Here is a 72,089-nt window from a genome sequence, read left to right on the forward strand (position 1 = left end):
TATTCTTCACTTCCTCTTGAATCTGTTCCTCCACTTTTTGAAGCAGCTGATTGGTGTAGCAGCCATTTTCTTTCACCAACTCCTCGATGGTTTCCAGCAGTTTTTTTACCTGAACTCGGTTGCTCTTTTCCCCCCGCTTATGCTTATTCCAGTATTTGTTGTCGATGACGTGACAGCGACCTCCACATTTAGCAACAAGTACCTGTAGCTCTGAACAGCCCTTCATAAACTCTTCAATGGCTTTGCCCTCCAGTTGTTCACCATGAGTTAATAAGATCACTGTGTGTTTCAAGACACGTTTATCTTTCAGTGTGTTCAGGAGGTTTTGTACCACCTCATTTTCATGTTTCGTGTATCTTCCGACCTTAAGAACGATGATAACGGCATCAACTGCTGGAGCGCATTCAATCAGAGATTTAACAATCTCAGATTTTGTCGTCTCCTCATCACGATCTGCATCAAACACTCCAGGTGTGTCGATAACTGTGATCTTTTTTCCATAAACCTTCCTCTCTCCTCTTTGATAGTCAACTCTAGCATTCGAAGCTGAAGCTTTAGTTGTGAATATGTTTTCTCTAAGAATTGTATTCCCAGCACTGCTTTTGCCATCTCCTGATTTGCCGAGTAGGACAATCCTTCTCTCTGGCACTGAGACACTGGCTGTTGGACAAAATAAATGTTTGATCATTTGAAACTTCCAGAAACAAACAAACAAAAATGTGTTTTTTCTTTCCCTAAATCGTTATGTTTCAACCTAGCTCTAGTGTTTGGCATTGTAAACACTGTGCAACAATCATAACTTACAGGTACATCCCATGATCCTTGTCTGTTGATGATGTCAGGCTCTGTAAGGTAAGCAGAGTTGTCTTGAAATAATCATTTGTGATGTTTCTTCATTTGTTCCAATGACTGTACATAAATACAGGACACAAAATAAAGCTGCAGCTCTTCAAAATACTTTACAAACTGTAAGAATGTTCTCAATCTTACACTGTAACAGGCTGTATCTTATGAACAGGATTTATCAGTAAGTAAAGGGCATATTTTTATTAAAAAACAAAATGGTGACACTTTATAAGACAGTGATCATGTTATGGTCTGTTAATGCTGTAAAATGCAGAGTACTCACATGCTTTTTTCCCTCCCTTTGTTCCTCCACAACAACCAGAAGAGGTTGTGGATCACGCCAACTTTTGCTTTCAGTTTTTGCATCTAACTTTCATGTCACATGTTGCACGAGCGCCATTTCAATGAGGATACACGGGTGTCAATAAACCTGACGCACACCTAAATTCTCCACCCCCTTCACATCTGTTACAATACTTTGAATGTATGTTTTATCTTTGCAGTCTAAATAAACCATAAATCCAACATATTTCAACAGGGCATCTTGCTATATTAATGTATATTATAACTATCATAAATCATTATTATGACTATCATAAATAATCAAACATGATTATTATTCTAGCGAGGACTGGAGTTGAGAAACACTGTGCTAAATGACCAAACCCTTAAAAAGTCACAGATACTTTATACGGTCTGTAATGAACTAGCACCTTTAAAACATGTTGACATCTGCAACAGAAGACTACAGAGACAAATGATGACGATTTCATTATTTGTTGCCCATGTACACCTGCAAAAACAAACATGATTATTCTGGTGATATTGTCAGACAAACAGTGATGTGACAATGTACTGAAGTTTTATTTGTAAATAAATGTCTTATAAAATGAGTATATCTTTCATAATGTACAAGAAATACTGATACGTATCAAGAAAGATACTGGTGAGTGGTTATAGCCCAGATTAGTTGACGAAGGTCCCTTTGTCATAATCCTGGTCTCGTCTAGGTGTTATCTGGCATGGGAGGTCTGTTTTGTTTTTGTAAAGCACGTGTGCTCCGTCGTTTGATGGCTGGCCACGCGCTCAGTGTCTACGTCATTCCCCCCGCCCTCTTGTTTCCCCGTTAGGGCTTCCCCCCTCACCGGAGATTCATCCACTCATCACACTCGCACCTGTAGTCCTATTCCCCCCTTTAGTTTGACTCGTTCCCGTAATTATCCCACACATGCCATCTATTCCCACTCTATAGGTTTCTCTTTATTACCCCTCTGTGTCTCTCGTCCTGTGTCTGAACGTTGCGTGTTATCAGCCAGTTCAGACTGATCTAGGTCTAGTGTATTCTAGCCTATTTCTTAGCCACAGCCTTAGTCTTGCCTCGTCACAGCTACCACATCTCTAGACGTTACTACTGACCTCACCTTGTGTTTTCTGGTTGCCCTGCCTCGTCACCTCTCTTGGTTTCCCCCCTCTCTATTCCCCGTTGGCGTCTCGGACTGCGATCACCTCATCCACCAGGCACCGTTCCTGCGGACCCAGAACTGCGCCCTTCACGGGTTTCGCCCAGTTCTCTCATGTTGTGAGTTCCGTGTCGAGAGTACTCCCCGGACCCAGTTCTCTACTGTCACTCTCCTGCGGAATTACTAAGACTCTCTTCAGTGGACTCTTTCTCCATGGCGGACACATCATTCCCACCACCCGCAGGATTATCTTCGGTGTCTGATTCCTTGGATTATTGCTCTGTTGTTGTCATTAATAAACTTTTATTTACCCGGCAATTCAGTCTCTCCTTGTCTGCCATGACAGAACGGTCAGACCACCAACACGACTCAGCAGGGCCGGATCTACTAAGAGCCGCTCTCCAGCAGCAGGGCATCATGTTGGGACAGCAGGCATCCCGCCTCACCGCCGCCGCCCAGGTAGATGAGCTATATGGCCAGGTAGCGGCTTTACGGCTTCAGGTTACCGAACTGCTCCGTGGGGACGCCCACTCTAGGGAATCTTCCCGCTCTCCTCCTCGTGGGGTTCCGAGCGAACCGGAGTCTTACGCCAACAGCCCCCTACTCTACGATGGAGACCCCAATTCCTGCAGGGCTTTCCTGTCGCAGTGCGCTCTAGTCTTCGCACTACAACCTCGCCAATACGCTACTGAGGAGACGAGAGTAGCGTTCTTATTGACCCTGCTGACAGGACAGGCTCGCGAATGGGGAGTCGCAGTCTGGGAAGCTCAGGATCCGTGTTGTCGCTCATTTCGGAACTTCCACGTTGAGATGACAAGTCTATTCGATAGATCAGCTCAAGGTGACGAAACGGCCGCTCAGCTCTCCCGTGTCGCTCAGGGTAGAGGTACGATCACAGATTACTCCACACGATTCAAGACTTTAGCAGCCGCTTGCGACTGGAATGCGGGGGCTCTGTGCTCTCGATTCCTCGACGGTCTTACTCCCAACATCGCGGACGAGATTACTGCGCTGGATCCTCCCGAGACCTGGAGGAGCTTATCAACATCTGCTTAAGGATTGAGAGTCGAATCAATGCCCGCCGTCATCGACGTCCCTCTCCATCCTCCTGGCGACACCGAGATGCCAACCAAGACACCAATCGGGATGCCGGTCGAGACACGAGTTCTTCCGTTACCACCCACAACTCGCCACCTGAGGCAGAGCCTATGCAGATCGGTCGCTCGCGACTCACTCCGACCCAGAAGCAACAACGTCTCCTTCACGGCCTGTGCTTCTACTGTGGTAAGGCGGATCACATGGTGGCACACTGTCTGTCAAAAGCCGACGCCCATCTGTAGAGCGGAGAGTCCGGGTGGGCGCCATCTCTGCATCCTCTCCTGTTTCACGTCCCCAGCTGCCATTCTGCCTTTCCTTCGGCCATGCTACCCACTCTGGGTTTGCACTGATAGACTCTGGGGCCGAGGGAAATTTCCTCAAAATTTCCATGGCTCGGAGATGGAAGATTCCTACCACCCCTCTGCAGCAACCCATCTCGGTCTTGACGCTGGCGGGACGGCCATTTTCCACCGTTACTCACGTCACCCCTCACGTAAGCCTTTTTCTTTCTGGTAATCATTGTGAGAGAATTAAGCTGTACATCCTCGATTTCCCCAATACTCCCATCATATTAGGGCATCCTTGGTTGTCACAGCATAATCCTCATATTGATTGGGTTAACACTTATGTTTTAGCGTGGAGCTCTTTTGTCATGTTTCTTGTCTTGGTCCTGCTCCCTCTCCTGTTTTTGTGTCTCCTGTGTTTCAGGTTGACGTCGCTGATTTGACCTGGGTCCCGGAGGGATACCACGACCTGCGGTCCGTTTTCAGCAAATCACGAGCCACCTCTCTTCCTCCGCATCGCCCCTATGACTGCGTCATCGACCTTCTCCCAGGCACTTCTCCGCCCAATGGTCGCCTATATTCCCTTTCTGGTCCTGAAAGAGAGGCCATGGACAAGTACATTCGTGAGTTGCTGAATGCTGGGCTCATTCGCCACTCCTCCTTACCGGCCGGTGCGGGTTTCTTCTTCGTGCAGAAGAAGGACGGATCCCTACGCCTTTGTATTGATTACCGAGGTTTGAACGAGATTACAGTAAAGAACAAATACCCCTTACCGCTCATGTCGTCTGCCTTCAAACTTTTACAGGGAGCCCGGGTCTTTACCAAACTAGACCTCCGCAACGCCTATCATCTAGTCCGTATCCGCGAGGGGGACGAGTGGAAGATGGCATTTAACACACCATCGGGACATTACAAGTATTTGGTACTCCCGTTTGGATTGACCAATGCTCCTGCCGTCTTCCTGGGCCTCATCAACGATGTGTTGGGAGACATGATTAATCGCTTTGTCTTCATTACCTGGATGATATTCTTATTTTTTCCCCCTCTCTCCAGGAACATACCCAACACGTTAGAAAGGTTCTCGAGCATCTTCTCGAGAATCAACTTTTTGTCAAGGCGGAGAAGTGCGACTTCCACTCCGATACGATTTCGTTCCGTGGTCACATTATTTCTCCCAGAGGCATTGAACCTGACTGCACTAAGATCAACGCTGTTGCTGAATGGCCTGCTCTCGACTCTCGTAAAGCTTTGCAGCGGTTCCTGGGGTTCGCCAATTTTTACAGGTGATTCATCCGGGGATTCGACCAGGTGGCCACACCGCTCACAGCATTGACCTCCACCATGGTCCCGTTCTCCTGGAATTCCCACGCACAGGTAGCCTTCGATAAACTTAAGTCCCGATTTGTCTCTGCACCTGTGCTTTGTTTTCCAGATGCCAAAGGGCAATTTATTGTAGAGGTCGATGCTTCCGATGTCAGGGTAAGCGCAGTCTTGTCCCAACGTGCCAGTCATGATGAGAAGGTGCACCTCTGTGCCTTTTACTCACACCGCCTCAGCCCTGCTGAACGAAATTATGATATCGGCAACAGAGAGCTGCTGGCGGTTCGTCTAGCCTTGGGTGAGTGGCGTCACTGGTTGGACGGACCATAAAAACCTGGAATATGTCCGTTCAGCCAAGAGGTTGAACTCGCGCCAGGCCTGCTGGGAGCTTTTCTTCGGCAGATTTAACTTCACCCTATCGTACCGGCCTGGCTTCAAGAATATCAAGCCTGATGCGCTCTCTCGCCTGTTCGAGGCACCTGGGGGGAGGGGGGGGCCTCAGTCGAAGCCATTCTACCCAGGGAGATGGTAGTCGGGGCTCTTACCTGGGGCATCGAGCAGCGAGTGAAGGAGGCCGGTCATGGGGTGCAAGTGCCAGAATGGTGTCCGGCGGGCAGGCTGTTTGTACTGACCCTGTTGCGCCCGGACGTCCTCCAGTGGTGTCATTCCTCCAGGTTGGTCGGCCATCCAGGAGTCCAGGGATCCCTGGCATCAGTACGCCAACGGTTTTGGTGGCTGTCGGTCTCCACCGATGTCAGACAGTTCGTGTTGGCTTGCCCAGTTTGCGCTCAGAGCAAGACGTCCCACCGTCCACCCGCTGGTCTTCATCGCCCCCTCCCCATCCCTTCCCGTCCATGGTCACACATCGCCCTGGACTTTGTTACTGGCCTCCCCCTATCCAGAGGGAACACCGTGATCCTCACTGTGGTGGACCTATTCTCCAAAGCGGCCCATTTTATCCCTCTCCCCAAACACCCTTCCACCCGGGAGATGTCTCAACTGATGGTGGACCACGTCCAGAGGTGGGTAGAGTAGCCAAAATCTTTACTCAAGTAAAAGTACAAGTAACTAGAGAAATTGTTACTCAAGTAAAAGTAAAAGTCACTATTTTAAAAATTACTTAAGTAAAAGTAAAAAAGTATGCAATGAAAAAACTACTCAAGTAGCTAGTTACTTAGTATCTGATTATATAGGCCTACTACATAAAGTTAATATTAACGCCAATATTTTAATATTACATTTTAATAAATATTTTTAATTATTTATTATTAAAATTAATTATTGCAGATATCTTTGCAATATACTAGAGAGACTAAAGAATAGACAAACACAGAAGAGACAAGCATTTCTGTAAATTTCATCTAGTCCTGATGTCAATGTAGTTTACACAACTTATTTAGAATAATAGACCATGTCAAACTAAAGCATGAACTAAACTCAGAGCATTTCCTAAGATGATCTAGAGCATCTGCAGTGCTCTCTTAAATGAAATACACATTTTTGAACAACGCTCATGTTTTCTCGTGTTGTGTCACGTGTGTGTTGTGAAACGCTCTTACTTGTAAACAAACAGTAAACAGTGAACCACACGCCCATCAACAAGTTTTCTTCCTTCTGTTCTTCAAATGTATATTTCTGCAAGCCCACGTCTCTGTGTCTGAAAGGTAACGCGCATGTTGCTGTGTCTGACGAACAGGTCGCGCGGGTGCGCGCATATGGCGGGCATTTATCATTGCTGGCAAACAATATGACACATTTGCAGTTTTGATTGTATAGATATAGATTAATATCCACTTCATCCAACGCTCTTTGTGTTCTGCGTGTTCTTAAATTTCGCGCTACGAGGAGTGAGTAATCCTGCTTCAGATGATTCAGATCGTGCTGCGAACTGAACAAATCATTTGAACTGATTCATTAGCCTATTCAAATGGTTTTGCCCATTGTTCAATTAATGCTTTCAAAAGAATCGACTCAAAAGAATCGATCACTCGGGAATGCGTAAAAAGAGACGACAACCTTGAAATAAACAACGCGTTTTAAAAAGCATATTTTAAAATGAAGGAACGTCACGCAATGTAAGTTATGTAACGAAGTAAAAGTACAGATTTTCTATTAGAAATGTACTCAAGTAAGAGTAAAAGTACACACTTTTAATTTTACTTAAAAAGTACATATTTTCCAAAATGTTACTCAAGTAAATGTAACGAAGTAAGTGTAGCGCGTTACTACCCACCTCTGACCACATCTTTCGTCTTCATGGCCTTCCGGTCGATGTCGTGTCTGATAGGGGTCCTCAGTTCACCTCCCGGTTTTGGAAAGAATTCTGTAGACAAATCGGGGCCTCAGCGAGTCTGTCTTCAGGTTTTCACCCCCAGACCAATGGACAATGCGAGCCAGCCAACCAGGATCTTGGATGGAGACTCCGCTGTCTGACATCCAACAACCCCAGCTCCTGGAGCCAACAGCTCTCCTGGGTGGAATATGCCCACAACTCCCTCCCCGTCTCGTCCTCAGGTATGTCTCCATTTGAGTGTTCTCTTGGTTACCAACACCCTCTGTTTCCCTCCCAGGAACTCGATGCTGCGGTCCCCTCTGCTCTGGCGTTCGTCCGGCGTTGCCACCCCACCTGGACGAGAGCCAGAGGGGTTTTTCGCCCAGAACCTCCCAGAGGACCAAAGCAGCAGCCGATCGCCACCGGTCCTCTACTCCCACCTATGTGTGCGGTCAACGGGTATGGTTTTCCACCAATGACCTGCCTCTCCGCAAGCTGGCTCCCAGGTTTATTGGACTATTCCGCATCGCCAAGGTTGTTAATCCGGTGGCCGTGCGGCTCAAGCTTCCTCCTACTCTTGGTCGAGTTCACCCTGTATTCCATGTATCCAGGGTCAAACCTGTGGTCACATCTCATCTCAACCCTGCCAGTTCTCGTCCCACCCCCCCTCCCCCGCGTCTCGTGAATGGAGCCCTGGCTAATATGGTCAGGAAGCTGCTGGACGTTCGCCGCCTCGGCAGGGGTTTCCAGTATCTGGTGGACTGGGAAGGCTATGGCGCAGAGGAGAGATCTTGGGTACCCGATTAGATTACTCATCTTTATCATCTCCACTCCATCTCCATCCTATTGTCTCAATCTCCTGTCCATCTCCATACTCCATAAAGGTGTGTGTTCTTCCAGTCTTCATCTTCAGTGTCCACAATCTGTCCACAAGTCCACAAACAGGTGACTGTTAACAAGGACAGTATTACTTATATCTACTATATCATTACCCAGCCATATCATACTCATTACTGCATTACCTATTGCTGTGTGCTAAATAAATGTCAAGATTTTACCTACCAGCTTTCAGATTTGCACTATACTATAATTTGGGGGCAGGTGAATGAACTACGACAGCACTTTTTAATAAGTGTAGAAATTAAAACACACCAAAAGTGCACTGTAATAATCAGAAAAAAAATTTTTTGTAAAAAAAAAAAGAGAATATAAACTCAAGTGTTGTTACTCATGCAAATAATTGTTTTGCCATTACGTCATAGTTTTACCTATTTACTATTATTTCACAGTTTAACATCACATATGTCTGTAGTTTATTTCAGCAAATTTTCAACAAATTACCATGAACTGTCAAAGAAGAGTGGAAAAAGTTAGCAAAAATAGCAAAATTTCACAAAGTTCAAAATGGCCGACTTCCTGTTGGGTGAAGCTAAGTCAGGCGAATAGATAAAATGTTCAACTTTATGGAGAGAGTCTTCTTAGCAAAATTTGTGAAAGAAAGAAAGAAAAAAAACTATAATTTTGGGGCAGCTACACCAATAAACAGAACATCTCGAGAGTTGCATCTCATGCAAATCAATTGTTCAACATTATGTCATAGTTTTATCTATTCACAAATTTTTCGCAATTCGGTCTCTTACAACAACATTTCAATGAAATCCGATTCATAGGAGGAGTACAAAAAAGTTTGTAAAAAATAGCTAAAAAGTGCAACTATTTAAAAATGGCAGACTTCCCTTTGGGCGGAGCCATGTTAAATGCGTACAAGTCAAAAAAATGAAAATCTTTAGAATGTTCCCCATTCCCAAATGATAATTTAATCAAATGCTGTGGGATGTACCATTTGCTCGGGGTGGCGGACTGCATCTGTTTAATATTACATGGACTGCACAGGCTTATGTTCTTGCTCTGCTCCATGCTAGCGTGCGGCCCTATAGGTTAAGGAGCGACACGCCTCAGTATAAATCTAAGTTTAATTTACCTTTTTTGGAGGTGTATTCATTTACATTGAAATATTCATTTACATCACGATCTATAAACAAAATCCATGTCTGTGCACATCTGTGTTTCCTTTCTACATCACCCTGCCGCGTATTGCCTAAGCTTAATAGCCGCGTTTTACCTAAGACAGAATAAAAATAAAGTGAAAATTGGCACATCAGAAGTAGACTTCTGGCGACTAGCGCGCGATACTGCATGGGCATTAAGAAAACCAATGGCTCTAACTCGGAGACCAAGAAACCAGAAGCTGGTATTTTTTTCAGAAGCTGGTTACTGTTTTTGTGAATAAATAGCATATTATTTAACCAACCGCCTGTCTGCTCATCTTCAACGTCGATCTCCAACATTTTACACTAAACAATACTTTTGTTGTCAACTGAAGTGATTGGCTGAAGTGCCTCAAGTTAGCCAACAATGGCACAACAATGTTACAGTTATTGTAACAAAGCCATGGTTAATTTGTTTTACCATGGTTTAACTATTGTAACCATTTTTATGGTAAATCCATATTTATTTATTTTTGCCCGCTGCCCAGCTCGTTTGTATCTTCTTAGGAATGCACATTTTCATTAGCCGGTCACTTCTCTTGCCCAGCTATTGCTTTGTTCACTAATAAAACCCATTCGCTGCACATGAGCTGAATGGGTTATTAAAGTTAAAGTGACCTATTTGTCAGATACCCGAAATGTGACCTCTACATTTAACCCATCCAGTGAGTAGTGAACATGCGCACTGCAAGTCGTGAACACACACACACCCGGAGCAGTGGGTATCACTGCAGCACCCGGGGAGCAAGCTGGGGCTAAGGTGCCTTGCTTAAGGGCACATCAATCGTTACCTCGAGTGCAATAGACATGCATTTATATATTCATTCATACGTTCATTTATATCTGTCCATACATATGTTCATTCGTGTTATTTTTGTCCGATAAAATGCATATTTAATACAAAATGAGCACACCGGAAGCATACATTATTCTTGCGTAAGCTCAACTTCAAAGTCTACTCCTGATGCAGGATGGGCATGACGGAGACATTACACTAGGGCATGACGGAGGGCTCCATAACCACCAGGGCAAGCAAGACCATCAGCCCGTGCCATCCATGTTACATACTGTGAAACAGTTGCAGACTACACCCCGTACTAATGGTACAGCCCACAACACAAAAAGAGAAGCAATAATGGAAATCGGTTAATTTTCATTAGTTTAAATGATCATTTGTTGAATCAAAAGTTAGTGAAAGTAAATAAAATTAAAAAATGAGTGAAAAATATGTGTGAAAAGTAACCCCCCCAAAAAACGGACATTTCATTTAAATTTTTCATTTTTGCATGTGCATTGTATGGTCTGAAAATCGAAGTGTGAGCCGTTTCACGCACCCATAACAGTTATAAAACTTTGTCATCCATAAACATGATTTGTGAGTCCTGTCGGATTGATTTCCATCGGCAGTTGAGGGGAAGATGACACCTCCCATCATTCCACTCTCTTCCACAGCGTCATCAAGCTAAATGATTGTTATTACTTTGCAACGTCTAGTGATGAAAATGACATATTGTGGCTTTAATGCAGTGTTTTTTTGTACCCCACTGATATGTAAACATATTGTTTTATTGCCTGTGCTATCAGAGATGTTTTTAAAAGTTTGTATCAAGGCCAACTGTCGTAATATTACAACGTCAGTTTTAGCTCCACTAAAATAAACCTGTACTTGTTTTTTTTCAGACCACATTTACACAAGTAATAGGACCTATTGTTCAGTCCTGCAATGTTGTTGTGTGTTTTTGTAAATAGATCTGTTTACTAGGCCATATACTTACACAACCTGCACATTTGCTTCATTTGCTTAAAAATGCCTAAAATGTTTGTCTTGCTGTGATTAGTAATGTGTGTAGATCTTGCAAATATGAATGTACTGTTAAATACTTTGATTACATTAGATTTTAAGCTTCTTACATGAATGTTGTAATTTTACAACATTGGGCTAGAGCAGGGGTTCTCAACCTTTTTTACTCCAAGGCCCCCCATTGCACTCAACAATATTCAAAGCACCACTCACAAAAACTCACAATTACTACCCTAATAACATGTTAGAGCTTGACATTGACTGGAAAAGCATTTATTCAATAATGGTAAAATAATATAAAATATCTTGGTTTTTAGGTTTTTTTATGTATTCCAATGCTAATTTCGTCTCATTTCAAATTATTAGTCATCTTGACGTTACTTTGAGAATTTCAGAGTATTTGTCATGCAATATTTAAAATGTTATTTCAAGATACACTTAACTGGTCCTGTTTTTTTTCCTGGGCTGAACTTGCTGAAATGTGTGCTTGATGCATGAGGGTCAGGTGATAATGTTGTGGAAAGGAGGGGGGTGTACTTGCTATTATGTTTACATGTATGCATTTGGCAGACGCTTTTATCCAAAGCGACTTACATTGCATTATACTGTATATACTTATTATACATTATACTTGATTATTTGTGTATGCATAAATAGGCTGCTGTTATGGGGCTATAGTATACCCTGCAAATGTTCTTTAGATTTGTTCAGTCAGTTAGTAAAATCATTGAAATTATGCTACCCCAAAGGCCCAACATTGTAATATTACAACATTTCCCTAAAAACTTACTAAAATGTCAAAAATGTTCAAACTCGGGCCCCCCACAGCAACATATAAATGGTGAAAAAATGATACCCCCCATATTTGGGTCTTTCAGAATAGTTTATCTTTGAATTGGCAACATTGACAATCTGTTTTAGATCATTGCATAAAAGTCAAGCTTCAGTCAGTGTGATAAGAGTTAATGATTTCCAATGAATTTCAATAATTTATAGTATCATTTATATTTTTATTGGTAGAAAAAATTGTCTCGTTACATAAGAAAGTTACAGAGGCTGCATTCATTTTAATGATGCTAAATATGATGCTGAAAATATCTAGCATTATATGCATTTGATTTGAATTCATTTCTCATGGAATGAAACTACACTGAAAAGAGAAAGAAACAGTACATACAGTATACTGTAAATGCATATGGATGAACCCCATGAAAACATCTAGTCACCCTTCTTTACAAAAAACTTTTTGTTTTCAGGGTGAAATACCTCATGTGGCTGTAACAGAATGCAAGTCTGTTTCAGCACAGATAATAATGTAATTCTTGCTAGGTGTAGGAAAAGCGCCACGTCGTGGCCTCACGTTATAAGAGGGTGTTCATAAAAGCACAGGAAAAGAAAGTCCCTCCATCACGTCTGCGTACTGACCGTGTCTGTGCCGAGATCTCTGCAGCATCTGCGCGACAAACAGATGGTGTTCAACAGAGAGCTCCTGAAGGACTTGCAGAGGAAGAAGTAGATGAGTGGATCCAGCACAGAATTGAGGGAGGAAAGCCACAGCGTGCTCTCCTTCAACTGAAAGAAAAACAACTTTTGCACGCAGTTAAAGAGTCGTCCTTGTGTCTGGCTGATGGTGTACGGTACTCGGGCGAAATGAAAGGGTACAAAGCAAACGAAGAAGACCGCCATCACAAGGAAGACATTTGCCTGTATGCTGCCTTTCTTCTGCTGTCCAGTCCGTGTCGCATGTCCAGCTCGTGTTCGGGCGTAAGACTTGTAGAGCTCTTTCGAGATGAGAGCGTAACATATTATCACGGTCACGAGGTTTCCCCAGAAGATTACCTGGCAAATATGGTTGACCACCTCATGCCACCGCAGTCCCATCTGTGTCTTCAGATCACTGCACTTGAAGCGAGCCGACGTGTTCGGAAGACTAGTCAGAATGACGTTTGGCAGGCAAATAGTCACAAGCGTCGTCCATATGAAGCCTGCGAGGAGCTTTCTGTGCAGCAGGCGTCTAGCGTTGGTGCCGACAAAAGGCTGCATGGTCTTTCTGCAGCGATCCACACTGATCAGGCCAAAGAACAGAATGCTGATGTACATGGTGAGGTAGAAGAGCACGGACGACATGCGACAGACAAAGACACGCATTCCGACCGATGCGACGTTTGAGTCGGCAAAGATCTTAAAGGGGAAGGTGAGCGTCATGATGATATCGGCCACAACGATGTTCTTCAAGTAGATGATAAAGTGAGATTTACTGGGGATTCTGAGGAAAACCCATGCTGCCAGGCCATTCAGCGACAGGCCGAGGGTGAAGAGAATGGAGTAGAGGATGGGGAACACCGTCGTCTTTAGAGTACTTTCACGGGAACAGGCATCCGATGTGTGATTTCGACCGCTCTGGTTTGAGTAAGTGTCCGTGACCTCTGCCAGTGCTGTTGTCAACTCCATGGGTAACCCAGTTCTGTAAACAATATAAACATCAGAGACATGAAATACACACCGGCTGTGTTGGAAATCCTATTCTTCTCCTCATGCCGTTTCTGCCGCGTATGTACAGCAGACAGTATGTACAGTACAAAAGTGTACACAATGCACTGTGCTCAAAAGCATCTCATCCTTTATTTTCTTCATTCATAGTCATTATTTTTCACAAAAATGGTACATGTGAATAGATTTAAAATCCTAGATAAACTAGATTACCGATAAGTGTAAAAAACGTAAAACCGCAAATTTACAAAGAAAACTGCAAAAAATATATTTTACTGAGAAAATTTTACAGGTTGTATTCAGAAAATTTCAGTTTTTTATGGTCAAAAACGGTTACAGAATTACAGAAAAAGACAGCAATTTTACGAGAAAAACAGGGAAACAGTTAATTACGTCCTTAAAACTGTTATTTAACAGTGTATTTGTCGCTCCAGATGACAGAAAATTCCCTTTATTCAAGGAATTTTCTTACAGTGTAAATTGAACTCAATTTTACATGCTACGGAATAATACGAAATATTTTAGCATATGCAAGAGAAATAGAATGTTGAGTGCAAAGTCGTATTAGTTATTATTAGTGATAATCAGTAGACATTATTTAAAAAATGTTGCTAACATTAGTAAATCATGTATTTGCATGCATTAATCCTTGTTTGTGTGTCAGTACAGTGATTCATGTTAATCACAGTGCATTAACTCATGTTAACAGTGACAAGTAATGTGTTAGTAAATGCTGAAATATACATGAAGTAACATTAAGATCGTTAGTTCAGGTTAGCTAATGCATTAAATTCATCTTATTGTAGAGCGTTACTGATTTTTAAACTAAGACAGAATATGTTAAACCTGCTTAATGACAGCAACGTGTGTGTTTGTGTGTGTGCGTGTGTGTGTGTGCATGTGTGGTTCCTTAAGAGAGATAATATGCAAAACATTGCATTAAACTTACCATATACTACTCTCCCGGATAGAATGTCTTTAGTTTTTCAAAAAATGTCATTACCTTCTGATGGGCTAAATCACTCTTGGGACTTTTAAAAAGGAAATGTCCCTTCTGCTTTCTGCTTCCTGCCATGCAGACTCATGGAGTCAACACTGCTTAACTGAAATCTTAACACCTTAACACCATCGAAGTTAAAAACAACAACACATAAATTACACAGACTAGGTTGATTTAACCCAATGGTTGATGTTGTGTTGTCCATATTTACCCAACAACGGATTGAAACAGCCCAGAGTGTATTGAATGACTTTGAACATTTTATGGCATAATGTTACAACTCAAAATTCTTTTTTGGCATTCTCAAGAATCGTGACTTTTAGGTGTTGAGAGTGTAAAGTAAAGTGTTTTACCTGCATGTAGTCTACAATGACATTGCCAGTGTCATATTATGATGTCCCATGAATGACACGATCTTCAAACTGTATCAGAACAATCGCACTCATAAATTCGGATTTTCTTTCAATCATAAATCAGCAGACAGAACATATCAGCTGACCACAAACGCTCACCAAAACACGATTGTGTTTAAATGTATATACTGTATATCGTTGATATAAATAATGTGTTTAGGACATTTGCTGTATGTGATGTAACAGGTTTTCTTTTTAAATTGTTTCTCATTGTCTAAATTAACGAACAGAATCTTGGCATTCAAGAGACCTAAACAGTATTAGAGAAAAAAATATGTAATTTTCATTCCTGTGCAACTTCCAATGTCTCCGCTTGATTCACAAACCAAGGGACAAAGTTTATGATTTCCTTGTTTCTCAAAGCTCTTGTGAACTCAAGTGTCTGTTTTCTTTATATTTTTGTGTTAAAATAAGAATCTTGCACAGTGTCTACTCTCGCTCCTATCCCAGAGAGACACACAGAAGAGACACTTTCTGTTCAATTTCATAATCGTTCACACAGTGCTTTGTGCACTTTCTCTTTCATCCTGCTGTTGTTTGTACTGTCTGCATCCAAATCAGTAAACTGTTGACAAAGCACTGGCTGGTCTTCTGTTGTTGGGCAACATCTTTCCTCATTTCTGCCACACTTCCTAAAACCATTGCAGAGATTTACACGTCACTGCCACAATACTAACATAATGGGGATAAAACATATTTTTACCATAAAAAGGTCAACTTTTACAAATAAAAGTTTTGTGCGATTGTTGTGTGCACAGTGTTGTTTCATACCTTTTTTTATAGCAATTTCGTTGTACCTCAGTAGTTCATTAAAGTTTTGAAGTGTGAGAGACTGGACACAAGGTTATTTTAGTTTACTAAAATGAAAACATGGAAAACGTTTTGTTCCTTGAAATCAAATAGAATACTGACCTAAATGAAAAATCGAAATGTTGCCTCAAACATAAACTGAAATAAGTTTGAAGCACTAAAATTATAATAACCAAAAACTAAAATGAAACTAAAATAAAAACGATTTAATCTTACACAGCAACATAAAAAAAATATATAAAATGACAAATGCATATACCAAAATTGCAACAACTTTAACTGACATGAACATAAAAATAAAAGCTAATTTAAAACATGAATAAAACTAAGTAAAACTAAAATCAAAAACTATACAGAAATAACTTGGCAAGAATTTATGATCATGTTTTATTGCTATTTTATTCATCTAGTGCAGGAGAACCAAAGAATTACGGGTGATTGTAGCCAATCCTCTTGGTTACTAGGGTGTTGGTATGTGGCTACTAAGGTGTTTGCAAGTGCATTCCAAGAGGATGATTTCAAGGTTTGATTATTCAAAAATCAAAAAAGAACAGCACACAGGAAATAGGCCAAAAATAGAATATAAATTGATTGTCCAGACGCCACAAAAACGTTTTCGGGATCAAGGTTAGATTGTTGAAAGAGAATGTTTCCACTTTATTCCCTCTTCCCTCTGTTCTGTGTATCTCATCAGCACTCAACTACCATAATTCTCATGCTGGCAGTATAAACACATGAAAATACTGCAAACTCATGAGAAGGCTGGAAATCTGCCCAGACAGGAAAAGGAAGATTTCTCATTGTGTTTTCCTCGTGAAAACGCTGACTAAATGACACTTTCAGTTTTATTTACCTCAGGTCAAATCAACTTTTTTCATCATCTCACAGCAGGGTAGACAAAAACAAAGATTCTGGGAAGATGCAGTGAATGATTTAGGTGGACTGAAGGGTTTAAATGGTTAAGATGTCTCAGGAGTCTCGTGAAATGCCTCTTATAAGTGAATTTTCACTGGCACACAGAGAGCTCTATGTTTGTTCAGTCTAAAGTTTCTCCGGCTGCAGAAATGTTGGCAGCTTGCTCGCTCGCTCGCTCTATGAAGAGATTGATTTTCCATCGGTGGTTTTCTTTGTTGAACACATGTTTTTGAGTGCTGGCCGGGTCTGTAGGGATACTAGAAGAGAAGATCTGATTATTGCTAGACTAGGTTTTCAAGACCGTACACTAGGGTTTGGTGTGTTTGAGGCTAAATAAATCTGTGGCAATTCTATAATGTGTTCATGAGGGCAGCTATAAGGCCCCAAAAATGCTTCAATATTAGGAATATTTTTTGTCAAATATTAGAGTGACAGGAAGATACATCCGTTTGCGTTATTTATCCAGGTTTCAGAAGAAGCTGATCCAGTGTGACACGTTGTTTCTGAAGGCATTTACAGACACTGACAGAGTGTTGACCCATCCCTGTGAATAAGTAAATGCATAACTTTAATGCACGGCGAATCTTTTCAGACGAAAGCGTCTGCCATCTGAAAATCATCATTTGAAATAAGCAAAACTTGATTATTATTTTCAGTTGGATGTGCACGTAGTACTTTATCTCACTTGCTGTAGAATAGCTCAGATTTGTCAAGTCTGCAGTCAAGTCAATATCTTTGAAGATCTCAACATGAACTCAAGCCTTTCTTATCAAATTGAAGCAAATCTACATTCATTTTACTGTACACATCCATGCTCTTTGTGCGGTTGAAGAATTGTTCTGACAGTCTCAAATGTTTATGTTTTTTTTTCTCTGGAGTGATTTTAGGAGAAACATCTGAAAAGAACACAACTGAGAACTCCATCAAAACTCATGAGCTATGAAAGAGCAACCTCTGAGCAATAACATTCCAAGGTCTGTTATTCTCAGAAAACTTATCACCCATGACACTGCTTGTCCAGTGAGGAGCAAAATTAAAAAGAAATTCAATATAAATATGCCTGATTGATGCTGCCTTCACGTGCTTTCAGAATTTTCTGAAAAATGGATTTCCTAGGCAAAAATGTGCAATTTTTACCTAGGAAACTCGGGAAGGCAGTAAAACAATATACAGTTCATGCGATTAAATTGACAAATCATTACAAAGGAATTGTAATAAAGCTCAATAAAGGGAAGGAAGGAGGCGGGAACCGGCGAACAATCAAAACATTTAATTCAAAATAAATAAACAATAAACAGCAATAAAGCAGGCCAGCAGCCCCTCACGGACGACTGCCGGCCACACAAACATAAACACAAAAGTAACAAGCCGGCAGCACCTCGCGGATGACTGCAAAACTAATGTCCGGGCCCGGTCCTCCCTCGCCGCATTCTCCTGCCGTTCGTCCTTTTATGCTTCCGCTCTCCTCCGTGAGAGATACGAGGCCGGAATGACACCCAGCTGACACTCATTATCAATCGCGTCCCGGCCTCGCTTCTTCCTCCCACGGCTCTCGTCACGCCTCCCTCGTCATATAGCCCCATCGCCCCTCACAGGCCGGGGGGAACCCGCAGAGTGTGCTTACTCCCCCCGGGGGGCCAGTCTCAACTGCCGCAGCGCCTGGGGCTATGGACAGACGAGACGAGAGAACGGAGACGGAAGCACCAGGAACGACAGGGGCGAGAGAGGAAACAGAAAAAAATTTGGTCCGGTTCCCCGACACGCTGTCGCTCGGTCCTCAGCCAGCCAAGAGGCTCTTCCTCACGGTGCCATGCGGTGGTACTGGACGCTCGGTGGACGGCTCGCGCCTCCTCCGCCCCCTGGTGGCTGGCGATGGCTCTTCCGGCTGAGGGCAGCCAGTAGCTCCTCCCCCGCTTCCTGCTCCTCCCCTTTCCGGTGGACGGCAGCAGGCTCCGGCCCACGGCAAGCGGGGCTGACTCCTCCGCTCCCTCCCGGACCATCCCACCTCGACCCAGGGGCGCGGCAGCGAGGCCCTAGTGTCCTGGCGGCCGGCGGTGGCTCCTCCAACTGCGGGCAGACGGTAGCAGGTCCCCCGATTCCTGCTCCTCCCCTTTCTGGCGGACGGCAGCAGGCTCCGGCCCACGGCAAGCGGGGCTAACCTCTCCGCTCCCTTTCGGATGGCAGCCACCCCACCTCGACCCAGGCACACGGCAGCGAGCTCTTCGTCCCATCTGGGCACACGCTCCAGTACCACCGCCTCGGGCAGCCATTGGCGGACATCCCTCGTCCGCGCTGCCCGACTCCGCAGCACCGTGAGACCCCTCGGGGCGAGGGCTCTTCGACAGCATGTCCCTCCTTCCTCCCTGGTTTCGGCACCACTGTAATAAAGCTCAATAAAACGGAAGGAAGGAGGCGGGAACCGGCGAACAATCAAAACATTTAATTCAAAAATAAATAAACAATAAACAGCAATAGAACAAGCCGGCAGCCCCTCACAGACGACTGCCGGCCACACAAACATAAACAAACTTAAACAAAACTTAACTAATGTCCGGGCCCGGTCCTCTTGCCGTATTCTCCTGCCGTTCGTCCTTTTATGCTTCCGCTCTCCTCCGTGAGAGATACGAGGCCGGAATGACGCCCAGCTGACACTCATTATCAATTGCGTCCCGGCCTCGCTTCTTCCTTCCACGGCTCTCATCACGCCTCCCTCATCACAGGAATCTTTAGTCTTTTGGTGTATCAAAAGTTATACTGTAACTGGTTTCAGGAAGCTTCATATGGAAGTGTAAATTGTTACAACTGTAAATGCACACTTTTCACGGGCCACAAGCATCCTGTGTTATATGTGATATGAAAGGTTACATGGCCATTTTTATATACATTAAAAAAATGAAAATATAAAATACTTTTAAGGATTTAAGAGGCTTATGACCGTTGAACGCGTCATCACAGGCTTGTGAAAAAGGTCCATTAAGCTTCATGGTGAGACCTCTGTGATAACCCATAAGAAAGTAAAATCAAAGATGCAATCTCTTTCATATCTCGTTTTTCTTCTTCATCCAGAAATCAATTAAAAATGAAGCAATTTTAGTAGAGACAACTGAGACTAAGTTGAAATACAACTGAAAGAGCAATAACATAACTGTCCTCTGGGAAGAGATGCTATCAGTTCACATTAAACACAATACAGCGGCTTATTTGTTGTTATTCTGTGTGAATGTCTGGACTCTGGTTTCTGGAGTCTAGACTTACATGTGCTGATTTTTTTTGGTTAAATGTCAGACTTACCGCTTTTTGTTCAGTCACTAACCCTGACCTTCAGATGATCAGTTGATAAGGTGAGGATCTTTGCCACAGATAGCACATATTTTATGTAGACCTTATTAGTAAGTTTATTTATTTTTATTTAGCACTGTCGAGCTTGTGCGAGGCAACAGCTTTTGCCAGAGGGGAACTGGAATCCCCTGGTTGGGCCTGGGTTCTCCTGAGGTTTTTTTTCTTGATTGGAGTTTTGGGTTCCTCGCCACCGTTTGCATTTTTTGCATTTTCCTGGCCAGGGGGGGCTGCTTTAGAATTTTAAAGATTTACTTAATTCATATTGCATATAGGAATTTATAGTCTGTTATATTTGACCAGTCTTTCTCTCTCCTTTATCTTAAATGTGTGCTTTCACTGTTTGTGTGTGTGTGCGTGTGTGCGTGCGTGCGTGCGCGTGTGTGTTCATGTTTGTATATCCCGGTGGGGACCTAAACCTGAATGCACACCAACTCATGGGGACTCGTGTCACTGTGGGGACCAAAATTGAGGTCCTCATGGGCACAAAAGCTTATAAATTGTACAGAACAATATTTTTAAAAAATCTAAAAATGCAAAAAGTTTTCTATGATCTTTAGGTTTAGGGGTTGGGTTAGGGGATAGAATATACAGTTTGTACAGTATAAAAAACATTACGCCTATGGACTGTCCCCACGTGGATAGTCAACCAAAGTCTGTGTGTGTGTGTGTGTGTGTGTGTGTCTGCGCATCTGTGTGTCCATGTCTATGTGTGTTAGTACATGTGCATATTGTGTGTGTGGAGTGTTTTGTATGTGGGTATGTCTGTCTTCTGTGTTTTCACCCTTTTCTTGTTTTTACAGGTATAACTTTAATTGTTTTGCTTATAGTCAATATGTCTCATGTACAGCTGCTTTGTTACAATTAAAATCGTAAAAAGCGCTATATAAATAAAGTTGAGTTGAGTAGACCTGCTATGCTTTCTCACGCAATAGTTGCAAATGATTTAATGTAAAATTAACATAAAATGAAATGTATGTCAGAAAAGCCTTTGTCGAAACCACAATAACCTCTAATCAGGCAAGTTTCATTTTATGGCAGTATACATTGCTCCTGCTTCTGTTTTCTTATCATTTCATTTTGATGTGGCACTAGAGAATCTTTATATGGTTTAAAGATCTTATACTGCTCAAACCTTTGTTGTTTCATGCTGTGTGATAGATCCAAGCAGATTTATGTAGATCTATCTCAGACATTGAATTCAGGTGTATCATCTCTATGTAGGCCATTCTAAGAAGTTCACTCGGGTGGATGGACAGGAAAAAGATGAATTTGTCCCTTGTGTGTGAAGAACAGAGGTGTGAATTCTAAAACGGCATTGTGAAATTCCAGAAAGGACTGAGATGGTGTGGTGTAAAGTGTCGATCCAAGCAAAGGTTGAAATGTTGGTAGGCAAGGAATGTTGCGAAAGTAAAACCAGCAGAGCCTTGTTTTAGTGTCAAGCAACGTTTGGCCTCATGACTGGATGGGACCAAATTCTTCCCCCAAAACACCAAGAGCCTTCATTTTGCACCTTGCGAGAACATTATTTAGTTCCCATGAAGAAAACAGCTAATGAATCAAACTGAATAATGTTTTTTTATTATGTAGAAAGGTTGAGGTTATGGGATAGAATATACAGCATGAACAGCATAAAAGTAATTACGTCTGTGTGAAATCCACATAAAATGGAAACAATGTGTGTTTTACACTTGAAATGATACCGAATCCACAATATTGTGGAGAGCACACAAAAAGCTTAATAAACCTACTAATCCAAAAAATGCATTATTTTTAGTTGACTATCATGGCTGAGAAAAATAACTGCATTTAAAATCCTCAATACGAAAGCAGTTCAAAGTATCCATGTCATATGCATTTATTCAGAGACATGTGTGGGACAGTAGCTTGAGCGAAACACACAAATCAAATCAGTATATTGTTTTTTTTGCTTTAAATCACGGTTTACATTGCAGAATCTTTACACAAATAAAATAAACAGAACAACACAACTCACCTTAATTATCAGTAAATTTGTGTAAATTAACAATTATGAATTCATTTGTCAGTATATATATTATAAATATATTACATGAAACATTGTTCAGTTGAAACTGGACAGTTTCTTCTACTCTTTTCTAATTTGAGAAAAATTCAAAAATATTCACTCATTACATAGGAGCACAGAGCATGTGAAACGTTGAATGCTGATTCGCTATGATGCTGTTTATGCAATATTCAAATATATACATTTTTAATACAGTAGTTCAATGTGAAAATAAACTTGTTGGAAAAACTGAAGACATTAAAAGTCATTTCAAAGACTCAAGTCCTCAATGGATTTCGTTTTCCTCTCGGACAGTATTATTATCCAGACTTCTGTACTTGACAGATCAAAATAGCCTCACTCTATTAAACCAAGCTAGCACATGTACGTCTGTAAGATGTCTGCTAAAGAGCTGGAAAATATCTGCGATGTAAAAATACATCTTCGAAAGAGCAGTTTTACATCCATTCGAAATCATAAACATCTTACAGATGTCTATATGACATATGACAGCAGACGTCTCCGGGACGTATTGCAGATCAGCAAACTATGTTTTGCAGATGTCTTCCAGATGTAAATGCAGACATCAAATAGACATCTGCCAGATGTTGTGTGTTATCAGGGAGACCTTCCAGAAGAACATCCTGTCATCGCCCCATGAACTCTACTTATATAACTGTCATGTCTGTAATTTTGGTATCTCTGCCTAGAATGTTTACAGCAGAACACTTGTAATTTCCAGAATCTGCTCTTGTGGGATTTTGAATGACAAGTGTCCCATGTGGATGAAGCAGATGACTGCTTACAGGCGGTCCATTTCCCGTGGTGGTAAGAACCGAGTGATCTGGCAGCTCCCAGATGATATCTGGCTTTGGAACTCCATTGGCAACACATGGAAGGTAAACAGGAACTCCAGTCAGTCCTCTCACAGCTGGTGGAGGTCCGGTAATGATCCGGGGTGCAAATGCCATGATTATAACAGGCACGGTCAGAAGTGCCACACCAGCTTCATTCTTCGCTTGGCACACATAGTTGCCGCCATCATTAACGGTTGTCCCTCGTATAACAAGTGTTCCATTTTCCATTAAATGGTAGCGTCCGCTCACCTGCGGACGGGAAAGAGCGTAACCACCTGGCATGATCCAGGAAATGCTGGCTTTACGTCCATCTGTCAGGCAATGCAGGTAGAGATGCTCTCCAGAAAAACAGCGAATCATCCCTCTAGGGCGTGTTAGAATGTAAGGCTTTTGAAACACCTCAAACACGATCAGCTTCTCTATGTAGCCCACCTGGTTTTTGGCAGAGCAACGATATTTCCCTGCATCTTCTCTCCTGGAGTAGTGAATGGTGAGAGTGCCGTCCTTACCCAGGTGATATCTTGAGCCGCTATCACGTTCTCCACCGAGCCTAGTTTTATTGGGTAGTATCCATGTGATTTCTGGCGCGGGTAGCCCATCAGCAGAACAGTTCAGCACGGCGGTTCTTCCCACCCGAGTCACCAATCGCTCATTAAAAGGATTTTTAAAAATGGGTCTCACAAGCATACCTGTGACCTCCAGTTGAAGGAACATGACTGCCTCACCTCCATCATTCTGTGCCATACAGATGAACTCTGCTCTATCTGATGGCCGAACGTTACGAATCTCTAGTGTACCATTGCTGTGAACATTAATCCGGCTTCCGTAGTATGGTGCTGTGAGAAATATATTGTCCGGCATGATCCATGTGATCTTTGGGGGAGGATATCCCTCAACCTTGCAGTCTATTAGTTTTCTAGAGTGCTTGACTGCTATTTCTTTCACCACAGTTCTATTCTGTTTGAAGCCATTGATGATGGGTGGATTTCCATCAATGTCCAGCTTATATACTTGATTTTCCTCACCTGCTGCGTTACGAGCCGTGCAGACATACTCTCCAGCGTCGGCCAGTTTAACATTGCGTATATCAAGAGACCCATTGGCGTGCACTAAGCAACGCTCGTTAGATGCAGCAATTATATCTTTGGATGGCAGCATCCACAGGACCTTTGGCTTGGGCTCCCCTGTAGCCTTACAGTCAAAGCGGATGTTTCCACCTGGCCTCACCTTGGCATAGGTACGGTTTGGGGGTTGAATGCGAGGGACTGCAGTTAACACATTAATGTGAACATGCATTTTGTCCTTACCAAGTTTGTTTTCTGCATAACAGGTATAATTGCCCTCCTCACCAATTTCTACTTTATTGAAGTACAGTGTACCATTATTAAACACGGTGTACCGCTTGGACCGAAATTCTCCAGCTCCATCCGATTGCACGGCACTATTAACCAAGGTACCATCGGGCAGCCCCCAAGATATCTCTGGGATGGGGACACCAGCTGCCACGCAGTCCAGTTTTAGGTCATGGCCGTAAGGCACTTGTTTCTTACCAAAGATGTTTGGTTCAATCCGAGCTGGCTTCATAGACACAGAAACCCCCATGAGCTTTACATCATCCCCCGCTTTGCTGCGTGCAAAGCAGATGAAGTCTCCGGAGTCCTTCTCATTAACTGATTCGACGACGAGAGTGCCGTTCTCCAGGACCTTTATGCGGCTTCCCATTCTGAAATGAAAATATGACACTTTTTAACAATGCACGGCAACTGTTGCAGTAAATACTTTCAATATGTCTGTCATGTGTTTTTTTTAAACCTGCTATTCACAGACCAGCAAATCACTATAAATGTTCATGTATTTTTTTCACATTTGTTACAATGTCTAAAAGCAAATTCTGCCTAAACTTACTCAACTGTTGAGAAACAATTCCTGAAATCGTGCCCTTTTTTGTGATGTTTGTTAAAATATCCAGAAACAACTCAAAGCCCACTTTTCATGCCTAAATGACATTCTGAGGGATTGTTTAAATTAAAAACAGAGCACTACATGTCATGGCTTGTTTTTGCAACATTTATTGAAGTGCTGTATGAATGGCTATTCAGAAAATAATTTAAGGCTTTACTCGCATGCTTTAAGTCAAGATGTAATGCACATTTTGTGGATGCTCTGAAGTGTAAATTACATTTTACTAAGGGTGTCACAGGCAATATTCCAAATATAGTCATCATTCTTATGCCCTACTCCCTTCGAAGGGCACAGCCCTTGGAAATTAGACTTTGGAGTGAACAGGGCATTTGCGTCCCATTATGTAGACGTTTGGAATGCACTTGGCAAAGGAAGCAATGTAATTTCCTCATTACCTTCAGCTGGCATGTTCACGTGAAAACGAAGCATCGTGTCCGTCAGCAGATGTCGCTGTTTTACTGGCATAACTTAAGCATTTGCAAATAAACATACATTTTATATTTTTAAAAGTTTTTAGAATATGCTATATAATATATAAACACACACATATATATATATATATATATATATATATATACAACTTTTCAAAAGGAGGAAATTACGTCGCTTCCTTTCCTCTGATTGGTAACACACAATTCATGAAACAATATGAAAAACTATAAACACATTCTCAGAACAATACACCAACTTGTACAAACCCCACACGTGCACAGCGGCTCTCCTGTTTTTGCCAAGTGGTTGATATCCTTAGGACAACATCATGTTGACCCTGGGACAACATTTAAATCAACCAATCAGATTTCAGAAATAAGTTTACAGTTTATTTTAAATTTAATCTTCCAACCAGCATTAGGTGCTTCTAGACCATTGTTTTTCACTTATCATTTCCCTCTGATTTTAGGGGTAAGTTGTGGTTAGGTTTGGGGTTTGGTGTGGGTTTAGGTTTTATTTATAAAAATGTTGTCCTTAGGTCAACAAAATATGTTGTCCTGAGGACATCAACCACTTGGCAAAATCAGGTCGAACAAAAACAGCCTCAATTTGCAAAGGTTTAACCATGTTCTCATTCAGAAAACACAAACACACAATATAATGAACTGAAGTGTCAAGATGTAAACTCAAATAGCACACATTAATCCATCAGTATACATTCAGTGGCAAAACTGATGACACACCAATCAGATCTCAGGATAATATTGATTGGAGCTCATCCTAGAATCATCTACACGGATTTATACTACGTACAGTAAACATACAGTATAATTACAGTACACACTTTATATGAGAGACATTTCACTATTCTGTATCCAGTAAACTGAAGCACGTGTACACTCTCAATTTTGCATTTTCCACTACCATAGAGACGACTACTTACTAGACATGTGCCCGGTTATCCGCGGTTACCACCAAAATCCTGCTGAAACCGAGCTGGCTGCGATAATGCAAGTAGCTTGTCCGTGAAGCACGGCTCTGGGATCAGTAGGAAATGCTGCTCGATCTAAAAGCAGTGCGAGTTTGAGTCGCTCATAACGTGCATTTGAAAAAGCAACACCCGTCAAACATGACCATTATAAAAATACTTTATTATCATAAAAATACCTGAGGAGGCTTGAGGCTCGGTGATAAAAACACGTCCTTAGGCATTTCCTACTACTACGTGTGTTATGGTCTTCTTCTGCAGTGCGTATTTGGAGTTTCTGCACGAGAGCGCCCTCTGGCTTTCGGATGCAGCAGCATTTTACCATACTTCACTCAAAAGTTGTGCATAAATCACGTGATATATATTTTCGGTTAACCGGGCATATGTCTACTACTTACATAAAAAAACTTTTGTCAACAGACCAAGAAATTGCTTCAGTATCCTGTAACGAAATTGGACCAAATGCAAAGGATGCCATGTTTATTTATATATTTATGCAATTGTATTCTGTATTGTTTTGCATTCCCAGTTTACTGTATATTGTTTTTTGGTTTTTGAACTTCCTAAACCTCATTGTTGCATTTTGCTCTTTCTGCACTCTTTTAGGTTGTACAGTATATTGTAATAGACACTGAGCTGTCAAATGTCTCTATTCTTGAATCCCAAAAAGAGGTTTTAGTAATAGTGTTTTGAATTGATCTCGCCAGTGCCTCATTACAAGTCTTCCCAAAAAGACCATCAGACAGCTGCAGCTCATACAGAACGCTGCTGCCAGGATTCTGACCAGAACCAAAAAATCTGAACATATCACTCCAATCCTCAGGTCCTTACACTGGTTACCAGTTCCTTTTAGAATCAACTTCAAAGTATTATTAATTGTCTATAAACCACTCAATGGTCTAGGACCTAAATACATTTCAGATATGCTTATTGAATATAAACAGACTTCTCAGATCATTAGGATCAAGTCAGTTAGAGATAACAAGGGTTCACTCAAAACAAGGCGAGTCAGCGTTTCGCCGTTACGCCACCCATAGCTGGAATCTGCTTACAGAAGACATCAGATGTTCACCAACAGTAGCTACTTTTAAATCCAGATTAAAAACACACCTGTTTAGAGTGCATTTATACAACCTGAGCACTGTACTGGTTTACATCAACTGCACTTCTATTTCTAATTTCTTTTTATATATACACTCACATTTTTAATCAATTTTATTGCTGTTTTATTGTTTCTTAAAATCTAAAGTTGTATGTGTGATCTTAAATCATTTGCATTTTAAAGATACGTCTTATTTCTCTTTGTCAATCATTTTATGTAAAGCACTTTGAATTGCCCTTGTGTATGAAATGTGCTATAAAAATAAACTTGCCTTGCCTAACTCTGGGTAACTTTTGGAAGGTTGATTTACCCTACCCTTCAAACGCATTCTTGAACCAACATACCCCGAGTAAGCAATGTTTGGGATAATCACCACAGAGTTCAGGGTTTAGCTGACGGTAAGTTAACCCTGCTTTCTGGAACACTACCAGGGGTCTGTACAATGAATATAGCGGAACAAACTCAGGGATACAGGATTAGTTTTAGGTTGACAAAACCAAACCAACGTGATCAAGCTTTGTTGGTACCATGAAGTAGCTCACAGAGTTTCTTTGTCAACTCAAGCTTTGATCCTGAAGCTAAGATTAGTTCACGTGCACTTGCACATGAAGGAGTGACGTCGGCTTCACAAAACCAATCGCGTTCAACATGGATAGAGGGAGTTCCGTATGTTTCTCAGGAAATAGTTTTTAGCAAATATTAGTAACACAAAAATGTATTTCAGCCTCGGAATAATACTGTTTCTGCTGTATAGTAGAACTATATAGTACACGCATTTACTGTAGTATCCTATAGTAAGGTAAACACTACAGTAATGTAATGATGTATGTGTATAATATGTGTGCGTATGCCCCCACAGTGGATGAAAATATCCTGCCTTATATTAGTTATCATTTAGTTTACCTTTATTAATGAGGGTGAAGCACATGATGAAGTGAAACTATCTGTGCGAGTTAATAAAGAGATAAATGTTCATTAATTCATTATGGCACACGTGTGATGTGAAGATTTATGTCTCCCACCAAAAGGCTATCAAACAGTCCTGTCATAGAAGAAAGAAGGAAAGATTGTATTGAAGTTTGAAATTGATATTTGGTCACATATTTAATTCATTTAAAGGGTTTTGTACTGTTCCCCATTTACTTTACCTTCCTCATAGCACTGACACAACACAGATGCATTAGGGAATAATAAAGGCATTACAGCATTAAACACATTTTAAAATGTATGCCTACTGTATGATACATTATTTAGGTGAATTCTAAGTGTAACTTGTTTTAGGGAAAAAAAATAACAGTTTAAAACAGCAGTTTTAAAAGATATGTGTGGTCACCTGTAAATGTATGGATTTGTCTGTGTCTTACTGTAGCTGTTTATTTGAAGGAATCTTTGGTGTAATAAATGTCCCAACACAGTGAAACTGAAAGTGTTCCCAGATGTTGTGCATCACAGACAAGAATGTAAAAAATGCAATGTAAAGAAATAAATATCGTGTGTAGTACAGTAAAAGAATGTAAAATAATACATTTCATGTGAGTATAAGGGAAAACCAGCAATTGTGAATTAGTTGTGTCATTTATATGTAAATGGACTCACAGCTGATTGGTTCGCATGTTTTGAGATGAGCGATAATGATATGATTATCAGTTGTAAGGTCAGTTGTTACGTTGCCGTAAGATCTAAAGAGTATTTTAACATTATCAGAATCAGTTTGAGATGTATCTCGGCATAGCAGTTTTCACAGCCCGTTGGAAGAGTGAAAGGAATTGTTAAAATCGGGACAATCAGTTGGTCAAAATGTATTGTTTCTGTCACTCTAGATGATCAGAAGTCTGTTAATATTCTGTTCCAGACAAAATTAAGACATTTAAACCGAACAACTAAGGAGCCATTGACACTGTAAAACATCAATTACAAATCAAACAAAAGCTGACTATATAAAACCACACAACATTTCTTCTTATCCACTACAGGAGAACAATGCATTATGAAACGTATGATCTTCTTTTCAGAAAATCAGATCATAACTGATTATAAGAATTTAGAGTTTGGCTATGTTTTATGTATTTTCTATTGGTTTTTTATGTATCTACCAATAAATACAAAACACTTGAAATGCAATAAAATTCAATAAGGTAAAAATAAATCTAGTTTAAGGTCAATGCAGAAGCATCCGAGTAATTTGTATTTTTTCAAGTTAATTCAAGTTTTTTTGATCCAGTATTTTACTTCTGTCAGTAATGTACAGTATAGGTACTCAACCAGAATGAGCCTTCCGCCGTCGCCATCTCCGCGGCGGTACTTCTTTAATGTGTGTTGACTCTTGTTTACCGCTGAGTGGCAGTCTATTCACAGATCTTCACTCGCGAGCTGCGAGTTGACGTGTCAAACTCATTGTCTCACTCAGTAGATGGGCAAGAGTTAAGACCTTTAGGCGTAAAAGACAAATGCCGTCTACAATATCAAAGTTACAAGAACTTAAATCCACAGGCACTAATAATTATATTTAATACTAGTCATAAATACATCATTTCATTTAACAAGGGTTTACATTTTAAATTTGCTCTATGCATTCAATCAATGCTTTATTCGATTTGAATCATTTTCAATATACTGTATAAGGAGTGTTTTCATTTAATGCTGGGTTGCATGCAGAGCTTTAATGTTTGTATTCGCTCTGTGTTTTGTGCAAATTGAGAAATATAGGAATACCACTGCAAACACAGCTGGGGTTCTCCGATGTTAACCCAGTATTAAGTTATAAACACTCACGCATACATTGTCATGATTCTGACTCATCATGTCATGTCTTTCTTGGTCTTGTGGCAGGATCATGGCAGAGCCTCATGTTTCGTGTGGAGAGAGGCATGGTCTTGTTGGTTCTGACATAGCATGCACTCTCTCCAGTCTCGTCTATGCCCCTCTCGTTTCCTCGTTTAGCTTTCCTTTAATGTTTATTCCCGACACCTGTCCCTTGTTAATTATCCTTTGTTAGTCTTCCTATTTAGTGCCCTTGTGTTTGCTGTCTTGTGCTGGTTTGTTTAGCTTGTATCCCGTGCATGACGTTTCGTCAATTCTTGCTCTGTGGATTATTCAGTCAAGTCAAGTCAAGTCTTAGTAAGTGTTAAGTCATTGTTCTTGTCAAGTGTTGTTTTAGTTTTAGTCCAGTTTCAGTTAGTCTATGTTCTGTCGAGTTTAGTTATCATTTCCCCTGTTATTGTCGTTTGCCCCCTCGTGGGTTTTGTTTTGTGTTTTATTGTTTAATGAAGTCCTGTGTTCATCCTACTGCCTGCGCTTGGGTTCTGGCGTTCCTCTATCCCCATCCTGACATACATATTGGTAGGCTACATTCACATACATTGGGCATATGTTGTCATAAATCAAGAAATGTCTCTGCAGTAGCCTTTTCATAATGTCAGGCTTTTTAAAGTTATTTTAAATGTGGCAGCCGCAGCAAGTGACAAGCCCCATTCACGAATTGTTTTGTAGCGTGGTCAAAACATATCAAAACATAAAAAATGAAACTGTTGACCAAATGAAAGCATGTTGTGACATTAAACAGGACGTGATGAGATCTTTGGATAGCCACCGGAACCGCGGGTTACATAAACATTGAAGAAACGTTGTTTCTTACTTTCTTTGTTTGACGTCTCATGCTTCTTATCATTCGTTTCAGAAACTACCTTTTTACCATTAGAAAGTTAAAACTGATCATAATATTAAATCGACCAAGCAAAATGAGGTCGGTGCGAGGCAAGAAACTTGCGACTTTAGCCGGTTTCTTTCTTTGTGAATATTTTTCGCATCGTCAGCCAAAATATCAGAAACGGTCTATTTGTTTTGTAGCTCATCTTCTGACAAGATAAACATCTTTTTTGTAATACATTTTAAAACTGCTACGTGCCGACATAATTCAGTTCTTGAATGACTTGCAAGGCTCAATGTGAGACGGCGCTCTCGCAATTCACATGAAGCAGCATTTAAAAGTGGATTTCTAGTGCAGTTTAAGCCTAGGAAACTATATGTATGCTATAATAGATATCAGGTTTAATTAATGACCGGAAATATGTTGTTTAAGTTTGATTTTGCCAGCGATTTTAGAAATGAATGTTGCCAGGTTATACTTTCCAGTTATCTGAAGCCTGCACTTTAAATGCCTTTCAATATTCAGCTCTTTGTTACTGCTGACACAAGCTCCATCAACCCCCACCTCCTACTGCAGGAAGAAATCACCCTATAACACTTCAGCCAAAACTCAAAAGAGGTGTCAATTGAGAAGTTGCATATTTGAAAATAGACTGAAATGTAAACCGGGATTTTTACCTTACTTACTTTATAAAGTGCTGTATTGATAAAGAAGATATGAAAACATAATTGTTTGTCATTTAAACGAGAGCTCATTACAGTGTTTTAATATGTAAAATGTAATATTAAAATAATTGAATATGTTACGTAAATTAGGAGCATTACAATTATAAAAAGCATATTTTGGCAAAGATGTTTCGTTTATGTTTGGAGTTAAGTTTCTTATCAGTGTTACAGCGTCTTACATTTATTTGTCACCCTGCAGGTAAGACATTAATTCTAAACTCTGCTCTTTCAAAAAGAGAGTCATTCACACCTCTCCCAGTCCTCATCCGTCAACTGAGAAGTGGAATCTGTTTTTAAAAGCCTGTAGTCTACTGACATGGAGAGAATTAAAACATTTCAATGCTTGTCATTTAAACGCAGGCCAATACACTATTTCATCACACTTTTATTTAATAACGATGAAACCGCCTATAAACTGCATATTTTGGCAATTTAATGTTTTTCATTCACATCTTCACACAGGCCTCTGTTCTAGCTCATTAATAATAATTTGTTACATTTTCGCCTTGTGTAGTTTACTTTCTCTGGTCCGCTTTCATTTATAATTATAAAAATAGTGATATTGTGTCACATTCGCCTTCACGTATTAGCTGAAAGACAGTGTGTAGGCCTTCTGTTGTCACTTTGTATCATTCATTTCTGGTTTAGCTACTTGTCACAGGACTTACACCCGCTCTGAGCGAGCCTCAAACCGGCAATCGGTCCACACCGGCTTAGAAGATGAACACGCCAACGAGGAGGCTACGCTCCGCTATGGTCATCATAGGCATATGATCAATGTGATCTGTATATGGTTTTCACTGATGCACAAGTAGCATATTTTAGTGTAAAATAATCGCTCATGGTAATCTTTGTAAATGATCTTAAAATCAAAAACAATTGTACACTTTGAAAACGAATATTACATTAAAGGTTCTGCCCGCATTCTGTTTTGTTTTACTTGGTGATATGTTAAATGAAGACTGTTTAATGTTATTATACATTTAACTTCATTGCGTTTGCGCTGTGGTGGAAATGAGATTATCCTTAAATAAAGACACATTTTTTTATAAACGTTTACCCGCGAATAGGGACGTATTAAACTGTGGTTATGGAACTTTCAAAAAACAATCAAACGGTTCAACAGTTTGCTCGTATAAAGACAGAAAAGACACTATTATAATATTTTTATTATAATAGTGTGTTCTTATAACTATGAGGCATATGCAGTCGCTTTAGACTGGCAGAAAAAAAAGGATCCTTATATGAAACTCTGTGATCATAACACGTTTGTTCTAATGATTTAATGATTACTTTACTATGTCCTGCATTTGGCTCAATTCTCTGCCTATATCGCTTTTTTTTGTTATATTATAAACATGAATAACTCTTGTTTTAATCTTTAATGTGTTGCCTCCTGTCATGTAATAATGAATTTATCACATTGAATTTCACTGTTTCACAGTACATGTGGTTAAGTACTAAAGGCGCAAACTCTCCCTTTACGCCTCCTGGTGGAAATTTTGCGAACTAGTTTCACATGTAAATGTTTTTTAACTGCCGCCCTTCCCCAACGGCGGCACTCAACGTGGCGGTAGAGAGCATTATGGTTGACTAGCTACTGTAGTGTTGTTATTGAGTTGTATATAATTTCTGTGTCTTAGTGGCAATTAATGAAATAACTAATGTTTCCAAGCAGCTTTTGCCATTTGTTGAACATGACATTTGAAGATGAAAACGTCAGAATGACACACCTAACCTTGAAAAATAAAAATGATTTGCAAAATAACTCATAAGCCTACCTGTCTGAGTGGTCCACAAGAGCCTTGGAAGGGAGCCTCCAAATGATATGGGGTTTTGGGTTCCCAATTGCAGAGCAGTTCAATTGAAGATGACCACCATATATCAGTTCAGTTTTTAGTGATGATGTTTGAATGATCTGAGGTGCAGTTTCTGTCCTCTTCACAGACAGCGTGACCACACGCCGCTCTGATATTGTGCTGCTGGTTGCAACACACTCATAATTTCCACTTTCAGTTATTGCTACATTCCTCAGGTGAAGTGTACCGTTTATAAAAACAGATATCTTGGGGTGTGAGGATGTAAGAGGCCTTATGATTGTGCCATCATGTAGAACCCAATGTGTATTAGGCTGGGGGTCACCATGACTGGAACAGGGCAAAAAGAGATTCTGCCCAACATCAGCTTTTACCAGCTGTCGTTTCTCTTCCAGTATTAGCGGGGGTGCTGCCACCACTTGCAGACGAACAGTGACGGTGTCAGTACTGCCCATATTACTTGCAAAACAGTTGTAATTTCCACAATCGAAAGTTGACACATTTTGGATAGTTAGTGTGCCCTTTGAGCTCACTGCTACTCTTCCATACATAGTGTTTGGACTCTTAACTTCCGTGTGGTTTGGTAGAATCCATGACACAATTGGCACTGGTCTGCCCTCTGTCTTGCATTCCACTTCCACAGTTTTCCCAGCGAGAACCTTAACTTCCCTCACCTTTGGTTCCAGTATACGGGTGGGATATTCCAGAACTGACAATGTAACCACAAGCTTGTCAGAGCCATGCTCATTCTCAGCCAAACATATGTACTGTCCATGGTCTTTAATGTTTGTTCTTTGGATGGACAATGTTCCATTCTTCAAGACTTCAAATTTACCCATTTTGCTCCTGATTGTCAACATCTTACCTGGTGATATAAAGGAAAGAAAAGAGACTATATAATTATCAATTCTTCTTGAGAAATTGAACATAGTAGTTTACTTATGCATGTATGGTATGAACAAATATACCTGTGGTAGATGAAAATCGTCTCCAGCTGATGGTGGGTTCAGGATTGCCAGTCGCATTGCAGGGAAGGAAGGCATCAGAGTTTGAAAGAACAGTAAAACTGGCAGCTTTGCCACCAATAATCCTTGGCTTTTTAATAATATCCTCAACAGATGACCTATATATAGTATTAGATGAGTCATACCTGGAAGAGAGGTCATAGGCATTTGAATTGCCTGTATCAATATTGTGTGAAGAAGGGGTGAGGGTGTAGAATTGTTTTGCAGTTTGATCAAACATTGTGACTGAATTTATTCTTCTCTCGTTTGATTTTCCCAGAGGTACACCAGATGAGGTATGACACTCAAAACAGTCCTTGTATGTTTGATCATATACGGTTGGCTGAACACTCATATGGGGTCTCTTTGTTGTGAATCTCAAACCCCTTTCTGCTTTAAGCCTCATATTAATGTTCACTGGGATTGCATTGGTGTTCCTCTGGATTTGCGATTGTGGTGTAGTATGTAATCCAATCACTGTATGTCTTCTGTAAGTTGATGCAGCTTCAGTTGTCAAAGTGGTGAATTCTGGTAGGTTAGTAAAATACATAATCGAGTTTCTCCAAGCCTCAGAGTCAGCATTAATAGCTGGCAGAGTCTCTCCTACTTTAAAGGGTGTAGGCAGAGGTCCTACTCCCACACGTCTGTTCTGACTGTGTGATGCTATAATTGTGGATTTTGTTGAAGATTTGTCAGTGACTTCAGTAATCGAGGCTTGAGGTGTTGTTAGGGTTTTGACCTGCCCTCTCCCTTTGAAGCCAGGCTTCTGATTTCCCCACAATCTTGTGTGAGAACCTGAGAGCCTATCCCGATAAAAAAATTGCTTTACATCAGTTTTCATTGTTGGCGGGGCTGCCAAAGTGTTTGAAGCTGGTGTAGATTCTGTTGGTATGGAGAGCTCATGCAGAGCAGGAAACCTTGTAGCTGAAAGAGGTATGACTTTATAAGATGTATCTGGTTCAAGATAGGAAGACGAGCCCGATGCGTCATCAGTTGATGTTTCCAGAATGTTTTTTGCTTTTGTCATTGGTGGGGAACCAATTATATGTGGAAGCTGCAAATCTTCAGAAGATACTGCATCTGACACCCTGTCAGGTTTTGCTGCGGATGCTGTCATGTGCTCTTGTACAGTCGACAATTCTTTGACATTCTCTTGTGTGATTTTAGGAAACTTTGTAGTTGTGATTGGCATTGATAGAAGAACATTAGCGTCTTTGGTTAGTTCGATCTCCTCTACATAAACATCATTTTTATAATATTGTGGCTCTTTAAGTATGGGGTGAAGATTAGTTGCTGACTTCTGTGATTCAATTACAGCATTGGTCTTTGGCGAGGTTGACCTATGTGTACCTGGTATTGTTAAGACACGTTTTTCTAATGGTATGTGATAACTAGTGGTAGGACTGACCAAGCTTTGATCCACTGTAGTTTTGCATTTTTCTGCAGACACTCCAGCTTTAAATCTCCCTTCTTCATCACAATCTGAGATTTGTTCCACAGTGTCTGGTAAAGTGAGATTGTCCCCTTTGTTTACAGACAGATGTTTAAATTTATCTAGTAAAGACTGAATGTCTGAAATTTTGCTGGGACGAATGATCCTACGTTTGCCAGGAAAGTTACGTCTGTTTCCTGGCTGGGATTTTTTAGGAGGAACGATTTGGATTTGGTGTTTTGAGATGATTGTAGACCCAGGAAGGAGATGACGAGACGTGATTCTTTGAGTGGTGTGAAATGTGATCTTGTCCTGCTCTCTATCAGTTGTGGTGACAGCTGTAAATATAGTCTGACTTTCAGATTGCAGGTGGGTTACATTTGGGATCTGAAAGTTGTATGATGGTGTTGCCCCAGCTGCAACCTCTTCTGAGTCTCCAGAGAGCAGAAGCTCAGTTTTATCTGTATCTTCTGTTACAGTATGTACAGTAAGAGGCTCCCCCGAGTGTCTGTTTATTTCTCTCTCATGTATGTATGGGCTACCATTGCTGTGGTTTAACACATAATCTTTCTTTGGAGCTCCATCATACATGGGAGTGTAACTGCTCACTATTGGTGTGGTCTGAGAATGAGAGTACGGGTATGATGTGGCTGTAAATAACTTTTCTTTTGTTTTTAAGATACCATTAACATTGTTTGCTTCTTCTTTCATGAAACTGTTGACAGTTATGTCATTGGTATTTAGAAATGTAAAACCAGTGGTATTAATGTTACTAACTGTCTTATGTCCAAGTGTTTGGGTAGTCGTGACAGCAAATTCATCAGAGACACCATCCCCAGAGATCATGTCACTATCTTCTGGCACATCTGTAAGTGTCTCATCCTCATTTCCTCTTTTATTTTCAGAATTCTTGATAAAAGTGGCAAAACTTTGAGTATCTGCTGTTTTGGTGCCTTTATTAAAGACCCGTCTTGCCATAACTCGAGTTCTTCTGTTGCCTCTTCTGAAAGTGGGAGCCTTATGAAATCGGGTGTATGGTCTGTCTGAGATAATACTCATTGAATCCTCACTAACAATGTGAGGATGATATCTGCTGCTATGTTTCTGGCTATCACCTACAGTATGTACTACAGTTTGTATCTCACTCTGCTTTGTGCTTGTTGACAAATCATCAAAAACCATTACTTGAGAGGCAATCAAATCTGCTCCTAGATAATTAGCAGCTAAGCATCTGTAAAACCCCGCATCTTGCAACGTCAGTCCACGTATTTCCAAACTACCATTTCTGTGCAGCTTTCTGTTTCCAAAAGATTTTTCTAAAACTGTCTGATCAGGAAGTATCCACTGAACCGAAGCCTGTGGACTGCTGGATGAGGTGCAATCAAGAAATACATTCTGACCAACAGTTTGTGAGATTTGAACTCCATTAACCTCTTCTTCTTTACTATGTGGAGACAATACAGTGACCCTGAAGGCAAGGATATCTGCATCCAGGAAGTTTGTGGCAATGCAGTGATAGACACCGGTGTCTGAGCTTTCCACTGATCTTAAAGTAAGTCTTCCTGTATTAGTTGCCACAATCCTTTGATCCTCACTGTGGTATGGTGCATGTATCTTACTTCCATCTGGTAGACTCCACTCTGTGGTTGGTTTTGGATCCCCAAAGATTTGGCAGTTTAGTTCAACCAGTCTACCAGCAAGGACAGAGTGTTCTGTCTTGGTCTGATTGTCCCTTCTGATCATTGTCCAGCCATATTGATCTCTACTATTCTTGCTGCTTTTAACATCTATTTGAACATTAGAGAAATACTTAATATTAAGGGACTGGAAAGTTGTTGTCATGCGGTCAAGCTGTAAGCTTATCATACCTTGCATTAACCATGCAGGATTAGCTTTGATTTTTGCCTCAATTTCTGTAAAAACATCATCTGCAGTGGGCGCTGTTTGCTTGTATGTGTAAACTGTATCTGATTGCAAAGAAAGTGATAATCCTCGTTCAAGTTTCATAGGTGACTCGCTATAGATAGCAAAGATGTTCCAAATCTGGTTTAAATTATCATTATCAATGCTGCAGACCAATGACGTTGAGACAGTTGCACTCAGTGCACGTACATCTTTTCCATTTACTCCATATGTGACAGTCAAGTTGTCCATTCCCACAGGTCTCTGTACAACACATGCTATACTGGCCACATTGTGGAACTGATCAGTGACGTTAATTTCCAGCATGCCAATGGGTGCAACAAAATCTTTGGGAGAGACTGAAATATAGTCATCTTCACCCAAGGTAACATTTCTTTGTTTCAGGTAAGGATGAATCCATGGTCTCATGCATGTATAGCCATCATCAGGTAAATGCACAATACTCCTGCCTCTTGAAGAAACTGGGATCTCACAGACAGGACACAGGTCTTCTTTAACAATCGTCCTGTCTCTTTTGCATTTCAGAACACCTGTAAATAATAACAAAAACTGTTAGCATCCGTTTGCCAACTATTAGAATGATGATTCTTGGATGATTTACATTTTTGTACTGTATGTTATTATATTATTTTAAAACAACAATTGGTCATCATAGAACATACTCTCACCAGGGTTTTTCTTTATCCAGTAGACAAGCCAACTCATCCGACAGTCACATGACCAGGGGTTTCCACTAAGAAAGAGATTCTCTATCTTGTAACAACCAGCAAGAACAGATGCAGACAATGTGGTTAAAGAATTGTCTGATAGGTAAATTGTCTTGAGAGTTGATAATTTGTAGATCTGGCTGTAGCGCAATGATATAAAAGTGTCCGGATGAAGCTGCTGGAGCATATTTCCCTCAAGGTTGACCAACTGTAGCATTTTTAATTCATAAAAACTCTCTGGGTGGATGAATGTAATGTGATTATGGTCCATATGGAGCCGTACAAGATTGTCCAGGCCTCTAAATGTATTCTTGTCAAGCTTCTCAACGTGGTTATAACCCATTTTCAGAACCTAGACGTGTTAGTATAAATAAGAGTTTTAATTAGACAGAAAATCCAAAGAGACTGTTAATAATGCTGCAATTGACATTGTAGACCAACAGAATGCCAACACAAGGAATTCAATTATATCACAGTATATGAATCAAAAGATGAATTCTAAGGAAAAATATAAGAACAAAATCCAGCACACACATATAAAAAATGTGAGATAACAGCCAGTGCAATTTAAATTGTTGCCAATAATCAGCTATTCTATTAAAAGGATATTTCAGATCTAAAACAAAATTACACCATGTTTTACTCACCCTCAAAGCATCCTAAGTGTATATGACTTTATTCTTTCAGACGAATACATTTGGAGTTATAATACCATTTATCCTGGGTTATCCAAGCATTAGAATAGGAGTAAATAGAGAGTGAGATTTTGAAGCTCCAAAAAGTGCATCCACTGATCAAAGAATTGCTCGATACAGCTCCATGGGGTTAATAAAGTTCTTCTGAAGTAAATCGATGCGTTGGTTTAAGAGAAATATCTATATTTACAACTTTATTAACGATAACGCAGGCAAGGTTGTAAGTTCCAGTTAGACATTAGCGTTAATAAAGTTGTTGTCATAGCTCTGCTTCATTTAGTCATGTTTTTCTTGGTCCTGTAGCAGAGTCATGGCAAAGCCTTTGGTTGTGTGTGGAGAGAAACATATTATTGTCCTTTTGACAATAATATATGTTCTCCCCAGTGTCTCGTCATTGGCCCCGCTCCTCTCTTTTCCTTGTTATCCTTCCCTGAGTGTTTTACTACCCACACCTGCCCTGTGTTAATTATCCCTCGTTTGTCTTTCCTATATATACCCTCATATTCCTTTGTCCTGTGCTCGTGTATTACGTTTGTTGTGCGTGTACTGTGCTCACCTGTTCTATGGATTTACTATGTTGGTGTTTCGTTTTGACCCTGCGTCTCAGCCTTGCCTTGTCCTGTCCGTTAACCTGTTTTGTTAAGTGAGTTGTTTTTAGTGTTCTTTGGTTTTTGTCTTGCCCCCTCGTGGGAAGTTTTTGTTTGTTGTACTTTGTATTTCTCTCAGTTTAGTTTTTCCCCATTGTGGGTGTTTTTGTTTCTGTCTTTGTTAAAGAATAAAATCTTATTTGTTAACCCCGTCATTGCCTGCCTGCATCTGGGTTCTTCCACTCATCTTCTGACAGAATACACGAGCCAGAATTGAACCCAGCAGGCATAATGGAGGCAAGGCGATCCAGGCAGGCTCATCTCCTCTGCGGTCTGCGACAGGGCTACTCCGACGTCTTGGAGTTTGCCGACCGATTCTTCGAGACCGCAGGGGAGATGGTCCATGATGAGATGGAGCAGATGGCAATGTTCAACGGCGGTCTGAACGAACCGCTGTCACGGGCAGAAATGAGGATGCTGAGACCGCTGGGCTTCACGGACATGATCAGGTACGCCATGAATCGGCCGGAGCCCAGGGTCTCAGCCCAGCCCAGTCTTTCTTCCCCACTTCCCGTGATCTCGGAGGGTCGCGCTATACAGATCGGGGTTATCAGCACGACCGCTCCTTCCATCTCTCCCCCGGCAGCTCCTCCTCCGCCCACCAGTCTCCGTGGACGGCGCCGACGGAGGGTGTCGTGGGACTCCCCATCGGACTCCTCTAGCACGGAGCTAGTCGTGCCCCCCACCGCTTCTCAGCAACCGGCCACATGTCCTGTGGGCCGGTCCAGGAAGAAGAAGCCGAGGAGGGGAAGTCCAGTCCGGTGCAGCCGGCGTCCAGTCCGGTGCAGCCTGCGTCCCAGCCAGTGATCCAGCCTGCGTCCCAGCCAGTGATTCAGTCGGCATCCAGTCCGGTGCAGCCGGCGTCCAGTCTGGTGTCCAGTCTTGTGTCCAGCCCTGTGTCCAGTCCGGTGCAGCCGGCGTCCAGTCCAGTGATCCGGCCGGCGTCCAGTCCAGTGATCCAGCCGGCGTCCAGTCCGGTGCAGCCGGCATCCCAGCCGGCGATCCAGCCGGCGTCAAGCCCTGTCCAGCCGGCCTTCCAGCCGGCGTCAAGCCCTGCCCAGCCGGCCTTCCAGCCGGCGTCAAGCCCTGCACAGCCGGCCTTCCAGCCGGCGTCAAGCCCTGCCCAGCCAGCCTTCCAGCCGGCGTCAAGCCCTATCCAGCCGGCCTTCCAGCCGGCGTCAAGCCCTGTCCAGCCGGCCTTCCAGCCTGTCCCTAGTCCGGCAGCCAAGCCGGCCCCGGGGAGACCCCCAGGGTCAAGGACTGTCCCCCCCAGGACTCCCCCTAAGTCCCCTAGGACTACGCGCCCTCGAGCGCAGCCGGGGACTGGGACTTCTCCCCACCCCCATGGACTGCCCCCTATGGGCCCTTGTTTTGCCCCACCCCCCTCCCATGTTTGTTGTTTTTATTGTCTCACCCTAGTCCCTTGGTTATTGTGTCTTGTCTGCCCTTGATTATGTTTTCTTTGTTTTGCCTTGTCCTGTCTGTCTCCCAGTCTGTCTTGTCTCGTCCGTCTACCCCTTGGTGAGCACCTGGAGGTGCTCATTAAAGGGGGGGCTTCTGTCATGGCTCTGCTTCATTTAGTCATTTTTTTCTTGGTCCTGTAGCAGAGTCATGGCAAAGCCTTTGGTTATGTGTGGAGAGAAACATATTATTGTCCTTTTGACAATAATATACGTTCTCTCCAGTGTCTCGTCATTGGCCCCGCTCCTCTCATTTCCTTGTTATCCTTCCCTGAGTGTTTTACTACCCACACCTGCCCTGTGTTAATTATCCCTCGTTTGTCTTTCCTATATATACCCTCATATTCCTTTGTCCTGTGCTCGTGTATTACGTTTGTTGTGCGTGTACTGTGCTCACCTGTTCTATGGATTTACTATGTTGGTGTTTCGTTTTGACCCTGCGTCTCAGCCTTGCCTTGTCCTGTCCGTTAACCTGTTTTGTTAAGTGAGTTGTTTTTAGTGTTCTAGTCTTTGGTTTTTGTCTTGCCCCCTCGTGGGAAGTTTTTGTTTGTTGTATTTCTCTGTTTAGTTTTTCCCCATTGTGGGTGTTTTTGTTTCTGTCTTTGTTAAAGAATAAAATCTTATTTGTTAACCCCGTCATTGCCTGCCTGCATCTGGGTTCTTCCACTCATCTTCTGACAGTTGTCAATATGGATATTTCTCCTAAACAAATGTATCGATTTGTTCAGAAGGCCTTTATTAACCCCATGGAGCCGTGTCGAGCAGTTCTTTAATATCTAACGCTCTATTCACTCCTATTCTGATGCTTGGATGAGCCAGGATAAATGGTAATATAATTCTGACTGTATTCGCCTGAAAGAAGAAAGTCATGTACACCTAGGATGGCTTGAGGGTGAGTAAAATAGAATACTTGGTTGGTCTTCCAAAAATCTAGTCATTTTCTGACTAACTGCCAAAGACAAAAAGTAACAGTTCACCCAAAAATTCAAATTCTCTTATCCTTCCAACTTACAGTGTGTGTGTTTACTATACACCATGGATGGGTTAAATGCAGAGGACACATTTCAAGTATGAGTTACCATATATTGACAAATACACACACTTTCACTCTCATGTCATTCTAAACCTGTGGGACTTTTTCGTTAGGAGAAGAAGATATTTTGATAAGTGTTGGTAACTTAGTAACCAAACAACACTAAACCCCATTGACAACCATTGTAGGGACAACAAAATATACAGCACACACTCGCATGACGCAAAAGGACACACACGCAAACACATATGCTCACACTCACACAGCGCATATGCACGAAACACAGCCACACAACACACACTCATCAAACACAAACACTCATGCACAAAACACACACACAAGCCAGACACATACCCATACTGTATGCACACACAGCAGTGTATCACAAAGAAGCACAGAAGAAACACAGGTAACATATTATACAGACAATAAAATCCGACTCTTACGTAACATTTTAACGCCTGTTTCACACCGCACGTGTAAGCAGTGTGGGAGCACTGGGAGAGCGTAGGCACCGTGTGCCTACTGTCCTTTCACACCGGCAACGTATGCACCGTGCTGCCAGGGTACCACAGTACAACAATGCAATTTCGCATTACGTTACTTTAAAAACATCAATGACCAAAATATCTTCCAGAACTTCATCACTTGCATAACTATGATTTGTTATATCAACCTGATTCATGCTCTTTAAAGATCCACATAGTACAAGTTATAAATAAAAAGCCATCGTGCTTTCAAGGATACAAAGTTACTAAAGGGTTAACTCACCATAGGAGAGAGTGATTGACTTGTGATGTGATCGCTTTTGTCTCACACATATGCAATATAAGCATTTAACATAATGTCTATTTAGTTTTACAGTGGGGTTCAGACAGTCCAATGACTGTGTAATGCGATCATTTTCCACTCCTTCATATGCAATATAAGCATAACATTTAAGATATACTTGTATTATAAATGCTTTTAAGGTGCTGTTGTGGTTTTGGCCGAAAAACTCCTGGCAAAAGAGTTTTTGATAGTCATTGTCACGTTTAAAAACACATTATTTCACGGCTCGTTGGAATGCTCGACTCTGAATGGCCAGTAGCGACATTTGTAGGATCGTTATTCCCAGATAACAACCTTTCGAAACTAATAACACACTGTAACCCTGAGACTGCAAATATTTTTTGACATTTTTTTGACATATTAAATATAAATATGTCTTTTAATAACATATATTACATTATATTTACAAATGATTAAACCAAATTGCCTGTTCGTGACATTTGAACGCCATTTATTACCGAAAGTAAACGACTTTTCCTTGCGGAAGGTCTGCATTTGGTAAAATTGACGTAATCAAATATTTCAAATTCACATGTCATGTCCATTTTTCTCATGTTGCAAGTAGCCATGTAATAAGCGGGATAATGTACAAACAGCCAGTTGCTATCGCAGAAATAATCCCCGACAGTGTGATCATGACACACCCGGCTGATTAATAAGTCTCATAATCTGACTGTAAGGTGTCAGGGTTTGTGGAGTGGAGAACCCAGATGCAGGCAGCGGCAGTGAAGGGGTTAACAAAGACTTTTATTTAAAGAACACAAAACAAAACACCCTTGATGGGGGAAAACCAAACTAAGACTATATATATATAAAATAAAGACTTCCCACGTGGGGGCAAAACGTAAAGACAGAAACAACTAAAACCTAACTAAAAACAATGACACAACGTCTTACAAAACACGGAAGGGAAACAAGGGCAGGGCAAGGTAATACACAAGACTTACTATCACAGACAAGGCAAGGAAGCAGGACACGGGTAGACACGGCGAACTCTACAAACATGGGTACACAGGTACAAGTACATACAACGCAAGAGCACAGGACAATGAAACAAGAGGGAATTAAATAGGGCAAGACAAACGAGGGATAATGACACAGGGCAGGTGGGAAACATCAGACACGGCAGGGAAGCAATACATGAAACGAGAGGGGCGGGGCCAATGACAAGACACAAGAAAACACATGGAATGTCTAAAGACAAACCTCCCATGGTTTTCTCACACAAAACCAAAGGCTTTGTCATGACTCTGCCACAGGACCAAGAAAAACATGACTAAATAGAGGCAGAGCCATGACAAAGGTAATCAGTGACATGCATTACCTCCATGCATAAGATCCCTTACTTGGACACCACTTAAATACTTTAAAGGAGACATCAGATGAAAACCCCAATTTTCTGTGTTTAAGTACTATAATCGGGTCCCCGGTGCATCTAGCAACCCAGAAAACGTGAAAAATAAGAACCCAGTAAGTTTGTTTTGGTGTGCCTTTCCCTGCAAGCATGTGAGAAATCAAGCCGTTCAGATTTCGCTCCGATTGTGACGTCCAAAGCGGATTTTATTATAATGTAACCGCCCCTTATTCTACACAGTTCCACCCACCGCGCTCCGCCATTGTTGTTTTCACAAGCGACAGCGGTGTACGTGACGCCATGGCTAAAGTTCGTGGACAACATGCAATGTAGTCGCTGCACAGAGTCCAAACCTAGGAAGAGACAGGAGTGGATTTATTTTATTTTTAGTGGAAATCCATCAGAAACCATAAAAACCTTCAAATTAGCTTCAAAGTTGTTCCTCAAGAGGTATCGAGACCGACTGAATGAGACAAAACTGCCGATGTAAGTAATATTTATCAACAGTCTGAATTGACGTACATGTACAGTGAGGGAAATAAGTATTTGATCCCCTGCTGATTTTGTAAGTTTGCCTGCTTACAAACAAATGAAGGGTCTATAATTTTTATGGTGGGTTTATTTTAACTGATAGACACAGAATATTAAAAAAAATCAGGGGGAAAAAATGTTATATAAAGGTTATAAATTGATTTGCATTTCAGTCAGTGAAATAAGTATTTGATCCCCAAGCAAAACATAACTTTGTACTTGGTGGAGAAACCCTTGTTGGCAAGCACAGAGGTCAGACATTTCTGATAGTTGGTCACCAGGTTTGCACATGTGTCCGGATACATTTAGTCCACTCCTCTGTCAATCTTTAAGGTTTCTTGGCTGTCGCTCAGCAAATTGGAGTTTTAGCCTCCTTCACAGAGGTTCTATAGGACTAGGGTCTAGAGACTGGCTAGGACATTTAATGTGCTTCTCCTTAAGCCACTATTTGGTTGTCTTGGCAATATGTTTTGCGTCTTTGTCATGTTAAAGGCTCATCCATGACCCATCTTCAGTGACCTAGTTAAGGGGAGGAGGTTCTCGTCCAAGATTTTACGGTACATGGGCCCGTCCCTCAGCCCCTCAATGCGGTGAAGTCATCCTGTATACCTGTAGCAGAGAAAAAGCCCTAAAGCAGAATGTTTCCAACACTGTGCTTCTCTGTAGACATGATGTTCTTGGGCTCATAGTCAGCATTTCTCTCCCTCCAAACACAGGAGTCCATTTTGGTCTCACAGCAGTGCCAGCACTTTCGCCAAAGCCTTTTCTGAATCATTTTTATGTTCATTGTCAAACTTAAGACGAGCCAGGCGGGCCTTCTTGGGCAGGAGGACCTTGCGGGTGCTTCAGGATTTCAGTCTACTGTGGCATAGCGTGTTACCAATGTGTTACCAATGTTTTGCTTGCTAACTGTGTTCCCAACTGTCTTGAAATCATTAACAGGCTTCTTCCGTGTAGTTCTGGGCTGATCTTTAACATTTCTCATGATCATCTTTACCCCATTGGGGAAATATTGCAGGGAGCTCCAGAACAAGGGCATTTGATAGTTATTTTGTATATCTTCTATTTCCAAATAATCACACCAACAGTTGTGTCCTTCTCACCAAGCTTCTGTCTGTAGCCTATTCAAGGTTTGTGCAGGTCTCCAATCTTGTCGCTGACATCCTTTAAAACCTATTTGGTCTGGACCATGGTGTTGGAGAGGTTGAACTGGAAGATACAGATTCTGTTGGCAGGCATCTTTTATATACATAACAAGCTGATTTAGGAGTACTTTCTTAAAGTGACAGGACTAATCTGTGGTCCATATAGGCACATAACCAATCTGTGGAGCCAGAATTCTTGCTAGTTGGTAGGGGATCAAATACTTATTTCACTGACTGAAATGCAAATCAATTTATAACCTTTATATAACATTTTTTTCCCCTGATTTTTTTTAATATTCTGTGTCGATCAGTTAAAATAAACCCACCATAAAAATTATAGACCCTTCATTTGTTTGTAAGTAGGCAAACTTACAAAATCAGCAGGGGATCAAATACTTATTTCACTCACTGTACCGTATATATAGGAGGATAACGTTAGCATATGATAGCGAAGAGAGCTAAGTCAGTCACGGGCTAAGTAGAACATTCAAAGCCAGTGTTAAACTTACTGTATATAAGTGCAGATGGACACTTGGAGCTTAGCTGTATGAATGTTAATACATTATGTGTATTATGCTTATGCGTGCGGTGTAAAACGGGCGTAATAGCTAATAGCATTTGCAGTTTTGTAGTGAGGACTTGTTCCGCACAGCACTCGGAACACTGTTTCAAAGTTACCACCTGCACTTGATTTTGAAAATCTAGGCATTACCAACTGAGAGCCTAGTGAACCTAAATGACTGTAAGGGCAGATGGGTAATGGTGACACATGCAGGGCCATAATCATAATTTTTCCCTGTGGTGTGTAATAAAAGTTGTAAAATAATTGCCTAAAAGCCAAACTTTATTTTGGTTCAACAACCATAGACCAACTTCTGACTCTCATTGGTCTATCAGCACTCTTTAATTTCAAAATAATTGGGGTGGCCAGTCAAATGTAAGAAGGCGGGAGTTACTGTTTATAGAGCAGAGTGGTGACCAATGAAAGACGGAGGTACTGTTCTCACATCTTGAACGCGAGTTTATTCAACCCGTTAACATCATCCACTTTTGCACCAGTTCCCCAGCAAACCACAGCATGAAATAGTGAACTGGCAACCACAGACTAATTTAACATCTAGAGCAGTGGTTCCCAACCTTTATTATCTCACGGCCCACACAACCAAACACAAATGTTTCCGCGGCCCACTGCTATTTTGTTAATGAACCCGCTATTTGTGTCGTGTTGGTAATTGAGTACTCAGAAGCATTACTGTTACCTGTCTTTATTGAATGAACTGGTAATTAATTGAATAAACATAAAAATGTACATAACAAGTCACCAAGCCCCATGAGACTCGGGTTGACACTTCTTAAGTGAACGGAAAACCAAATCCAGGCAGAGGTCGGCAGCGGGTAGACCGTTAGCGGAGCAATCAGTCAGAGGGAACAGAAAAAGCAGGGTTGAGCCGTCACAAACAGTCAAAACCGGCAAAGAAGAGAACTGGAGCACTGGACAAAGCAAGATTAGAGTCAGGCGCGAGTGACAAGCGCAAATCGAAAGCACGTACAGAGCGAACAACCAAGCTAAACTGATAACAAAAAATCACTTAACAATCAGACATCATAAACAATCATAGGCTAAATCTATGTCACTCACCTAATGCGAAGGTTGATGTTGTTTAGCATTTACTAAGCGCTGTATGTCGGGCTGGAGTGAAGAAAGTTGCAAGCGGAGATCAGGCTCGACGTTAAGCTTATTCCGGTATTTTGTCTTGAGTGCCACCAATGCAGAAAATCCAGCTTCGCATAAGTATGTTGTCGGAAATGGCATCAAAAACCTCAGAGCTTTGTCAGAAAGATCAGGATACTCAGAGAGAGTATGAATCCAAAAATCAGTCAAAGATTTTTGAGAAAACGTTAATTTTAAAGCACTGTCACAAGATAAGTCAATGAGGCTGTCATGCTCTTTTGCACTTAAACTTGTGACGGATCCCTCACACAAGTTTGCAAAAGGATTTTCCATCCAGGTTACCTGGACATCTAGAGATGGAAAGTAGTCACGCAACTGGCTCTTCAATCCTTGGAGATGCTCTTCAATCAGCTTTTTAACCGAAGCGGGTAGGCTCATTGCTTCTTCTGTCAAAAAATGTGACAAATTCTCAAACAATTCGGCGTGTGATTTGCAAATTCGCCTGGCCCAAATGTCCAGTTTCTTTATTGTGGCTTCGATTTTATTTTGGACTTGAAACGCTGTCACTGATTTGCCTTGAAGACTCAAATTCACCCCATTTAGGTGATTGAAAATATCAGAAAGATAGGACAATTTTGCAAGCCACTCAAAGTCACTGAGGCGGTCAGAAAGGGGGCATTTTGAGTCGGATAAAAAAATCTGTGCTTCGTTGCGTAATTCGAAGAGACGAGTAAGGACTCTGCCTCGTGAAAGCCATCGTACCTCAGTGTGTAGAAGAAGCTGAACATGGTCACTTCCCATTTCCTCACAGAGAAGTCGAAACAAACGTGACTGAAGGGGCCTAGTCTTTATGAAATTTACTATTTTAACAGCCTCATCCAAGACACATTTGAGATCTGTGGGCATCTTCTTGGTCGCTAGTGCTTCCCGATGAATACTGCAGTGTACGGAGCTCACGAGCGGTGCAAGTGTTTTCACGCGCGCAACGAGTCCGTTGCGATGCCCAGTCATGGCTCTTGCTCCGTCTGTGCTCAGACCCACGCATTTAGACCAATCAATTCCATTTGAAACAATGAATGCATTCAAAATATCAAATATGGCTTGGGCAGTTGATTGACCCGGCAGCGGCTTACAGAAAAGGAAATCCTCTTGTAGTTGTCCATTATGTACATACCGTACAAAGGCAAGAAGGTTGGAAAGGTTTGCTATATCAGTCGATTCATCCAACTGTAGGGCATAAAAAGGACTCTCTCGAATGTTTTTAACCAACTTCTGAGTTATATCTTCTGCCATTTCATTTATTCTTCTCTCAACTGTATTATCTGAAAGTGAAATCAGATTTAACTGCTTGCGAGCTTTGTCTCCACACATCACGCTAATCATTTCTTTTGCGGCAGGTAAAATCAAGTTTTCACCAATTGTGTGAGGTTTTCCAGCCTTTGCGATGAGTTTGGCAACACGATAAGATGCCTCCACTGCTTTACTGTTGTCGTTGCTAGAGAACGCAGTTTCAAGAGTTTTTTTCCTGCTTTGGTACTCTTTAAGTTTGTTCTCAAAAAACTCAATAGGCTTGGACGCATATTCGCTATGTTTTGTCTCCAAGTGTCGTCGTAGTTTGTTTGGTTTCAATGCTTCATTTGACAAGACTTCTGTGCATACAACACAGAGCGGTAGCTGCTCGTTCTCCGTTCCCACACATGTGAAACCTAGCGCTAGGTAGTCACTACTGTATTTTCTTCGTTTAGGTTTATTTTGAGTCTTTTCAGCGTCATGCTTACTTGTAGATGAAGAAACGTCTGTATTTGTCCTTTTCAGCGATCCCGTTGACAACCATTTATCCATGTTTAAATCTACTGTAGCATGTATGCAGCAGAAATGTGTAAGATAAATTGGCGGGTTGTTAATACACCAATCAGTGAGCTCCAATAGTGAATGCATAGTAACAGTTTATTATTTATTTCTTGTTATTTAATTATATTTCTCAAATTATATTTAATCATGATTAGACATTTTTACATATTAACAATAGTATTTCTATGAATAATTGGCGGCCCCCCTGCAATACTTTTGCGGCCCACTAGGGGGCCGCGGCCCACAGGTTGAAAACCACTGATGTAGAGCATTTCGTTGCACATGTTAAAGGACTTCGGTCTCGAGTCCATTTTGTCCCTTTCTGTAAACAGCCTCCATGTTCTCTGTCCAGTTGAGTTTATTGTGATTGTGGACCCCCAGGTAAGAGTCCACAATCTCCACATTGCAATCCCTAATACAGACAGGGATGGGTTGTGCTGTTTCTCCCCCCAGAAGTCAATTCTTATTTCCTTTGTTTTTGTTACATTTAGTTGTAGGTGGTTCGCTTCACACCACTCCACAAAGCTGATGATCAGTGCCCTGTTTTCCATCTCCTGTCCCTTCTCAATACACCCCACAACAACATTGAGCGCTATCCACCATTGCGCCAAACTGTTCTAAGCACGTTCTGGAACGATTACAGTTACGTTTCCAAGTAAGCCTGATTTTAATATAGTTTAAATATAGTTTACAGTAAGACCTCAATTTTGTTATTTTAAAAGCTTTATAATGATTGAGTCGAGTTATTTCCAAACAAAAAAGGGTGGAATCACCCTACAATCTATTGTGGCCTAGGTGATAGCAAATAGGGTTTTTTGTCAGCTTAGTCTTTTCTTTGCTTGTGTTCTACATGGTGGTTGTTCTGTCTGGATACATTCCTCAGCTAATTCAATTTGAAATGTAACTTTTGTTGTATTAATACTAATATGTGACCCTGGACCACATGCAGAACCAGTCTTATGGGTCAATGGTTTAAATAAAAAAAACTGAATAAATAAGCTTTCCATTGATATATGTTAGGATTGGACAATATTTGTCAGAGATACAACAATTTGAAAATCACAAAAATTGAGAAATTTACTAAATATCTTCATGGAACATGATCTTGACTTAATATATTTTGACCCATACAATGTACTTTAATGTGACTTTGGTGACTGGTTTTGTGGTCCAGGATCACATATATTATTAATATTGCTTTAATATGATGTGAGGGCCGGTTAAGAGCATGACAGTAAAACAGGTACTTTAGTAGTAATGGCTACTTTTTATTTAAGTACTTGTCAGAGCTCATACTGCAAGTTTACGCAGTACTTTTCAGTATTTTTAAACATGACTAGCTGTACTTCTACTTGAGTAAAGATTGTGTGCCTAGTTGCGGTACTAGTTGCATACATTCTTCAGACGCAGTCACATAGAGGATGTTCTCCCCAAAATTGTAATTTCATGACTCAGTGTTGAGTTCACTTGAAAGGAACCACTCAGACACTTCTCTTGTGTTACTCAGAAGAAAGTGTCATGTACAGGTTTTTAACCACATGAGAGTGAATAAATAACTGCAGAATGTTTATTTTGGGGGAAAATTCCCTTAATTTTTTTTACATCCTTTTTTTGAATAGTGAAAAGACTTAATATCAAATGGATATAATGTTACTCTCATTGCAATGGTATATTACCTGCAGGGATGTGAGCTTGTAGAATGAGTTGTCTTCAATAATCTTGATGACATTACTGTGCAGCATTAATAGATCCAGATGTTTCAGCCCCAATAGGTCATTTACTTTAAGAGCTGTTATACTGTTGTACCTGAAACAAAGAACAGTGAATATATAAGATTTTGTCCTAATCAAACCTATTAAAATTAGAAGGTTAGAGAGGATGGCCAGATTTACCCCAGGTTAATTCTCTTAACAGCTGGCTGAATGTCTCTGGGTATTTCACTCAGGTATCTGAATGTGCAGTGCACCTCTGTTGGAGCATAACAGGCACATGATTTGGGGCAGCTGCTGCTTCTCTGTGTTATACTGGCCCAAACACACAGAAATGGCACGAATCTCCACAACAGACTTGACTTTGGTTTTGAGTCACACATTTTGCATTGGCAGGAATTTTTCTTTTGTGAAAAGCTCAACTTGATATTGATGACGATTTGTCTGCAAGAAGAAAATAATTTCAAATCATTCTTTTTAGTGTCAACTTTGCATCCCCTATAGCAATTATTATTTAATTACATTGGCATGATAGGGATGTTAAACTGGCACATTTAGTTTCATGGCTAGAGCAAGGCTGACTGTCATACACCAAGGATTTGAGTTCAGAGTCTATTTACACAAATGTTTTGTTTCCAACATCTGGTCCAGTAGTTTCAAGTTACAGTAAATAACACGTCATCGTATTTTTCTGTGGGTGTTGGATAAACGAGTGAACAAGAAACCCTATTGGCCGATTATAACCATTAAATGTATATTACGTGTTCCAAAAGTCATGTCGAGTCATGTGTGTTTTATGTTAAAACTGTAGCCTAAATAGTATGTATCTTTAGTTTGCCAAAGCAATGACTTGTTTGTTACCTATGGAACTTAAAAAAAGCTTTTTCATCAAATGTTTTAGTCTGAAAAGTGTTTAGTTTATGATAATGTCCCATTGTGCAGATGTTAATCCCATATGACCGGCAGTTGGGGACGCATGTTGTCACAAAATGTCAATGTGGGTTCTATGGCATTTATTTTATAACCTTTTGAAGACAAGATTAGGCCTACAGAAATAAAAATTGACAAACAAATCCACAGGGTGAAAATAGTATAGCAATTTTCTCTGACTAAAAACAAACGTCTATTACAGCAAACAGCATAAACAGAAGTAAATCAAATCCAACTTCTATGTGTTTTTCAACGAATTGACAAAACAATAACAACAAATGATTAAATTAATAGATTCCTGAAATAACCAGTGCAGTCTATGTCTCTAGAGTTCGAAATGATAGTTTTAATATGAATATGAACACGAACACACTTACCCAAAACACGGTTGAATAACGACCAAACTCTATGTGTAAAGTTGTACTGGGTATTCCATAGGAGTCGTATCCTTAACCTTGTCCCTTTACACTTAAGGAAGTTGTTTTTATCAAGTGAGATCGCCTTTAGGTTCATCTAAAAGCGTTTTTTAGATGATGATTTTCCCATGATGTTAACGGAGAAATTGCGCTCTCACCGCGCTCCCGATTTGCGCGTCCTCCAGTGCTTGTTCATGCCAGTGCAAATATAACAGACAGGCATAAAGACCCTTTTTATCCTCAGTCTTCTGGACTTTTTTCCTCCCTGAAGTCACAATAAACCTAAGATAATTAGAATAAATAATTGTAATTAATTGAATTTGTTTGAGGGTTCATACAAGTTTCATTCAGTTTGTGTGTACATTGCACGAAACGTTTCACAATAATGATCACATCACCAGTGTGGTTGTCTCGTGTTCTCGTAATGGTGACAAAAGCAATGTTCTGCCACAGTTCTTTCTGATGTATGATGCTGTAAACGGGATGATGATAGAGAACATGTTTGCCATGATGATGATGATGATGATAAGAGAGAGATTAGGGTAGAGTGGGTGAACCCCCCCCCCCAAGTACTTTTTTTGCAGTAATTGCATTTGTCCGGATCGTGTGCCTTTTGCCAAAGCAATTTACTTTATACATTTACTGCAAAATGCAACTCTATTCAATTAGGAAAGCTCTTGTGTAGTTTTTGGTCATCGTCACATCCACAAATTCACCAGCAGATGTCAGTATTATCATCAGACTTGCTTGTATTTTTTGTCGACTGTTTCTCATTATGCTAATTTATGTATTGTTCAAGTTGCCGTGTTTGATCCAAACTCTTGGCATTAGTCTTTACCCCAGTGTTTATCCACCATATGTCTTTTAGATTTCGAATTGAGTTTGATTTGTTTATAACGGAGTCCTTAACAGAGGTTTAATACTCACAGAACTTCCTAAGTCAACTCTGAAAACATGCGATGCATATGACATAGAATTAAATCATGATGTTATTCTCAGTATTTCATGGCGCTTGAAAACATCAAGTCGTATGTGAACCATGAAATAAATACTATCATCTGTATCATCGTAACACAACTTCTTTCATGTGTCTTGTTTCAAAAATCTCTCCATGTTCCCAGTCTGGCACCCGTTCTGCATTATTTTACAGGGGTGGGGGATTTATGCTCCACTGTAAATATGTTTTCATCATTATGTTGTACTGTAGCAACGTCTTTTTCCCATCCATTTCATTTCTTATGTCATTTCAACTCGTGTTTCTTCACACCATTATGGAATTGCCAATTTGCCAAAAAGTACAATGAACACATCGCTGCATGTTATATTTTTGGCACCACTCTGATTTTATTTGAAACGTTAGTGCTCGGTTTCACAGACAAGGCTTAAGGCTAGTCACAGACTAAAATGAAGTTTGAGCTGTCTGAAAATAAAAACTTGCCCTAAAATATATCGTTGCCACTATTTTGTCACAAGATGCACACCAGTAATGTTTTTATCGAAGGCATTTTTTATAAAAGCGACTCAAATACCTCAATTTAATTATGGCCTAGTACTGGCTGAAGCTTAAGCCTTGTCTATGAAACCGGGCCGAAGTGCTTTAAACCAGAGTTGTCAATTTTTAGTGTGTTGGCTTTGTGAGCGTGTGTGCTTTTGTGTATAATATTTGTGCACCACATCGCTAAAGCCAAGCTCACATTGCATTTTCAAAGTCATCAGATCACTGTTCTTTTCACACTGCACGACTAGCTGGTGTAGGATTTAGTTGCTGCTGTATGCACATTGCATAATGGATCAGCAACAGGGGTTTATACACTGTAGACTTTACAACAGGATAATTGGCAGACAGCTATGTCTGGTCCGCAAACCTTTTGCAAACAATTAATTTAGAAATGTTTTGCATTGCCGGATTTTGAGTCTCAGACAGGTCCAGATATTTAGCATGGCAAATATCGCACGGGCGTTGGCGATGCATCTGCAATATTTTTTTTCAATTCTAAGAGAGAAGAAAATACCTCATCTCAAACGGTGTACAATTTTTTGCAGCCTCTAACAGTGCCCCTTTTGCACAGTGGATGAAGAGGACAAAAAATGGCCCTCAATGTATCATAGAACACCTGGAAGGTTCCAGGGATCCCTTTACATTTTTGTTTTTTCATTCCAGGAAGACATGGAGTATTTTTGTGTAAAACATATGATAAAATGGGACTGAAAGTTAACTCTTCTTTTTACGAGCCTTCATTTCTAGTGTTTATTATTTCTGTTGCAATTATTCATATACATCTATTAAAATGTTAAAAATATGTTCTGTTTGAGTGTGTTTTGTTGAAATGTTTGTTCATATAAGAAATGCAAGACTTTATTTTCTATTTACTTGAATTCTGAAAAATAATGTATATTTGACATTAAAAGTCTACACTTTGTGCTTAAGTGTTTGTTTCAAAATGAACAGATATTGATTATGTAGATATTATGAACACTAAGTAAATATTATATCTAGTAAAATAGAAAGCACTATGCAAATAATAACTACTAAAAATGTAGGTTATGCATTTTCTAGCGTTTTCAGGTATTGAACATAAGTCACCAAAATCTATGCAAAAATAAGAATATAAGCTACAAAAACTGTTGGTAGCACGATCTGCGCTAAACCCTTTATGCACCTGCCTGAGACTGGTTGTCTGGATCGTGTGTCCTGAAATGCGTGGTGCCGCCGGCCCGCCCCTTCCGCCCTGAGAGTGGTGGTCTGGATCATGTGTCTCAAAATGAATGGCTGTGGGCCTGCAGCTGGATAAATCTCTGTCTGTGTATGATATCAAAGCAGGTGTAGCAGAATAAATCACGTGTGCCTGGGTTGCTATGTGATTCCACTCATTTTAATTGGTAGCCTTGAACTTGCGAGTATATAGGGGTGAGAGTTGTCCACCTGGACGCGCATCATTGTTGGGACCGCCCTTTGTGACGTCATCTGTTGACACCGAAGGAAGCGCAGTATGTTTTCCACTGTTGGCCGAGTCCTGGCTACTTGTTTCTCCCGTTAGGCTCATGTGTTATGCTGCTGATTAAGTGATGGCATGAATGGCGTGGGCTGCAGTGTTCGCTTCAGTTCATGAATGTGCAAAATGGTTTTAACGACCTTTCAGAGGAAAACGCAGAGCTTTGCGTCCAGCTTTTATAAATGAACTGGTTTTACACTGTTACTGTGCTTCCCTTGCAGAGTTGGGCTCTGTTTGGCATTCTGTATCTGCATGTTCCGCTTTTAATAATATAAACTTTCTGTGCTATTGCCATTTGGCTGCCTTGTATTATTTTCTTTTTTTTGTTCCTTACCTCACGTTGCTTGGTGTCGCCCCGCTCAGGTTGCGGGGCTGAGCTATGTATTATTTGTTGCCTTGTGAGAGCAGTCTCTCAACATTGCGTCACTTCCTGCTGACACAGTAGGTAATCCCTCCTTTCTAAACCTTTCCTGAAGCCTAATTGAATCACGCCAGTGCAATTCAACTCGCACTGGCCAATGCCGTTCAAGATCTTTGAGGGGCAAGGGCTCAAAGTGGACAAAAGGGCACTTCTCACATTTGCTTTAATTTTTTCTAAATGAAATCTTAAATATATTTAAACAACTTTTTTTAATTCCCCACACTGACCCAATTGTTTCATGTTGTTTCATTTTTCAAAAATGCCTACAAAATAATCAGTTCACATAGAGACCATGGTCTTCTTTAGAATTCACTAATTTTATCACAAGAACAGGCAACAACAAAGGAAATTAAGCCACAATGTGTATGTTTTATATGCTATACTTTCAAGTATATCTTTAGAATAAATGGCTGCACAAAGGAAAGGGACATATTTTCATTAATAATTTGTTTATTTTGCACAAGCCAATAAGCTGTTTCAATTATTTTGGTTTTATTGGGACACCACCAATGACCTTCAAACTAAACTGAAAACGTCTTGGTTACGGATGTAACCTCAGTTCCCTGATGGAGGGAACGAGACGTTGTGTCGAGCCGACAGATGGGGTTCGTCCTTGAGAAGCTTCTGACTAGTTTAGAAAAGGCCAATAAAATTGGCAAATTAAATTTGCATGCCGGACCCCGCCCCCGGATATCCGGGTATAAAAGGGAGACGGCGTGCCTCATTCATTCACCTTAGTTCTGAGGAGCCTGAGACCTCTCACGACTGCTGCAGTGGGCAGCACGTGTTGTGGCAAGAAGGACACAACGTCTCGTTCCCTCCATCAGGGAATTGAGGCTACATTCATAACCAAGACGTTCCCTTTCTGTCAGTCTCTTGACGTTGTGTCGAGCCGACAGATGGGGTTCCTATGGAAAACGCCACAACACTGTGCCCTGTCACAATCTCTAGCGAAGCGACGGTGACTGGCCTGGGCATGTCAGCCGTGAGCGCTACCGCAAAATTGTAACCTACCAGTGGGTAGGTAGGGGGTCCCAGAGCTTTCTTGAAAGGTGGGAAAGCCCCTGCCTTCGGCCTCACAGGCGGCGGCCTTGTTTCTCTAAAAGCGAGAAGCCGCGTGGTACCGTAAGGCCACTGGGTAAGCGCTACTTCCTCAAGCGGGGGATGCGCTACAGAGGCCACTTCCTACCGTAGGGAGGAGTTTAGTGGAGATACCAACATGGTCTCACCGTTAGGGGAGAACTCATGGGAAGAATGTGCAGACTGAAGGAGTTAACCGTGAGGTGGAGGTCCACCTAGGGAAGGTCATGGGTTACCAAGGTGGGAACCAATCATGAGGATACATCAGACGGAACCGCCCTGCTGGGGGGTTACAACGTCCGTTAGCACTGGGTCCGGTTAGAGCTATGTTGTGAATAACTCAGGTGGTACCCGGCCCAAGGGGCAGGGCTGCTCTGCCCAGCCCGCCCGCAGGAGGTGCTTGCTTAGTGATGGATGGAGTGCCTGTTCTTCGCCCAATGGGGAAAGAAGGGAGGCTGAATTAGTACGCTCACCCACTCGAGAAAAAGGGGGTAAGGTACTGTCATAGGCGTACACCCTACCGGTTGCCGGTCCCACATGTTGCCATACAGGACGCGGGCTGACACCGGCTCTACGCGCAGGTTGTAGAACCTCGCGAAGGTGTTGGGTGTAGCCCAACCCACAGCTCTGCATATGTCTGTCAGAGAGGTGCCGCGTGCCCACGAGGATGCTATACCCCGGGTGAAGTGAGCTCTCACTGCTAGTGGGCACGGGCGGTTTTGGGATTGGTAGGCCGTCGTGACAGCGTCCACAATCCAGTGCGCCAACCTCTGTTTGGAGACAGCCCTCCCCTTCTGCTGACCTCCAAAACAGACAAAGAGCTGATCCGAGCTCCTGAAGCTCTGCGTGCGGTCTAAGTAGAGGCGCAGTGTGCGTACTGGACACAACACGAACGGGGTTGGGTCTTCCTCCCCGGTGGGGAGCACCTGTAAGTTCACCACCTGGTCCCGAAAAGGAGTGGAACTTTGGGCACGTAGCCGGGCCGAGGTCTCAGGATAACGTGAGAATCCCTGCGTCCGAATTCTAGGCAGTCAGGGGACACGGATAATGCTTGTAGGTCCCCTACCCTCCTGATGGAGGCGAGCGCCATCAGGAGAACCGTCTTCATCGTGAGATGAGAAAGAGCGGCATCTCCTAGGGCAGGAGTCTTCAACTAAAATTGCTTGAGGTCCAGTAAACAAACCCTCCTTGCCAGTCGAGGTCCGGACAATTAAATACCTAAAATCATGAACTGATGGTTTTTGGCAGACAAAAGAAATAAACTTGTCTTTTCATAACTATACAATGGCAGAACAATGTCTGACAACAATATAATGAAGGAAAATGTGCAAAATGCCCTAATCTCTAAACCTGCACTGAACATACATTAATTTCAACATTAACAACTTTAAAATAAAACTAAAGTGTTGTTTTCTGCTGAACTGAGATTAACAAATAGCAGCATCAAGTTGCGACTGATCATCCTCTGATAACATTTCAGCTCTTCTTGTGGCTGTTGCAGCTGAAAGGGGGGTTTGTTTAATATTTTCTTTTACTTCGTGTCTTTATTTTCCTTCTAAAAGTCTTTCACACGCAGACTCCATTCACTATTTTCCCATCAGTAAAGGGCTTGTTATGTTTTCCTAAGATCCACTGTATTCGATCGTTGTTGGGCGGTAAGTGAGTGAGGGAGAACCTGTGTAGATCGTTACTACTGGGCTTTGAGCTAATATATTTTCCGTGTCCTTACCTCGGACTGCTGCGTGTAAGTTTCTTCAAAGTGTCTCTGTCTAATTTCATAATGCCGTTTAAAGTTTCCACTTTTGACAACCGCGACAGACTCCGAGCAAATGAGACAAACCAGTCTCGTGCATCTCGATGCAGGAAGAATAAATGCAAATCTCTCGACCCATTCATCTCGGAAAACATGGTTTTCAGCGTCAACTTTCTCTAACTTTTGAAAAGGACATTGTTTTTCAGTCACTGACGTTACATCTGTCTGCGCACTGTGCAGCGAGTCTGTCTCGGCTCTCTTCTCTCGTCGAGACGTCGACGTCTGAACGTAGCAACAGTGTGCATATGTTAACTTTCCGTGGTGCCATAGGACCCAAACTGCTACTGAGCGGACCTTGATGTGCCTGGTATAAATTTGAGTGCATTATAAAATAATGTTAGGCGTTCATTTATTTATTATGTCAAAAGGCTTTGAGGTCCGGACGGATGCATCTCGCGGTCCGCATCCGGACCGGAGTCCGCTAGTTGGTGACCCCTGTCCTAGGGACTCGAAGGGGGGCCTGATGAGGCCAGCCAGGGCCACATCAAGGTCGCAAGAGGGTATGGAGTACGGACGAGGTCGGATTCCGCCTTCTCGCGCCCCTTAGGAACCTGATGACCAGGTCGTGCTGTCCTAGAGACTTTCCAGCAACTGAGTTGTGATGAGCGACAATGGCGGCTACATACACTTTCAGTGTGGATGGGGAGAGGTTAGTCTCGAGTGTCTCTTGTAGAAAGGACAGCACGATCCCGATCGCACAACTCTGTGGGTCTTCTCTTCGAGAAGAGCACCAGGACGAGAAGAGGCGCCACTTGTAGGCGTACAGTCACCTAGTGGCTGCTGCCCTTGCATGCCATATGGTCTCTACCACCGCCGGTGGTAGGTCACTCAGGATCTCCTCGTTCCGTTTAGGGGCCAGACATGGAGGTTACAGAGGTCTTGCCTGGGATGCCATAACGTGCCCTTCCCCTGGGAAAGCAGGTCCTTCTTCAGGGGAATCGGCCAGGGGGGAGCTGTCTTCAAAAGCATTAGCTCCGAGAACCAAGTCTGTTTGGGCCAGTGTGGCGCAATGAGTAACACTTGATGCTCCTCTTCCCTGACCTTGCACAGAGTCTGTGCAATGAGGCTCACTGGGGGGAAGGCGTACTTCCGCTTGTCCCGCGGCCAGCTGTTGCGCTAGGGCATCCGTGCCGAGGGGAGCCTCGGAGAGGGAGTACCAAAGCGGGCAATGGGTGGTTTCCAGGGAGGCGAACAGGTCTACCTGAGCCTGCCCGAACTGCACCCAAATGAACTGGACTGCGCGGGGGTGGAGTCGCCACTCTCCGCGAGGCGTCGACTGACGAGAGAGCGTGTCGGCTGTCTGGTTCAGGTTGCCTGGGATATACGTGGCACGCAGGGAGCGAGTCACCTGCTGACTCCACAGGAGGAGGCATCGGGCGAGTCGTGTTAACTGCCGTGAGCGCACGCCACCCTGGCGGTTGATATACGCTACTGCAGTAGTGCTGTCCAACCGGACCAGCACGTGCTTGCCCTGCACGAGAGGCTGCAGCCTCTTCAGTGCCAGGAAGCACGGTCCACAACTCTAGGCAATTGATATGCCAGCGCAGGCGGGGGCCCGTCCAAAGCCCCAACACTGCATGCCCGTTGCACACTGCATCCCCAGCCCGCCGAGGATGCCATGTGTCCCAGGAGCCTTTGAAATTGTTTCAGGGTTACCGCTGACTCCTTGACATGTTTCAGGCAATTCAACACTGTAGTCAGACGCGCTGTCATGGAGACAGAGTTGAGTTCCATACGAAGATAGAGGATGCTCTGCACAGGGGAGAGCTTGCTCTTCTCTCGGTTGACCTGTATTCCCAGTCGATCTAGGTGCTGGAGCACCAGGTCCCTGTGCATACACAACAGATCTCGCGAGTGTGCCAAGATAAGTCAGTCGTCGAGATAGTTCAGTACCCACACACCTCTCTCCCTGAGGGGAGTGAGGGCGGCTTCCACGATCTTCGTAAAGACTCGTGGGGACAGGGACAGATCGATGGGGAGGACTCTGTACTGATATGCCTAACCCTCGAAAGAGAACCGTAGGAACAACAGATGACGAGGGAGAATCGAGACATGAAAGTAAGCGTCCTTCAGGTCGATTGCCATGAACCAATCCTGACATCTGATAGACGTCAGGATGCGCTTCTGCGTGAGCATCCTGAACGGCAGCTTGTGCAGGTGCCTGTTCAGGGTACGCAGATCTAGGATGGGGCGCATCTCCTCGCCCTTTTTGGGGACGATGAAGTACGGGCTGTAAAACCCGTTGGACATCTCGGCTAGAGGGACGGGCTCGATCGCTCCCTTCTCCAGAAGGGTCCTGACCTCTGACCAGCATCCTGACCTCTGACTGAGGTTAAGAGGGTGCCCCGAAACTTTGCTGGGTTTCTGGCGAATTGGATCGCATAGCCAAGATGGATCATTTCCCTCAGCCACCGTGACGGTATGGGAAGCTCGAGCCAAGCTCCCAGGGATCGCGACAGGGGGACTAAGGGTACAATCTGCTTCATCGACCCCCCGGGGGGTGGTTCGATGGCTGGCAGTGCGGGTCTCTCGCTGGGGGCGGACCCCCGGGGAGGAGATTGGCTCTGCTGGTTTGCCTGCCTGGCGATGTAGCTCCACGCACCATCGATTTGAGAGTGCTGAGGGCTGCAATGTATATTCGATGTTGCGCCTCGCCAGGACGCAACGTCGAGTAGCCGAACACCATCTTGCAGAGGGTGAGAGCGGCTGTGAGAAACACCCAGGGAGACTGGAAACTCTTTTTGTGAGAAAGTGGGCGCTAGGCCCCCGGAGGGGCCTAGCTGATGTTGGGACAGGGCAGGAACCGTCCCGGATCGACCAACCAACGATGGAATGGCTGGGGTCGGGCCCGATGGTGTTAACCTCCCTGGGGTCTTCCCATCAGGTTCGCTTCTTCCTCGAAGGTTGCTGACTGGGTGGCGGTCTCCTCTTCGACGTCCTCTTCCGGGGGGCCGCCTGGGTAGGGAGCACCGGAGCCGGAGCTGGCGTCGAAGAGGGCCGGGGCTGCAGGGGAGCAGGTGCTGCACGGGATCTTGAAGGCCTGTGGGCGGCCGAGTCACGGCGGGGCAGGATGTGGCTGATTGCCTCCGTCTGCTTCTTTACTGCCGAGAACTGCTGAGCGAAGTCCTCGACAGTGTCGCCAAACAGCCCCCCCTGCGCAATGGGCGCGTTGAGAAAGCGGACTTTCTCGGCGTCGCTCATCTGCGCAAGGTTAAGCCAGAGATGCCTCTCCTGAACCACAAGATTGGACATCGCCCGACCCAGGGCCCGTCACCTTGGTCGCCCGTAGGGTGAGGTCGGTGGCGGTGCGGAGTTCCTGCGTTAGACCTGGGTCGGTCTTACCCTCGTGGATCTCTTTTAACGCCTTGGCCTGGTGGACCTGCAGGATGGCCATGGCGTGGAGAGAGGAGGCAGCTTGGCCTGCAGCAGTGTAGGCCTTCGACACCTGTGATTCTGAAGTCCTACACGCTTTGGACGGGAGTTTCGGTCGGCCTCTCCAGGTGGACGCCGCCTGCGGGCACAGGTGCACCGCGACTGCACGTTCCACCTGGGGAACGTCGACGTAGCCTCTAGCTGCCCCACCATCGAGGGAAGAAAGAGCGACGGAACTGGTCTGACGTGTACTAGCCGAAAAAGGGGCGTTCCACGTCTTCATCAGTTCCTCATGCACCTCCGGGAAGAATGGAACCGGGGTTGGGCGCGTCTTGGAGTCGCGCTCAGAGCCCAAGAACCATGTGTCCAGCCGTGAGCGCTGGGGGAGAGGCACTGGAGTGCATTCTAACCCAATGCTCACGGCAGCCCAGGAAAGCATGGCTGACATCTCGAAATCCACTTCTTCCTGAGCTCGAACCCCCATGTGGGGGAGTTGCAAAGAATCGTCGGGATAGGATGCTAGCAAATTGCTCTCTGATGCTGCGATAGACATCTCATCTTCTGAGGATGCAGACGGTATGGTTCCATCTGCTAGGGAACGGTCAAGCGAGTGGCCCCCATATCACCCTCGCCGCTCGTCTTGGCAGAAAGTATGGCCTTAGCCATTCTCGTCACGGCCCGGGAAGCATGCGAGGTGGTGGCTGGTTCTCGAGAGAAGGCAGCCACCCATGACCGCAACGTCTGAATGACCATCCACCCGCAGTGCAGGCAAGATGAGTCAACGAAGGCTGCCTCAGCGTGCTGGAGACCCAAATGCTTGAGGCAGACATCGTGTCCGTCCCCCTCCTCGATGAGGGTACCGCACCCAAGAGAACAGCGGGACATGCCACGCTGGAGAAATTTGCTCTTTTAGATATCTCGAACACCTCTGGAACCGCCGAGAAGCCCAGGGGAAGTCACAGCAGGAAGGGACAGTCCGCTGCACCACGTCGTAGAACCGGCAGTCTGAGTTGCTAAGTAGTAGCGAAGGTCTGCAATTCATGAGTGAAGGCTCCGAAGAACAAAAGGTGAATGAATGAGGCACGCCGTCTCCCTTTTATTCCCGGATATCCGGGGGTGGAGTCCGGCATGCAAATTTCATTTGCCAATTTCATTGGCCTTTTCTAAGTAGTAGGAAGCGATTGGTTCTCAAGGACGAACCCCATCTGTCGGCTCGACACAACGTCGAGAGACCGACAGAAAGGGGACTGAAGTTCTTGCTTGTTGACCAAGTGTTTAAGGTCCAAAGCACAGTACAAACAATGGCACTTGCTGTTGCTACCAAAAAGCAAGCGAGGCAGCCCACTGCAAGTGAAAATGGAGCATCCAGCACAGCACACGACTCCCCAGAAGCACATGCAAAGAAGGTCACTTCGTTTCTCGACATACTGGGATAGGACTCCAGCACCAGTGATGAAGAAGATGATCAGCAGCAGTTAAACCAGACTGTGCAGAGGGAGGTAGGCAAGTTTGGTTTAGTCCTCTTTAACAATTTCTACAATAAGGCAGTATACATAATAGAAATGTTTTAATACAGAAACAGAAAATGACTGTTTTGTAAAAGTATTGCAAAAGATAAATAACAAAAACAAAACACTCTTTTAATTCTTATGTTGTCACAATTATTCCACAGATCTTGATGTATTTTGGAGAACATCCCCTGTCCAAGAAGGAGAATCCACTGCTATGGTGGAAAATGAATGCAGCACGCTATCTGACGCTGGCAAAGCTGGCAAAGACCATGCTGTGTATTTCAGCCACATCCACGCCATCAGAGCGTCTGTTTTCAGCAGCAGGAAACATTGCTTCAAAGCGCAGGGCAAGCCTCAGTTCTGAGCATGTAATATGCTTACATTTCTTCATTGCACACACACACACACACACACACACACACACACAGAGAGAGAGAGCGACATTTATATTCTCATGAATATATAAGCTTAAAGCACTCAGTGTGAAACCATGCATGGACTCTTGTTCCAAGTTCCTGTCCACATGTTTTTGCCTCCTAAATGTCACAAAGCATTCCAAGAAGAAGACAGTAAAGGCTTATGTAATACATGAGCTGTATATTTGAAAACTTTTGGTTCGGAAATCTTTTGGGGCAATGGTTGGTAATAATTCATAGGACAGACTTGTATGTTTTTCGATTTTCTGTGTAAAAAAATCATGAATTCATGTCATGAATTCTGAATTCATGAATTCAGAATAACCAGGTCTGGTGATGTCTGTTTATTTGTTAATTTAGCAACTGTACTAAATAAAAACCTTGGATTGTTTTTGTTAGTTTCTATGAGGTTATGGAGGTGCTCAGCCTCTGCTGCTTTTAGTGCCTTTTGTCACGAACTGGCAGAAAGAACCCAAATGCAGGCAGGCGGTGAAGGGGTTAACACAAGACTTTTATTACACGAAAACACAAAACCAAAACACCCACAATGGGGAAAAACTAAACAGAGGCTAATACAATAAAACAAAAGACTTCCCACGAGGGGGCAAAAAGAAAACAAGAACAGTGAAACTAAACTAAGGACACAATCAAACGTCTAACATTAAACACGACAATACAGGGTAGGAACACAAAACTCACAAGGGAAAAGGGTAATCCACACACGAAATCAATGACTCGACTCACGGGCAGGAAACAAACACAACATAGCACATCCACGGAACACAGTACAATCCAACAGCACAAGACAAAGAAACATGAGGGTATAAATAGGGAGAGACAAACGAGGGATAATTACACGGGGCAGGTGTGGGTAGTAAAACACTCAGGGAAGGATAACGAGGAAACGAGATGGCGGGAACAGAGACGAGACACTGGAAAAACACATGAGAGGTAAAAACATAAACATCTCATGGCCTTCCCACATAAAACCCAAGGACTCTGCCCCGATCCCACCACACGACTAGAATTTCATAAACAAGACGGTGGGACCGTGACACCTTTTTATAACAGTTTGTACTCTCTTTCCACGCAATTGTAAAGACCTCTAATTGAGTTTGTTTCCATTAGATTGTAGATTCCAAGATGGTGCTGCAGATGGCTGCCTCGGTGTGGAGCTCTCCAGTTGTTTTAGTGTTTTTGTTAGTTTGTCCTGTTCTATGTTTTTCCCATACAATCAGTTTCACAAGAGATGAACTGCTGAACATTCGGCAGTGCACACCATCTGATCTTGCAGGGCAAGAAACTATGGTAAGACTGTTAAAAGATGGACCAACGAAACAGAGCGGGCCTTACAAGCCTGTTTCGAGTGCACCGATTGGAGTGTTTTTGAAGCTGCTACCAGCGATCTGGACGAGCTCACAGAGACTGTAACATCATACATCAGTTTCTTTGAGGATTTGTGCATTCCTACCAGGACTTCCTTAAAATACAACAATGATAAACCATGGTTCTCAGCAAAACTCAAACAGATTCGCCAAGCCAAGGAGGATGCCTACAGAAAACGGGACAAAGTCTTGTACAAGCAGGCTAGGAAGACATTGACAAAGGAGATCAGAGTGGCTAAGAGAAACTACTCTAAAAAGTTGGAAAACCGGTTTTCAGCCAACGACCCTGCGTCTGTGTGGAAAGGCCTTAAAGACATCACCAACTACAAGCCACCATCCCCCAATTTTGCAGGCAATCAACACCTGGTCAATGATCTGAATGACTTTTACTGCACATTTGAAAATGCTAAATTAACACCTCACACCAACTCTGACATTCTCTCTACACAACACCTATCACCTTCAATCAACCCACCTCCTGCACTTCAGATCAGTGAGGAGGATGTGTGCCGAGTCTTTAGGAAACAAAAGACAAGAAAAGCACCAGGCCCAGATGGTATCTCACCAGCCTGTCTTAAAAGCTGTGCTATTCAACTGGCCTTCATCTTCTCACAGATCTTCAACAGATCACTGGAGCTGTGCACAGTTCCTTCCTGTTTCAAGCGCTCCACCATAATCCCCATCCCAAAGAAACCCAAAATCACAGGACTGAATGACTACAGACCCGTCACAATCACATCTGTGGTCATGAAGTCATTCGAGAGACTGGTACTGGCTTATCTGAAGGACATCACAGAACCCTTACTGGACCCCCTGCAGTTTGCCTACAGAGCAAACAGGTCTGTTGAGGATGCAGTTAACATGGGGCTGCATTTTGTCCTGAAACATCTGGATAGACCAGGGACCTATGTGATGATCCTGTTTGTGGACTTCAGCTCTGCTTTCAACACCATCATCCCATCACTGCTTCAGACAAAGTTAATCCAGCTATCTGTTCCTGGCTCTATCTGTCAGTGGATCACCAGCTTTCTGACAGACAGGCAGCAGTTAGTGAGAATGGGGAAACTCTCATCCAGCACCCGCACAATCAGCACTGGCGCCCCCCAGGGGTGCGTTCTCTCCCCACTGCTCTTCTCCCTGTACACAAATGACTGCACTGCCCAGGACCCTTCTGTCAGACTTCTGAAGTTTGCAGACGACACAACACTCATTGGTCTCATCCAGGATGGTGATGAGTCTGCGTACAGACAGGAGGCTGAGCAGCTGGCTGTCTGGTGCAGTCATAACAACTTGGAGCTGAACACGCTTAAAACAGTGGAGACGATTGTGGACTTCAGGAGAACCCCCCTGCACTCCCCCTCTCACCATCATGAACAGCACTGTGGCAGCAGTGGAGTCATTCAGGTTCCTGGGCACCAACATCTCTCAGAACCTGAAGTGGGACAATCACATTGGCTCCATTGCTAAAAAAGCCCAGCAAAGGTTGTACTTCTTACATCAGCTGAAGAAGTTCAACCTACCACAAACTCTATTAAAACAGTTTTACTCAGCTGTCATAGAGTCTGTCCTCTGCACATCCATCACTGTCTGGTTTGGCTCAGCCACAAAGTCAGACATCAGAAGACTACAGAGGACGGTTCGGACTGCTGAGAAAATCATTGGTGCTCCCCTGAGGAAAGGGAGTGAGTGGGTTCAGAAAAGGGCTCAGAAAATCACCCTGGACCTCTCACATCCAAGCCATCACCTCTTCACAATGCTGCCCTCTGGTCGGCGCTACAGAGCACTGAGCACCAAAACAACCAGACACAAAAACAGTTTCTTCCCTCAGGCCATCTACCTGAACAGTTAGATGTTTTTACACACCGTGCAATTAATAACTCTGTGTAATAATAATTAAGTGCAATATTAATTATATCCTCCAGATAATACACTATCTATTTTTATACAACTTTTTCTGTAAATTATATTTCATTCATTCTGCTGTATATAGCACATACCTTGTACTACAATAGTCTATTCTTATTTTTTACTTGTACATATTTACATACATACATAGCTTTACTCTCTATATCTTTATCTTATGTTCATTGTATTGTATTTCTTAATTTTTTATACCCATAGGCCCTTATTTAAATCATTGTGTACTGTATTCTATTGTGTTATGGTCTCTGTGTACTGTTGTTGCTGTTTCTGTGTTCTGGATGCTCCTGTCACCAAAACAAATTCCTTGTATGTGCAAACATACTTGGCAATAAAGCTCTTTCTGATTCTGATTCTGATTCTGATTAGCGCTCCAGTTTACGTGTTTCTCTTTTAAGGGCGCGAGTGGTGCTATTGTACCATGGTGCTATGTTTTTCTCATTAATCTTTTTTTACATCATAGGTGCGACAGCTTCTAATGTATTAGAGAAAATAGTGCCCAATTTGCTGGTCATGTCATCGAGCGATTCTGTATTTATTGGTATGGTTATTAAAGGAGTCAGATCTGGCAAGCTCTTTGCGAAACTATCTTTAGTAGTCCTACCCTGTCGATAACGAGTTAAACAGCTGATTTCTGCAGTGCGCAGTGTACATGTTATAAGATAGTGATCGGTGACATCGTCCCTTTGAGGTATAATATCTATATTGGTTAGATCGGCTCTGTGAGATATAATCAAGTCTAGTGTATGATTAAATCGATGAGTCGGTCCATTGATGTGTTGTGTTACTCCAAAAGAGTGTAGTAGCTCTGTAAACGCCACTGCTAATGCATCATTAGCACTATCTACATGGATATTAAAATCTACGACAATCAGTACTTTATCAACGTTAACCGATAGGTCCGACAAGAAGTCCCCGAACAAATCAGTGTAGGGACCAGGGGCTCTATACACAGTAGCCAACGTACAAGAAAGCAATGTATTTTTACTTTCGTTTGGAACAATTATGTTCAACGCAAGCACTTCAAATTATTTAAATTTATGCTCTGTTCTCTGAGTTACAGTAAGAAAGTCTCTAAAGATTATTGCGACACCACCATCTCGACCAACCGGACGTGGCTCATGCATATAACAGTAGCTTGGTGGGGTACACTCATTTAGACCGTAATAATCATTTGGTTTAAGCCAGGTTTCGGTAAGGCAAAGTATATCAAAACTGTTGTCTTTGAACATTTAATTTACAATAACTGCCTTTGAATTTAGTGATCTAATATTAAGTAGGCTGAACTTTATGAGTTGGTTTTGGTCGTTTATTACATTGTCTTCAGGTTTAATCACGATCAGATTTTTTCTCTGAGTTTTGCCTAAATTATTATTTTGTAGTATTATTCGGGGGACAGATACGGTCTCTATGCATTTGTAAGCAGTAACATTTATAACAGTTGAGTTGGAGGAACACAGACTATGGTTAAAGTTTTGACTTACCGGTGAGAGACATAGTCAAACGGTACGTAGCGTCTTTGAGATGTTGTCAGACAGAAGATCTGCTCCGATGCTGCTGGGGTGCAGGCCGTCTGGGTGGAAGAGCCTAGGTTGCTCCCAGAACAGATCAAAATTATTAACAAAGAGCAGCTTCTTTTCAATACACCATGACATCAACCATTTATTTAGCGCAAATAGTCTACTGAACTTTTCATTCCCTCGTCGGTAGGTAGGAAGCGGCCCTGATACGATGATCCTCGCTGTGGGCGATGCGTTGCGTACCATCTCGATCAGACTCCTGAAGTCCCTCTTCAGGATCTCCGACTGCCGCACTCTGATGTTGTTCACCCCCGCGTGCAGCACGACAGCTCCGACGTTAGTGTCGTCCTTCAGGATTGCAGGTACCTGCGCAGAGACACCAAGAACATGGCACCAGGAAAACAATGAGTGTGCACCTTACCTTTAGTGCAGCAAGCGCGTACGTTCCAGACAATTGAGTCTCTGATGACCACAGCGTTGCATTCTGTCTCACAGAGGGTGGCAAAATGGGATGTTTCCGAACGTTCCTCATCTGCACTCAGAGATACACAAGTCTGAAACATTAGCCATTAGTGATGTAATAATGAGAAAAGTGTGTTAAGCAGTAAGCAGGCTGGTAATGCTAACAACCTGAGGGCTAATAGCGAATGATCAGATAAAAGTAATTTATTGCGTTTAAGGACGATTTTGGTATGGGATATATTTAAGGATAAGTTTTACCCTCTGTGAATAACCATTTAAAACAAGTCTTAAGATATAACAAGAATAAACGATGTATTAAGAATAAATTTGAAAGAGCTCCGACTCAAACCACGCGCTCTCAGCAAACAGCTGTAAAAAATAAAGAGCTAGTTTTCTTGGGTGATCTTAATGTGAACTGGCTGCAATCGGCATCTGATGAACTTAAAAAAAACTTGACTCCCTTAATCTTTTTCAGTTAGTTGAGACACCTACCAGACTTGATACAAATGATTATGAAAAGTCAACATTAATTGATTTTATTCTTACTAATGTTTCACATAAGTATTTATCAGCCTCTGTATTTACTAATGATGTTAGTGATCACTACCCTGTTGCTACAGTCAGATATACTACATTATCTAAGCAGAAACCATGCATTATTGTTAGACGTTGTATGAGATATTTTAGTGAACAAGGTTTTCTCCACGATCTTGCTGTTTATGACTGGGATAGGATTTTTATCATCCCTGAGGTTGAGTCTGCCTGGAAACATTTTTATGATGGTTTTACTTTGATCATTAACAGGCATGCACCTTTTAAAAACGTTGAGTTAAAGGCAAGGACATTCCTTGGTATTCCACTGAATTATCTGTTCGTATTTGTGAGCGGGAAGCTGCTTGGGAAAAGGCTAGACAGTCTGATTTAAGTTCCGACTGGATTTGTTTTAAACAGCATAGAAACAAATGTAATGTTGCCATTAAAAAAGCTAAGGCTGATTGTTTTATTGCTCAAACAACATCAAATTTAACAAATCTCAAACAATTTTGGAAGCATATGAGGTTTTAACAATTCTTCGAATTTCCCATCATGTCTAAACAAGGAATCAGTTTGTATCTCTGATAAGGAACAAATTCTTGATTGTTTCAATAATCATTTTATTGCTTCTGGGTTTCTATTTGAGTCACAACATCATATTTGCTCAAATCCTGATTTGATTAATGCAGAAAGTAATTTATATAAGGAAGAGTTCAGTTTTGAAAATATTAGGGACTCTGAGGTCCAAAAAGCACTTAAATGGCTTGAAATAAGAAAATCACAAGGTCCTGACTATGTTGAACCTATGTATTTGAAATTAGTTGCGGATATCATCTCGCCCCCCTTAACTTATAAAATACTGGTATCATTCCCGAAGTGTGGAAATCAGCTTTTTTTGTTCCACTATTAAAAGGGGGAGATCCGACTATTTGAAATAACTACAGACCTATCGCAAAGCTTTGTGTTTTATTAAAAATATTAGAAAGTTTTATCAGTGAACAGTTTACAAGTTATTTGAATGGTATTGTTGAGTCCAACGATAAAGGTGATTATTGTGCTTCTCTTTTTATCGATTTGTCCAAAGCTTTTGATACAGTGGATCATGAAAAACTGTTTAACAGATTAAGGAATGTTAGTTTATCTAATTTCATTGTATCCTGGTTTAAAGATTATTTAATTAAAATAAGTCAATGTGTACAAGCTGATGGCAGAATATCTGAATTATTATAGGTTGATAAAGGTGTTCCACAAGGATCTGTTCTGGGACGCCTCTTATTAACCATTTATATAAACAGTCTGGATTATGATGTTCAGGACACTAAATTTCACTTCTATGCAGATACAGTGTCATCTGCAAAGAAGTGAAATTTAGTGTTCTGAACATCATAAGATGTACTGTAGAGCGTCTTCTAGTCAGCAAGCCATGCATAAGCTTCAGTTGGCTTTAATTGTTATTCAGTAAACTCCTTTGAATGTAGATAAAACCAAGCTTATGTTATTCTCAAATTCAAAGAGAAGACACACGGATTCGGATCCAAATGCAGTTTATTAGGGGGTAATCCAAAGACAAAATCCAAACGACTGGCATAAATCCAAACACAGGTGGTCAGTCCAAACACAAACAAACATATCCACAGGGCAAAGGCTAGTGATGTGGCATTTGAAGCTAGGCTT

General features: G+C 42.3%; 3 protein-coding genes across 5 annotated transcripts in view; all 3 read right to left on the reverse strand.

The window, feature by feature from the left end:
• The window catches only part of LOC130564341 (GTPase IMAP family member 7-like), a 2,255-nt gene extending 1,015 nt beyond the window's left edge, over positions 1-1,240 (reverse strand). The window contains exons 1-3 of one of the 2 annotated variants that reach the window (XM_057350314.1): positions 1,130-1,240; positions 805-845; positions 1-660 (exon numbers count right to left, since the gene is read on the reverse strand). The exon at positions 1-660 is cut by the window's left edge and continues 1,015 nt beyond it. In XM_057350314.1, the coding sequence (XP_057206297.1) occupies positions 1-660; positions 805-817 (673 nt within the window). In that variant the 5' untranslated portion in view covers positions 818-845; positions 1,130-1,240. Of the gene's footprint in view, positions 661-804; positions 910-1,129 lie in introns of both variants that reach the window. The other variant, XM_057350315.1, reaches the window with a different exon arrangement.
• A 10,814-nt stretch (positions 1,241-12,054) lies between these two features.
• On the reverse strand, positions 12,055-14,679 carry p2ry12 (purinergic receptor P2Y12). The gene is made up of 2 exons (XM_057351491.1): positions 14,569-14,679; positions 12,055-13,593 (listed from the first exon to the last, which is right to left on the reverse strand). The coding sequence occupies exon 2, from the start codon at positions 13,578-13,580 to the stop codon at positions 12,537-12,539; it is 1,044 nt and encodes a 347-aa protein (XP_057207474.1). The 5' UTR covers positions 13,581-13,593; positions 14,569-14,679; the 3' UTR covers positions 12,055-12,536.
• A 7,008-nt stretch (positions 14,680-21,687) lies between these two features.
• Positions 21,688-53,142, reverse strand: igsf10 (immunoglobulin superfamily, member 10). 2 transcript variants are annotated; one of them, XM_057351711.1, is made up of 8 exons: positions 52,950-53,142; positions 51,826-52,086; positions 51,610-51,739; positions 38,676-39,066; positions 34,799-38,537; positions 34,617-34,642; positions 33,613-34,513; positions 21,688-24,699 (listed from the first exon to the last, which is right to left on the reverse strand). In XM_057351711.1, exons 2-8 carry the CDS (start codon positions 52,023-52,025, stop codon positions 22,788-22,790), a joined length of 7,299 nt encoding a protein of 2,432 aa, XP_057207694.1. In that variant the 5' UTR covers positions 52,026-52,086; positions 52,950-53,142; the 3' UTR covers positions 21,688-22,787. The 2 variants fall into 2 exon arrangements, with proteins under 2 accessions (XP_057207694.1, XP_057207693.1); XM_057351710.1 differs by having other exon boundaries at positions 34,617-38,537.
• Between the last annotated feature and the right edge of the window lie 18,947 nt (positions 53,143-72,089).

This window comes from Triplophysa rosa, linkage group LG14 (genome assembly GCF_024868665.1).
Source record: "Triplophysa rosa linkage group LG14, Trosa_1v2, whole genome shotgun sequence".
NCBI classification, from domain to species: Eukaryota; Metazoa; Chordata; class Actinopteri; order Cypriniformes; family Nemacheilidae; genus Triplophysa; species Triplophysa rosa.

Excerpts from the sequence above, each read along its gene's own strand:
- p2ry12 (XM_057351491.1), bottom strand. The coding sequence starts at position 13,580 with ATGGAGTTGACAACAGCACTGGCAGAGGTCACGGACACTTACTCAAAC.
- igsf10 (XM_057351710.1), bottom strand. The coding sequence starts at position 52,025 with ATGTGTGACTCAAAACCAAAGTCAAGTCTGTTGTGGAGATTCGTGCCA. Across the intron at positions 38,538-38,675 it reads CTGGATAAAGAAAAACCCTG|GTGTTCTGAAATGCAAAAGA; the intron begins GTGAGAGTATGT and ends TATTATTTACAG. Across the intron at positions 24,700-33,612 it reads CTTGTGGACCACTCAGACAG|AATGGGAAGCCGCATAAAGG; the intron begins GTAGGCTTATGA and ends TTTTCATTTCAG.